A 72,089-nucleotide genomic window follows, 5' to 3' on the forward strand; every position below is an offset into this window, starting at 1 on the left:
TAAAAGGACTTAAAGGTTAAGAAAAAGAAGAAGAAAGCAAAAAAATTATATAACAAAAAACGGCGGTTCTTGTGTAAAAAAACTATAAATTTACTGGATCATATGCTTCATATTTTGTTCTGACAACAAAACATTAAAGTTTTTTCATGTACAAATTCTCCAGCATGTTATATTTTTTTAAAATGAAAAATTCCGCTAAGGATGCATTTGGCTGCAGATGATTTTTTGAGGAATATTTATATACATTTTGAACTATTTATTAAGCAAAATATCTTTTCTGAGCAAAGTAGACTTTTTTACTTTTCTCTTTTTAAATCTTGGAAAACTTAAAACGATTGAAAATTCTTGCCAATTTGCAAACATGTTGTAAATAAAGTCTATTTTGCGAAAAAAAAATACAGACTTAAAAGTTTATTAAAATACTCCAAATACCTCCAGACATAGCATCCACTATAAACTAACAAAATAATACACGTCTATAGTTCTAAATGAAAACCAAACAATGCCCCAATATTATTGTATAACACACTTAATTTGTATTTGGTCCGCTGTCGTTCAATCACAACTTAACACTAATATAAATATATGATCTCATAGGCGCCCATGCCCATGGGCATGGCCACTGCCCCCCTAGCTTTTCTGTTGCTTTAAACTATAATATATTGCCATCCAAAGTATACAAAATGTAATGTGTAACATCTTCACGTCTGGCCCCTCCTCTAAAAAATTTTTAGATGGACGCCCATGCATGATCTGCTTGTATTGTTCTACCTTTAACGGCCATTTATGATTCTCAAAAACCTACAGAGCAAGGTTCATATAAAATTTCTCAGGGTATACATATAAACTTAGATTTTTACATTTTGGCCAGGTTTTCGGCGAAATTCACCACTGCGCCGGCAAGAACAACTAGACATTTTTAAAATGTTTATAGGCAAATGGACCCGATGAGGTTCCTACTGAATTACTAAAGCTCTTGAATGATGAATCAATAGGTATAATATTGCACTTATTTAACACAGTATACAATACTGGTATTACACCTCAAGAGTGGCTGCTGTCTACATTCGTTACACTGCCAAAGAAATCCAATGCAAAAGAATGTTCAGAACATCGAACAATATCTTTAATGAGCCATCTACTAAAGATATTTCTAAAAATCATCCACAACCGAGTTTATCAAAAGTTGGAGTCAGATATTAGTAATACACAGATGGGGTTCAGAAAAGGACTAGGTACTCGAGAAGCTCTCTTCGGTTTGAATGTTCTTACACAAAGATGCCTAGACGTTAATCAAGAAGTACATGCATGTTTTATCGATTTTGAAAAAGCGTTTGACAGAGTACGCCACGATAGGCTAAGAGACATTCTTGAAAGAAAAGACATAGATAATAAAGATCTGCGAATAATTCTCAACTTATATTGGAATCAGAAAGCTAACATCAAAATAGAAAACGAGATATCAAAAGCAATGGAAATACGTAGAGGAGTAAGACAGGGATGCATTTTGTCACCACTGCTATTTAATGTATATAGTGAAAGCATCTGTCAGGAAGCCCTTTTGCAAGCAAATGAAGGAATCGTAATCAATGGAGAGGTTGTAAATAATATTCGATACGCAGACGACACTGTACTAGTTGCAAGAACAGTAGAAGAATTACAACGATTACTTACAAACATAAATATTGCTTGCAACAATTATGGCATAAACATTAATATCAAAAAAACCAAGTATATGGTCTTCAGTAAAATCATGACACAACCAGCACATATTAGTATAAACGGCATTCAAATTGAAAAAGTATCAAGTTATAAATACTTGGGAACTTTAATAAACGAAACTGGAGACCAAAACAATGAAATAAAAAGACGTATCGAAATTGCCAGGGCCACCTTCATAAATATGAGAAAATTCATCTGCAACAGAGATATAAGCATCCCTCTACGATTAAGAATGCTAAGTGGCTACGTATTTAACACGCTATTATACGGTGTAGAGGCCTGGACTCTCAAACAGAACAACGTAAAAAATATTGAAAGTTTCGAGATGTGGTGCTACCGTCGAATGCTGAAGATAAGTTGGGTTGAAAGAATCACAAATCTTGAAGTAATACGAAGGATAGGAAGAGACACAGAAATTTTATTAACGATAAAACGAAGAAAATTCGAGTATTTGGGTCACCTGATGAGAGGTCATAAATACGCATTACTTCAAAATATAATGCAAGGAAAAATAGAAGGAAAACGGAATCCAGGCCGTAGAAGAATGTCGTGGATGCGGAATTTGAGAGAGTGGTTTGGCTGCACCACTAATGAACTTTTTAGGTCAGCTGTAAACAAAGTCAGGGTAGCCTTGATGATTTCCAATCTCCGATAGGAGTGGCACAAGAAGAAGAAGATAGGCCCCAGCTCGACTCAGCCTGAATAAAATGAGTACCTTGGGTAAAACCAGGGCTAATAATAGGCGGTTGAAGCGTAGCACTGGCCCTGTTACCTTCCTTGTATACCGTAGGCCCTAGATATAGCAGACTACCCTGCTACACTCCGAAAGCCACAGTGGTATAAAACGGTAGACTATTATTATAAGACAAATTCATATTGAAGACAAAGGAGAATAGGCAACGGTATGACATACCGTATGTCATGACATACCGTATATCAGAGTCTACGTCCTGAAACATCCATGTCAGTAGTTAAGGATTAATTAAAATCATGTAACATATTTTTAATTTTTCCGCTCTACCCTGTACAATATTACATGCGCTATTACAACCAATAATCGAAGTAAAATACTTGATATCTATCGAAATGAATGGGGCATCTGTCCCTTTATTTGCAGTGCCATTACTTGGCTAAATAAAGAAGTATAGGGGTGCAATGTAACCTGCTCTTATCGACTGTCAATCAGACGTCAATCAAATGAATTTCGTGGGTTCGGTTTATTTGATTTAACCAGAAATGATTATCGGCGAATGCTAAAAAGTGGAAGCGATCACACCTAGTAGATAAAAAAATAAAGGTCTTAAAGAACTTTGGGGGTTGATATTTTCCTAGATTAAATATTTAAAGATTAAAGTCAGGGGTATAAAGTCTTCAGTCCAATTAAATATAAAATACAGTAAAACCTCGATAGAACGGACCTCTATTTAACCGACTTCGGATATAACGGACAAGAAATCAGATCAAATGTTAAAAGAATTGAATGCAAAAATATATGAAAAATCGAATTCTACAAGGAAAAACCAAAAGGAAACATCTCAGTACTGCTTTGTGCTAACGCCGATGAATCGCATGGATTGACTACTTTAATAATAATTATTGTTGGTAAATCTCGTAAACCTAGTGTTGCCAAAGATATAATTATCAAAAGACATTATCTGCCCGCTTCATATTATAACTCTAATAGGGCATGGTTCACCAGAGATATTTTCAAAAATTGGTTTTTAAAGGATTTGTACCTGGAGTGAGAAAATTTTAAGAAATTAAACTAGTAATACCGTCTAAAGAGGTGAAATGTTTATCGAGTTTAGAAAAAGCTCCTGCTAATCCCCCTGAACGTGTTCTAAATTCAGAAGATCATCATCATCTTGGTGCTAAAGCCCTTAGAGGGTCTCAAGCATTCTACGCCATTCTGTTCTGTCCCTTGCTTACATTTTCCAGTTGCCGACTCCGATCTTCTCGGCATCTTCTGTTACCCCGTCCATTAGGGTGGTTCGAAAAAAACTTTTTTTCTTATTTCAGATCGCTATAGTGCGCAAAAGTTGCCATTGGTATAGACTTGAAAAAAGCGCTAATTATTATTTTTTTATTAATTTGTCTTCCGGTCGCGCAATGCCATCGAAGTTAGCAAAAATTGTGAAAAACCTTAATTTTTCAAATTTTTTTTAAACAGGCCAGATGGTTTTAATAGCGTTCCTATACCATGAATTAACTACTAAAAGTATGTAAAATCAATATAAATGCACTTATTATACATTTGTTTCATATCTTCCGGTCGCGCAACGTAATACAAAATGAGTAAAATTAGTAGTTTTTGCAAAATTTCAAAGTTTGACTGATTAGTACAATTTAATCATACGACTTTTAGATATGCTATAGTTTAATTCAATTACAATAATATATTTAAAATCCAAGCATCTTAGATACATTTTGATATTCAAGTGGAATTAGGTCGCGCAGCTTCGTCAAAAACAGCAGACTACCGAGAGGCGAGGCGAAAGTGACGAATGTCAGCGAAGCTCGCACAGCCACAAATAGAGATACATGTGGGAAGACCTCTACACTGGAGTATTTGTCTTCTCCATTACAACGAACTGCCATTCCGCCACCTTTTCCAACACTTAGATGGAAATACAACAGGCAATATAGGTTATCCGGACCGATTGGAAAGGCCCTACCTGATTGTAAAAGACTACCAGTTTTTGTTGATTTTAATCGTTGGCATCGCTGAGCGGTGCAATAATGTGGTTCTAATATAGCCGTCTCTGGAACTGTGTCCACACACTTTACTTGAAGCTATGGTCACTAGCTTAACGCATCTTTCAACTGCCTGTGTATGGCATGGCAAAGTATCTACACTCATAACAGGCTTGAAGTCATTGCTCACATATATTGTTTTACCTCTACATTAGTCAATGTTCTTAGCAGTAGAGGGAAGTCAGTGTAGTGGTGTTCCATTTGATAATATTTCGTAATACTATTTAGCTTCAAAGTTTAAGTTTGGTGGTTTAAATATTCTGATAGAGTCACTTTCAAATATTGCTTGCCTTTCCTTCATGACACGCTTAAAGCCCAGCTCTCGGATATGGTTTCTGTCATCAGTTACCATAGCCAAAAGTAAATTTTCGGGATGGGCAAAGTTAGCATTCCGTTGTAAAACGGGATCAACAACTTGAAGAAGCTCTTCTGGTAAGTACATTGAATATTCAATGATTTTGTAATCATGTATAGGCCCATCTGTGAATTTGTGGTTTATTTTTGAAAAAACATTTGAGAATGGATGTGAGAATCTTTCTCCGATTTTCAGAAGGGTTACACACTGATGTGGAAACGCAAAAATCGGTTTGCAGTAGTAAGCCATCTTGAATGTGACGTTGGGATAGGATCACGTACCCACTACAAAGTCTTCTGAACAATGTCCTGACTTGATGACTTCTGATATCTCAAGCAAGTACAATTATTGGTGCTTGCTAAGAATACGATTGTCAACTTTTGGAATCTCACAATCAATAGGATTAAAATCAATAAGTGGTAGTCTTTCACAATGCAGGCGCAGGCCTGCGGTTTTGACGAAGCTGCGCCGCCGAATTCCACTTAAATATCAAAATTTATCTTATATGCTTGGATTTTAAATATACTATTGTAAATAAATTAAACTATACCATCTCTAAAGGTCGTATGATTAAATTGTACCAAACAGTCAAACTTTGAAATTTTGCAAAAACTACTAATTTTACTCATTTTGTATTATGTTGCGCTACCGGAAGATATGAAACAAATGTAAATTTGGACGAGGTATATATCTTTATAAAAAAATTTTTATTAAAGTAAGTTTACTCTTTCTACATAACGATTTTGTTTTAGTGAATTGCTGATATACAAAGTGCTATTAACAAAAGAAGGAAAATTTGAGGAAGTTGGATTTGCCTCTCCATCCTTTTATTGTTGTGTAGAAGCCAGTGGTTTAAGAGTGGAGAAAATATTTGTATGTAATAATAACGTTTTATATCTTGTTTTATTAATAAATAATCATTTTACCTTAACACAATGATTTATTTCGCCGTATGAAATATCACTTTATTTTCAAGAAATATTAACTTAACTCTAAATATACGTTTATCTCTGCGAAATATATTTCTTAACATTAAATAAATTAATTATTAATAGTAAAATAATAATATTCCTTACTAAGAAATATTATTGCTCAAAAAGAATAGTTTTCTAATGTGTAGAAAATATATTTTTATGACTAATAAAATTAATTAACATCAAGTGTAATTTCTTTCTGATAAATGGGTTTGAAATTTGCCAGAAAGTGATAGTTCAATCATGTTTAAGATATATTTCTTTGGCTATAGTAGAATTTATTTGAAATATTTTAGAAAATTATATCTTACATACAAAGATATATTTCTTAGGCAATATGCCAAGTCGATCTTTCTTAAATATTAATAAAGTTTCTTTATGACAAGAATTTTTTCTCTCGGTGTACCAGACTGAAAACAATGGGAACCTTCTCTGGTAACACCTCCGAGGCTTCTACAATTTGCAACCCATAACGGAGGCTGAGACTAAGGAAGATGAGGGAATTTTACAATTTATAATTTACGTCCCATTTGCTCAGCGCGGTAAAGTTCCAACGAGAATGGTTCCCTTCGTACTCCAATCGGAGTAAACATGTAAATCACAAATCAATATCCATTTTCAATTTCGTTGCAACGCGAAACTATAGCCGCATCATTATTCCAGTTCAATCAACACCTCTACCGGTTTCGAAACTTATTAGTCTCTCATCAGGAGGCACATATGCTGCTCTCTCTGATCCAACTAGGACAAACCCCGGCGTGCAGTCACGGATTGCAACGAACGAAATGGCAGGGATGCCCTAGCGGCAACTGCTATCAAAAACCTAAGGTTTCAATCTAATAGCACATAAAACAACATCCAAAAATGTTATTCTACATCCTACCAGACTAAAAACAATGGGAACCTTCTCTGGTAACACCTCCGAGGCTTCTACGATTTGCAAGCAGCATCCGTTATGGCTTGCAAATGGCATGCCCGGCATGCCAGGTTATTGAGGAGATCTTTGCAGTTTCTCACCAGTTTTGATTTGGTGAGAGGGTTCTTTACAGCCAGAATAGCCGATTGGCTATCTGTGTAAATGTTGATTCTCTTAGCTTTAGGGTCTTCATCAATGATTTCATCAATGCAGGCCACCAAAGCAAAAACTTCAGCCTGGAACACCGTTGTATGTTGACCTAGGTTGTAAGATTTATTATAGTTACATGTTTGCCCAAAGACTCCTGATACAGTACTATGGTCAGTTTTAGATCCATCAGTGAACCATATTAAGTCCCCATTAATATTTGGGACTTTTTGTTCTCTAGATGGTATAATTGTGTTAATCTTCTCAGTGGAGATTAGTTTTGGTGTCATCATATCTGAGTTCATCATAAAGATGAATTCCTCAAGTATAGTCCCAGTAATGTTTGTGTGGCTATTCTATACATAATTTGGCCTCCAAGTATTGTTTGCTTTGGGTCTCAGGATGGTCATAAAGGCTACCGCCGAAATATATAATTCCAGCGGAGGAAGACCTGTGATAGCCTCTAATGAAGCCATTCCTGTACTATTCAAGGCTTCTGTTATATTTAGAAGCGCTTACCTTTGTAGGGTGGTGAGAGTGGTCGCACAAGATTACAAAGCCGTTTTTCTCCACCAGAGTACTGACCCATAAGTGACTGTCGGTCGTATCACTGATGTGTACAACCAAAATATCACCTTTGGTTTCAATCCCCAGAATTTACCTACAACTCGTCTGCAGTTCCAGAAGAATCGCTTAGCCCTATTGGTTATATTGGTAATATGAGTATTCCAATTGAGTTTCGAATCCAGGGTTACCCCTAGATACTTAACCTCATTGGTCAATACGCTTAAGAATGCATCTAATTTTTTTATATTGGAGCCACATGTATTTTTCAAGCTCTGTCTGGCCTTTACAAACATCTGCATCCAAAGTTGAACGTATGCCTTCCCTAATTTCTTCCAGTTCTGTTGGTCTCGGGCTTCCAGCAACCAATTCCTAGCAACCCTTTTGAGATCATCTGTCCATCGTGTAGGTGGTCTACTTTTACTTCTTCGGTGTGCTTGTCGTCTCCACACCTTCCATGCATCGTGTAGGTGGTCCACCTCTAGTTCTTATGTCTGCTCGTGGTCTCCACACTGTAATTTTTGATCTCACTTTCCTTCCTTCATTCTGGCTACATGACCCGTTCAATTCCACTTTAGCCTATTCGCTCTACGACAGCTGTGACGCCTGTCCTTCTTTTGATTTCCTCGTTTCTAACCTTGTCTAGGGTTTTGTCCCAATCTCAGAAAGAATGATGCTACTACAAATAAGGACATCACACACGAAACTAAATTTGATCCAAGTATATGCGCTAACGACCGAGGCAACAGAAGATGAAGTAGAAACATTCTACCAACAAATTGAAGATGCATTGAAAATGACAAAGGGCAGTGAAATCACGGTAGTTATGGGCGATTTTAATGCAAAAGTCGGCACGGGAAGTGCTGGAACAATAATGGGAGATCAAGGACTAGGGGACGTAACGATAGAGGAGATCGTCTAATACAATTCTGCCAAGAACAAAATCTAATAATCACAAACACGTTCTTTAAATTACCTTTGAGACGGTTATATACATGGCGCTCAACAGCAGATAAACAGGAAAAAGTGGTAAGAAACCAAGTCGATTATATACTGATTAAAGAGAGATATCGTAACACCATCAAACCATCAATCATCAAAAAGTTAAAATATATCCAGAAGCAGATATCACATCAGACCATCATAACCCACTAATCGCTAATGTCACGCTGAAGCTTAAACGTATTAGAAAACCCCAAAGAACTCCAAATATAGATGTTAGAAAACTGAAAGAAATTGATATAAAAAACAAACTTCAACATAAAATATACGAAAACTTTGATAAATTAGATACTGATACCTACGAGATAAACCAACAATGGGAAACACTAAAAAGCTGCCTCCTTGTTCCATGCAAAAAGATATTAAAAGAACCGATAAAAAAGAGAGACAACTTGATGACCGACGAGATACTCGGCATGATGGACCAACGAAGACAAGCCAAGAACAAAGACAGTCACAATTACAAAATAATTAACAATGAAGTCAGAAAAAAGATAAGAGAGACAAAACAAACTTACTATGAGGAAAAATGTAAAGAGATAGAAGATCTTCAGAACAAATACGATCTATTCAACCTGCATAAAAAGGTTAAAGAAATGGCAGGGCTGCAAAAAAGAAACCACAATACAACTCTTTTAAACAAAAATGAAAATACTATTATAACGACTGACGAAAAGCTTAAACGAAGGAAAGAATATATGGAAGAGTTTTTCGACGACGAAAGACATATCTTTCGAAAACAGAGAAACAAGTGTAGAAATTACAAAGGAAGAAATATTGTATGCACTAAAGAACACCAGCAACGGAAAAAGCCCGGGGCCAGATCAACTGCCTATTCATATGCTTAAAATACTAGAAAATGAGTACATAGATGTCCTCTTGAAGCTATTTAATGATATTTATCAGTCGGGTGACATACGCAATGAATGGTTGACCTCAACATTTATTTGTCTCCCAAAAAAGAAAAATGCTAGAGAATGCACCAACCACCGCACCATAAACCTGACGTCTCACACACTTAAAATAATTTTAAAGATCGTTCATAAACGCATATACCAAACACTTGATATGGATATTGAAGAAACCCCATTTGGATTCCGTAGAGGCGTAGGTACCCGTGAAGCTCTCTTTGCATTCAACGTACTAATCCAGAGATGTTTGGATGTGAACCAGGATATGTACGTCTGTTTCATAGATTACAACAAGGCTTTCGATAAAGTCCACCACAAACAGCTAATGGACGTCCTCAAAGCAAAACAATTACAATACAATGACCTTCGAATTATACAAAATCTATATTATAAACAGCAAGCACACATACGCATTAATGAACACACATTGTTGAAACAAGTTGAAAACTACAACTATCTTGGCACAATAATTAATCACACAAACGAGTACTCCAAAGAAATCAAAGTCCGAATAGAGAAAGCAAGAACAACCTGCAATCAAATGAGAAAGGTACTTTGTGCAAGAGAACTGAAATTAGACTTGAGAGTTAGGTTGGCAAGGTGTTATATTCTCTCGACCCTGCTTTACGGGATAGAAGCATGGATACTTAACGCGTCGACTACTAAAAAGTTGGAAGCATTTGAACTGTGGTTGTATAGAAGAATTCTGAAGATATCATGGACCGAACATATAACAAACAACGAAGTCATGAGAAGAGTCAACAAAAGACTGGAAATATTGGAAACCATCAAGACACGAAAGCTGCAATACCTGGGACATATTATTTTTAATGAGAGATACAACATACTTCAATTGATTATACAGGGGAAAATCCAGGGCAAGAGAAGTGTAGGAAGGAAAAGAAGCTCATGGTTGCGTAACTTGAGGAAATGGTACGGATGCACATCAACCGAACTATTCAGAGCAGCAGTATCTAAGATTATAATAGCCATGATTATTGCCAACCTCCGTCGCGGAGATGGCACGCGAAGAAGAAGAAGCCTTGTCTCCGAGAGTCAGTCCAAATAGTGACCGTTAAAGTCTTGTTTGGGCCTCTCTTAGTTTGGTTGCTGTGGTCTGGATTAACGATAGTGTTTCAGCGCCCTAATAGTCTGGGCTGATTATCGGAGAATAGGCCATTTTTGGGAAAAGTTATTTACCAGCAATTTTATTGCTGGAATCGAATCTTGTGATTGTATATAATAATAATATAGGTATGCAAAGTCCGCAGATAGTGTGCTACTTTTTTTATAAAAAAATGGCGCACGAAAATCGTGTTTTTTCAATTTTTGCTCTATAACTGCAAAGATTTTAACTTTACACCAAAAACACAAATAAAAATGCAGCGCAATTAAATTCTGCATAGAGATGGGTTTTTTCCGATTTACTTAGACGAAAACTTTCCCCGGAAAAAGCGGGTTTTTCCAACAAAATCTTTAATTTTCAACTAAACTTTTAGATTAACTAGGTTAACTAATAATTAAATAACTTGGTAACGTAAAAGCCCTATTCATATAGATTATATTTCCAACAGCCGATGGAAATTGAATAAACAGTTTAGCAACAATTGAATTGTTAATTAAAAATTTACGGTCGCTATAATAACCACAATAATTATGATGCATAAGAATAACTATGATTTTTTCACAAAAAGAAACTATACCTATCTAGTGTACTTTACAGAATTGAAATTGGACTATTAAGGCGGCCTCAGGAATATTTTAAAATTATAAAGAATTTTTTGGCTTATAAACAAATAGAATATCTCGGGAAATATTAAACTAAATTAAATTATAAAAACGGTATTCGAAAAACAGCGGCAGGACGCTTCATTTAAAAGAAAATCCGCTTAATTATGATGAGCAGTTCCTGAGATACAACCGGTCAAAGTTGACCAGAATTTACGGCAAAGATATAAACACTAGGATCATAATTTTTAAACCATCACCTTTTTATTTTTGTCCTCTTTCTCCACACCAATTTTCATATCCTTAAAATACTTGTAACATAAATTATTATAATAAAAACTATCGATAATACGTGTGAAAATTGCCAAAAATAGCAACATTCCAATCAAAAATTAGGTTGGAGAAAATGTAACCATCAAAGTTCAAAATCGGTAGGTATACGTTAAAAAATGCATTTTCTCGGCTTCCCATGGAGCAATTTCCTTCATTCTTTTTTTGTTCCCAAGTAACTCGAGTAGAGCCATCGAACTAACGCATTATTAAATGTCAAACTTGCTTTTGTTTTGTTATAATAAATTAATTTATTTATTATAACACAAAATTTTAATTTGTTTAAATAAAAATTGTTTAAATAATTATACAGCTTTCAAATGAGAATATTTATGTTTTTACCTTTAAAAGGTACACTTGTAGTAAGTTTATCTAAAAAAAAAGCCTACAACTGGAAAAAATATGTAGTTTTCTGTTCTTATAAATAAATTAATTTATTATAACAAAACAAAAGCAAGTTTGACATTTAATAATACGTTAGTTCGATGGCTCTACTCGAGTTATTAGGGAACAAAAAAAGAATGAAGGAAATTGATCCATGGGAAGCCGAGAAAATGCATTTTTTTAACGTATACCGATTTTGAACTTTGAGGGTTACATTTTCTCCAACCTAATTTTTGATTGGAATTTTGCTATTTTTGGCAATTTTCACACGTATTATCGATAGTTTTTAGTATAATAATATATGTCATGAGTATTTTAAAGATATTAAAATTGGTGTGGAGAACGAGGACAAAAATAAAAAGGTGATGGTTTGAAAATTATGATTCTATTGTTTATATCTTTGCCGTAAATTCCGGTCAACTTTGACCGGTTGTATCTCAGCAACCACTCGTCAACTCGTCATAATTAAACGTTTTTTCTTTTGAAAGAAGCGTCATACCGCTGTTTTTCGAATGCCGTTTTCACAATTTAATTTAGTTTAATATTTTTCGAGATATTCTATTTGTTTATAAGCCAAAAAATTGTTTATAATTTTAAAATATTCCTGAGGCCGCTTAAATAGTCCAATTTTAATTCTGTAAAATACATTAGATAGGCATAGTATCTTTTTATGAAAAAATCATAGTTATTCTTATGCATCATAATTATTGTCGTTATTATAGCGACCGTAAATTTTTAATTAACAATTCAATTGTTGCTAAACTGTTCATTCAATTTCCATCGGCTTCTGGAATTATAACCTACATAAAAAGAGCTTTTACATTACCAAGATATTTAATTATTGATTAACAATTACTTATCTAAAATTTTAGTTGAAAATTAAAGATTTTGTTGGAAAAACCTGCTTTTTCCGGGGAAAGTTTTCGTCGAAGTTAATCGGAATAAACACGTCTCTATGCAGAATTTAATTGCGGTAAATTTTTATTTGGGTGTTTTTGGTGTAAAGTTAAAATCTTTGGAGTTATAGAGCAAAAATTGAAAAAAACAGGATTTTCGGGCGCCATTTTGTTTATAAAAAAGTAGCACACTATCTGCGGACTTTGCATACCTATATTATTTATACATACAATAATAAGATTCGATTTCAGCAATAAAATTGCTGGTAAATAACTTTTCCTTGTATTTTGCTAATTAACCCAGAGTATAAGTCATGACTGTAAACACACATTGGTCGAAAATAATAATATAAGAAACTAAAAATATACTTTTTATTATACATAAATATAAACAAAATATTGACCTCGTCATCTATTAACAATAATTCGTCTTACTGTTGGTTGAAAATCTTGTGCTAGATGATCCATTGCTTTCTTTGGTAAAATGGGTACAAAAACTTGTGGCTTGGTTTTGTCTTGGGTTATTTTCGTAGACATATAACTCTTTTTCGATGGAGGATAGCTAAGACTGTGTTTAGGTCTATCCATACGCTCTTCAATACGCTTACGAATGCATCTAATTTTTTTAATGTTGGAACCACATGCATTTTTCAAGCTCTGTAATGTGTTTCTCAATTTTTGTGCTTCCTCTATTGAGTTTTCCATGTCTTTTAACAGTTCTCTTTCTTTCAAAAGACCAGAATCCTCTTGCATCTTGATTAAGAGAGAGCGATATAGATCTCTTTCTTTTTTGGTGTTGTTAAGGGACCTTCGCATGTCAGTCAAAAATTCAACATTTTTTTGGTCTGTTTCTTTCAAGTATTCAATATCGCTGTCCAAAGCTGCAATTTTTTCACGAAGATGGGCCAAGATTTGAATATTTTCATTACACCGTATTCTCAGCGTAGTTAGCTCGACGTCTTTTTCTTCAATTTTGTCTGAAAACATTTTGTTTTCTTCTTTTAGTTTTTCGTAATAATTTAAATGATGGTCTGCATCCACTCTATCCAAAACTTGTATGGCCGATTCTTTTTCCTTAACCATAGATTTTATTTGCAGAGATTTTAACCGCATAGCTGAAACTTCCATTAGACCAATTTTTTGTCTGTTTAATTGTTGATTAATCAGCTTGTCAGAAATTTCTGTTCCTGTTTTTGAATATATTAATCCTGTACCTATATCACGTTCCCTATTTTGTAGATTTGTAAACCCTATCTGGAGCTGTTCTTTCATTTTTTCTTTAGTGTTCTTCAGTGCTTCAATTTGTGAGTTTATTAAATTTGTCTTATTACTTTTGTTCTCTAATACGTCAGAGTACTCATCTAAAGGTTTATTGTAATTATAGACGTTATCAACGTGTTGATCAGTTTCTTGAAGAGCATAATCCATATGTTTTTTGCGGTAGTACATTGCGACTCTTCTTTGAAGTAAAGTATTAATGATTCTGTTGTTGTTGTTGGTGATCTGTCGTAACATTTCAGCATGCTTTTCATATAAAAAAGTCGCAGTATAGAAGTATCTTCTAGTTCTAGTTCCTCTCCTATTTCTTCTTCCAGACTTTCTTCGTAAGATCATAGATCCTCATCTTCATCAAGCATTTTGGCAATTGAACCACCAAGTCTAACATTAAAATCTCTTACATCCACACTAAATCTAGAAACACATCATCAACATCCTCTACAGGTGTCTTGGTGTATTCAAGGAGTCCAAGCTTGTATATGGATATTGCAGACAAAAAAATAGCTTGAGAATGCTTGAGCTATAACATCCGTGACGCTGGTCCTGACTTCCTCGTTTCTAACCCTGTCTCTGAGAGTCAGTCCACGTAGTGACCGTTCCATTCTTCTTTGGACTTTTTTAAGTTTGGTTAATCTGGCCTGGATTAACGATAGTGTTTCTGAGCGGTAAGTCATGACTGGAAGCATCAATTGGCCGAAAATAATAATATTAGGAATTAAAAATATACTTTTTATTATACATAAATATAAACAAAATATTGACCTCGTCATCTATTAACAATAATTCGTCTTACTGTTGGTTGAAAATCTTGTGCTAGATGATCCATTGCTTTCTTTGGTAAAATGGGTACAAAAACTTGTGGGTTGGTTTTGTCTTGGGTTATTTTCGTAGACATATAACTCTTTTTCGATGGAGGATAGCTAACACTGTGTTTAGGTCTATCCATACGCTCTTCAATACGCTTACGAATGCATCTAATTTTTTTAATGTTGGAACCACATGCATTTTTCAAGCTCTGTAATGTGTTTCTCAATTTTTGTGCTTCCTCTATTGAGTTTTCCATGTCTTTTAACAGTTCTCTTTCTTTCAAAAGACCAGAATCCTCTTGCATCTTGACTAAGAGAGAGCGATATAGATCTCTTTCTTTTTTGGTGTTGTTAAGGGACCTTCGCATGTCAGTCAAAAATTCAACATTTTTTTGGTCTGTTTCTTTCAAGTATTCAATATCGCTGTCCAAAGCTGCAATTTTTTCACGAAGATGGGCCAAGATTTGAATATTTTCATTACACCGTATTCTCAGCGTAGTTAGCTCGACGTCTTTTTCTTCAATTTTGTCTGAAAACATTTTGTTTTCTTCTTTTAGTTTTTCGTAATAATTTAAATGATGGTCTGCATCCACTCTATCCAAAACTTGTATGGCCGATTCTTTTTCCTTAACCATAGATTTTATTTGCAGAGATTTTAACCGCATAGCTGAAACTTCCATTAGACCAATTTTTTGTCTGTTTAATTGTTGATTAATCAGCTTGTCAGAAATTTCGGTTCCTGTTTTTGAATATATTAATCCTGTACCTATATCACGTTCCCTATTTTGTAGATTTGTAAACCCTATCTGGAGCTGTTCTTTCATTTTTTCTTTAGTGTTCTTCAGTGCTTCAATTTGTGAGTTTATTAAATTTGTCTTATTACTTTTGTTCTCTAATACGTCAGAGTACTCATCTAAACGTTTATTGTAGCTATAGACGTTATCAACGTGTTGATCAGTTTCTTGAAGAGCATAATCCATATGTTTTTTGCGGTAGTACATGGCAACTCTTCTTTGGAGTAAAGTATTGATGATTCTGTTATTGGTGATCTGTCGTAACATTTCAGCATGCTTTTCATATAAAAACGGTCGCAGTATAGAAGTATCTTCTAGTTCCAGTTCCTCTTCTATTTCTTCATCCAGACTTTCTTCGGAAGACCACAGATCCTCATACTCATCAAGCATTGTAGCAATTGAACCACCAAGTCTAATGTTAAAATCTCGTACATCCACACTAAATCTAGAAAACGTATCATCAACATCCTGTACAGGTGTCTTGGTGTATTCAAGGAGTCCATGCTTGTATATGGATACCGCAGACAAAATACTAGTTTGGGAATTTCTTTTACGTAAATAAGTCAATCCTCTTAAATCTACTTTTGTCGATTTGCGTTTATTTTCTTTTTTTTCTTTTTCTTCTTTCTTTGCCTCTAATTTTTCTTCCATTTGAGGTTTTTTTTCACCTTCACCTTCAGCTTCTTCGACAGTAATTTTTTCTTCGACATCGATCGGACCTTCTTCAGCTTTATTTTTCTGAGGCTCCGTTAGCCCAAATATTTTTCCTAAGACAAATTCTTCCCGTTCTTCGCCTTCTGTTATGGTAATTAATGCTGGACTTTCTACAGCAAAAAAGTCGCCTTCCGGTAAAACATCGTCGTCTTCAGTAATAAACTTAGAATACTCTTCCTCTCCCACTAGCTCATCACTGGCTTTTGACAGCCGCTCTTCCGGTTCAATATCAGACGCTACTGCTTCTTTTTCTTCTTCATCGTCAGATATTGGCTGTGTTTGCGGTGGTTCATCATCAGAATCTGATCCTTCTTTTGTTTCTTCAATAACAGGAAGAGTCTGAATTTGTTCTGGTTGAGTATCAGATTCTAATATTTCATGATCTTCTGGTTCTCTTTTCTCTTCGCTCGGCATTTCTTCGCCATTTGTATTATTTTGTATATCTTTAACTTCATTTACTTCTTCAGCACTCATCTTACAGATAAAAATAATAGCACAAAAAGTGACAGTAGAAAAATTATTATCATAAAGTGTCAAAGTTTGAATGTTTATTTACAATAAGTCACTTTTGGCAGTGTCGTCGTTCTGTATTTGTAACTTAAACAAATTGCCTACTTTATTTATTAAGTAGTGGGTTAGATAGCTTAGCGGGGTAGGTGGCTAACTTGAAATTGCTTCACTGTCGAAATGCTTTAGCCAACGATGGATTGGGACCTGGCCCAGGCAAGAAAATTTAAAAGGTTAACGCAGTAGTTTAAAATTTAAATGACTGGAATATGATGATATATCGGATAATAAATGAAGAATGTACCAACAACCAAGAGATACCTAAATCCACCTTCAACCAGGTGGACCTTCGAGGACCTAGACAAAGATATGTGCAGAAAATTGATAGTATTTAAGATGTGACTATATCAGAGAATATTTCTAAAGGTGATTCATGGAAGATTATACAGAAAGCTAGAATATGATATGGATGATACCCAATTTGGGTTCCGCAAAGGACTTGGAACAAGAGAGGCATTGTTCGCGTTTAATGTCCTCTCTCAAAGATGCTTAGATATGAACCTGGATATTTATTCCTGTTTCATCGACTTCGAAAAAGCGTTCGACAGGGTCCGACATGAAAAACTAATAGAATTATTGAAAAACAGAGATATAGACAGACGAGATTTACGAATTATCATCAATCTGTATTGGAATCAAAAGGCCAATATAAAGATAGAAGAACAGGAGTCCGAGAATATTGATATAAAGAGAGGAGTAAGACAGGGTTGTGTTCTGTCGCCGCTACTGTTTAACCTGTACAGTGAAGCCATATTTCAGGAAGCGATAGCGGAGTTAAGTGATGGAATCTCTATAAACGGAACAATAGTAAATAACATAAGATTCGCTGATGACACCGTTATAATGGCAGATACCCTGGAATCACTACAAGAATTGCTAAATAGAATTAACGATTATTGCATTCGATACGGACTAAAAATAAACAAGAAAAAAACTAAATTTATGATTGTCTCAAAAACAGAACATGGAAATGAAAGGTTAATGATAGAGCAAACCCAAATAGAAAAAGTTAAGACATACAAATATCTGGGAACCTGGGTTGATGACAAAAATGACCAAAGCAAAGAAATTAAAGTCCGAATTGAAACTGCAAGGCAAGCATTTATAAAAATGAAGACACTGCTTACAAACAAAGACCTTCAGTTGCCTCTCAGATTGAGGGCTCTAAGATGCTACATATTTTCTATATTGCTATACGGAATGGAAGCTTGGACATTGAAGAGACAACACATAAGAAGAATAGAAGCGTTCGAAATGTGGTGTTACAGAAGAATATTGAAAATTCAGTGGGTTCAAAGGATTACCAATGTTGAAGTGCTACGACGTTTAAATAAGGAGTTAGAAATTATGAAAAGTATAAAAACTAGAAAACTGGAATATTTGGGTCACATTACCAGAGGAGAAAAATATGAGTTGCTGAGAATTATTATGCAAGGAAGGATCCAAGGAAGAAGAGGCATAGGAAGAAGACGCATCTCCTGGCTGAGGAACCTTAGAGAATGGTTTAACTGTAGTTCATTACAACTATTCAGAGCAGCAGCCAACAAAGTGACCATAGCCATTATGATATCCAACCTCCGATAGGAGAGGGAACTTTAAGAAGAAGAATATCAGAGAATGGACACAGAGGAAAACGAACACGGAAGTACTGCGAGAAATGGGTAAAGCGAGAGTGTCATGGTTAAAGAATTTAAGGGACTGGTTTAGATGCAGTTCTATAGAACTCTTTAGAGCAGCGGTGGATAGAGTAAAGATAGTGATGATGATATCCAACCTCCGATTAGGAGACGGCACTTGAAGAAGAAGATATCAGAGAATACTTGAAATCCTATGGACTGACGGGGTCACAATTAAGTCCTCAGAAAAATGATGAACCGAGCGGTACTGACGCGCTACTGCAGATAAGATAAAGATTGCCAGGATGATCGCCATTCTGATATATAAGATCAATCTCTGATATATAAGATTTCAATAATTCTGTGTACTGTCTTGGCAAAATTCTTCTTAACTTAAATACAAATCAAGCAGGATTTTGCCAAGACAATACACAGAATTATCGGAATCTTATATATCAGAGAGAGTTTTTAGGGTTAAGCAAGAAGAAGCCTACTCGGAACTAAAGGAAATCAATGCAGGTGTACCATAAGGTAGTGTGATAGGACCGATCCTTTACCTATTATACACTAGTGACATCCCTGAAGTAGATCATAAAACAATAGCTACCTTTGCTGATGACACTGCCGTCTTAGCCGTAGGTGAAGACCATGAAGAAGCAGCAAGAAAACTACAAATCTCTGTTAACAGACTTAACAAGTGGACTAAACGCTGGCGTATTAAATTAAACGAAATGAAGTTAGTGCATATACATTTTACAAACCAGAAAAAACAATACATTCCTCTTAATGTAAATAATACTCAGATACCATACACCTATACCGCAAAATATTTGGGTATTACACTTAGTGATGTTGATTATAGTTACTTTCGAGTATTCGTTACAAATCGTTACTTTTGTATAAAGTAATCATTTACAGTATTCGTTACTTTGATTACTATGATTACTTTTGTTACTTTTATATTTGAGTACCGGTAATCATATCGAGAATCGTATTTCTCAGTAGGTAGGTATTTTGTATAGGTATTCCGATATAACAAAGACCTTCACCGATCTCTTTAAGGGATAAAAATGATTTGATTACTATGATTACTTTTGTATTTGAGTACCGGTAATCATATCGAGAATCGTATTTCTCAGTAGGTCCTCACACTCTTAAAACGCTTCATACCGATAACGATATTCGATAACACTCGTAAAATACCGGTCCCGTCCGTTACTCGCTGAGATACGATTGGTAGAAAGTAATCAAGTGTACTGGTACTGGTGAAAGTAATCAATTAATCAGATTAATCAAAGTAATCTAAGTAGATATAATAGTCGTTACTCGCTCTGATACGATTGGTACGAAGTAATCAGAGTAATCAAAGTAATCAAAGTAGATACAATAGTCGTTACTCGCTCTGATACGATTGGTACGAAGTCATCAGAGTAATCAAAGTAACGATTTGCCTCTCTGTACAGTAATCGTTACTTTCGGTATTCGTAAGTAACGAGTACTTTGTAACGAATAGATACTTTTTCAACATCTCTAAAAAAGAAACGAGAACAGCTTAACATGAAATATAAAAAAATTCATTATTGGCTATTGGGAAGACAATCCACTCTCTCGATCTACAATAAAATACTTTTGTATAAACAGATTATAAAACCTATATGGACATATGGCATCCAGCTATGGGGCTGCGCTATAGTAATACTAATTTAAACATCATTCAACGATTCCAAAACAAAGTGCTAAGGAGCATTATCAACGCTCCATGGTACTATAGGAACAGTGACCTTCATAGGGACCTAGACATGGATACTGTTAACAAGATCATAGAAAAATTTGCCAAGAGTCACGAACAACGACTTCTTCAACACGTCAATGTTAAAGCCATCCAGCTCCTCGACAACACGGATCTAGCTTGAAGACTCAAGAGGAAGACACCCTTCGAGTTAGTTAAGTGAAAAATAGTGCACGGTGCAAGTGATGATACAAGTTAACATTTGTGCAATATATTAACAGAACCTAAGGGGTACTATTGAGTTTGTCCTTAGTCTTAAGTTTTTAGTAGTAATTTAGGTTAGAAATAAGTTGCTCATTGATCAAATTATTTGATCAGATTGTAATGTTCTTAAGCATCTTATTGGTGTTTAATAAATAAAAAAAATGATGATCGCCAACATTCGTCACAAATAGACACATCACGAAGAAGAATCTGATAGAACTATATGTGAGCAGTACCGCAAGAAATGAGGGCTTAAATCACGGTGGTACTCTTGATTGAAAACTCAGACAAGATTTTAAAATTAATGCGGGACTCACAGAGAATAGCGAAATAAGAGGACAGTACCTACCTATCTCCGGCAATGTATTGTTTGAAAGACTTAAACATTTTACAAAGGACATTGTAGGTCAATACCAATGCGGATTTACTGCTGGAAAGTCACCTATACATCAAATTCAAGCATATAGGCAGATTCTAGAAAAGTTACTAGAATATAACATAGATACTAGATACCCACCATCTCTTCGTCGACTTCAAAGAAGCCTATGACAGTGTTAAAAGAAGTGCATTATATAATGCAATGATATACTTTGGGATCCCACCTAAGTTAGTTAAGTTGACCCAACTAACAATGCAAAACGTAAGCTCGTGCGTTAGAATTCAAGGAGAAAACTCTACGTTCTTTGACGTTGATAATGGTCTAAGACAGGGAGACGCGCTGGCGTGTCTCCTCTTTAATATTGCCTTGTAAAAGGCAGTCAGACAATTAAACATTAGAATGAATGGAACTATTTTTAATAGATCGACGCAAATTCTCGCATTCGCTGACGATATAGTTATAGTGGGCGGAAGTATGAGAGACATGGTGCAGTGTTTTACAAGGCTTGCGGACGCGGCAAGTGAATTAGGACTTGTGGTAAACGAGGAAAAAACCAAATATATGTTGCTCCCGAAATATCCAACAGAGAATTCAAATTAACAATCACACCTTTGAGCAAGTCAAGGAATTCACATATCTTGGATCGCTAGTAAACTCAATAAACACGACAAGCGATGAAATAAAAAGACGCATATAGCAAAGCAATAGCAAACAGAACTGTTCACGGTCTCCATAAACATTATTTAAAAAATAAAAATATAAAACGTGCAGTAAAAGCTCAATATATACAAGACCTTAATCAGACCGGTTTTGATATATGGAGCTGAAACGTGGACCCTATCTCAAAGTGATGAAAGACTTCTTGGTATTTTTGAGAGAAAAATTCTTAGAAAGATTTTTGGGACAGTAAATGAAAATGGGCTGTGGCGTCGAAGATACAACTTTGAACTGTATCAGTTATACACCGATCCAGATATTGTGAAATTCGTTAAAGTGCAGAGACTTAGATGCGCTGAACACATTGCTAGGATGTCAGATCACGAATACACTAAGAGACTAACATTTTCAAAACCAGAGGGCACAAGAAGTAGAGGACGACCACAAAGAAGATGGATTGATGATGTGGAAGAAGACCTAAAGATTCTAGGGGTCAGAAGATGGAGGGAAGTTGCCAGAAATCGACAGGAGTGGCGACTTCTTTGTGAGCAGGCCAAGATCCACAACGGATTGTCGAGCCACTTATGATGATGATGACCTACCTACCTATCTCGATAAACGCACCAGGCAGTACAAACACAAACAAACACAAGACATAGATTATGTTTATTCTCTTTTATTAGAAGATTTTTTTGTGTTTCTCCTTCAAAAATTTCAAGACGCAATTTTCAGTAGTAATTGCACAAGAGCTCTAAAATTATTGAATTTTTCCCGAGTGTCACTTTGACAGTTTTAATTTTACGAGCCGAAGGCGAGTGAAATTATTTCAAAGTGTCACGAGGGCAAAAATTCTATATTAATTTTAGAAATCGAGTGCAATTTGTTGCGATTATTTCATGAATAAAACTGTTCAAAACCAAAATTTTGTTGTAATTTATTTATGTAAGTACAAATTAGTACAATTAAACACACAGTTGTTATAAATATTTCACAGTTGAAAGTCATCATTTTTATAATTTTCAAAACATTAATTGTCATTAATGTCACTGAATGTATTTTTTCGTAGCAACGAAGGGCATCTGACGTAATAAACTTGACGACGGGAAATTATCAAAAATTATCGATTTAATTTAGATTTCTGTATTGGTCAGAATCTCCTATGAATGAAATAATCAAAGTGATGAATAAAGATCTTACTGAAATTTATATGATATACAGAGTGAACGACAAAAATGCTACATACTAAACTCAGACTTTATTCAGTTTTTTAAATTTAATACTAATAAATATAATATGATAATTTATTGCTGTATTGCTACTAATAATATGACTGTAATCCAATACATTTCTTTTGTAGATAGTCTAACTTATTAATAACATTAAAATAGTTTTCTAATCCTTTGCCGTTCGGAGGTGTGTCACAAGAATCTGCTGCTATACAAACTGGTAAAAATGTCAAACCACAATCGTTAGACATTAAGAGAGTAACTTGGTTTGCATTTAACCATGCATGTAAATTGTCCATACAAGGACAAGACCATGGGTTATGATCTATGCCTATCTGCTCTAAGGTAAGTTCTCTGTGTTCTTGAAGATCCAGTTTAAAAAAGTTATTTGATGCTATGTTTAGAGTGTTTATTGATATTTTACTTGAAAAAATGTTCGTATTAAGGCTTGATAATAGGTTACTCTTTAAATTTAAAACTTTTAATGATTTGAGCGCCCTAAATGCTTCTTTACCTATAGATGAAATCCTGTTATATGAAAAATCAACTTCCTTCAATACAGGCATCCCATCAAACGCTCTTTGAGGAATGGATTCAATTTTATTAAATGAAAAATCGAAAATTTCTATATTTGGTGAATAAGCAAACCAGACTTTCTTCCATTCTCTAAACTCGTTGTGACTAAAATTAACTTCAGTCATTGTCATATTGGATAGGGCTTCATCTGTCATTGAACTAATTTTGTTGTTATTTAAACGTAATATTTTGATTGTGTTGAATACGTCGTAGATTCCTAAAAGAAAAATTTAGTTATAAATAATTTAACAAATAGACCAATCAAAGAAAAATCTGACCAAAAAAATAAAGTAAGGATGAAAATTTGGGAGTAGGTAGTTGAAATTGTATTTTATTATATAAGAAAAAATTTACAATTTCACATCCCCTCCATTTTACCAAAATGGAGGGGAGTATCCCTTCTCGGGGGTGAAAAAATATATATTCAAAATAAGTCCGGAATTGGAAAAAAACACTAATTCTAAGTAACCTTTGTTCTATAGAGTTTTTTCACTAAGTCGATACTTTTCGAGTTATTTGCGAGTGAATGTTCATTTTTAACAACAAAAAACATGTTTTTGGACCGTTTTTTCGCAAATAACTCAAAAAGTAAGTATTTTATCGAAAAAACTATTCTTAGTAAAAATATAGCTCATAAAAAATTCAAAAGAATGCTGTGGGCATAAAGTCTGTATACCCAGTAGAAGCGGAGTTGTGGCTAATGAAAAGTAGGTTCTTATTCGTCCAATTCCAAATCGTATATTTCAAAGTGAAATAACCAAAAACACGGAGCACTTTCCTGGGAAAAATCATTACAACTCTTTTAAAGTGTTTAAAAAAAGGTTTATTTTTATTTTTTTTTTAAATTCTAACATCAAAAGTAAGTGAGTTATGCTCAAAATATTGTTGGTCGCTTTTATTTTTTGGTAAAAAAATCGCTAAAATCGCCCCCTAATTAGCATCCCAAATAAGATTAATCATTACCGCTTCATAAGGTACTTTGTTTATATATTCTTTATATATCTATAAGTTTCATTGGCTCAAACTGTTAATTTTTGAACAAAATTGGTTTTAAAATGAAAAACTTTTTCTAATTTTGAAAAAAATTCGATTATTTTCTTCAAAATAACTTAATAATTATTAGTAATACCAAAAATCTCAAAAAATAATAACATGTACGTTTTGCTTTTCTGAATATTTTGGATTTTTTGGTTTTCCTGGTACACAAAAATTGATTATGCTATGACTGTTCAAAATTTGCATACACTCGTGATTAGTGACTCGTTCAAGCCATTTTAACTACAGCCATTTCAAAAACAAGCATTTTAAGACTATGAAACTTAGAGACCATAAATAAAGAATACATGAGCAAAGTAACTTGTCAGGAGGTAACGATTAATTTTATTTGGAATGCTAATTAGGGGGTGATTTTCGCGATTTTTTTACCGAGAAATAGAAGCGACCAACAATATTTTGAGCGTTACTCCCTTACTTTTAAGGTTAGAAGTTTTTTTAAAAACAAAAATAAACCTTTTTTTAAATGCTTTAAAAAAGTTGTATTGAGTTTTTCCCAGAAAGTGCTCCTTTTGAGGTTATTTCACGTTGAAATATTCGATTTAAAATTTGACGAAGAAGGGCGTACTTCTTCTCATTAGCTATAACTTTGCTTCTACGGGGTCAACAGACTTCGAGCATACACCATTTGTTTCACGTTTTTATAAGCTATATTTTCGCTAAGAATATTTTTTTCGATAAAATACTTATTTTTTGAGTTATTTGCGAAAAACCTTCCAAAAGCATGTTATTTTTTGTCAAAAATGAACATATTCACTCGCAAATAACTCGAAAAGTATTGACTTAGTGAAAAAACGCTATAGAACAAACGTTGCTTAGAATTAGTCATTTTATCCAATTCCGGACTTATTTTGAATGTATATTTTCACTCCCGAAAAGGGGGTATTCCCCTCCATTTTTGTAAAGTGGAGGGGATGTAGAATTGTAAACTTTTTATTATATAATAATAGACAATTTCAACTACCTATTCCCAAATTTTCATCTTTCCTTTATTTTTTTGGAGGGTTTCGTAAAGTTTTGGGTTCCTTGATCGGGCTAAAATGGTAGTCATTCATTACTTTATTTTTAACAGTGACAAAAATATAATTCACTTAGTGTGTTAATACAGAGAGGCAGGTATGTCAACTGCGCTGTGCATACATATTTTACCGATTTCGAGAAGGCGTTTGACAAAGTACCATATTTGAAACTAATCCATATCCTAAAAACATCAGCACTCGACGATAAGGATATAGGACTGATCTTAAAATTGTATATCCAAGAAAAAGGAGTAGCTTAATTCAAAAATTATTTATTCGAGATCTTCACAGTCGGAAAAGGAGTTAAACATGGTTGCATACTGTCACCAGCATTATTTAACATATACTCTGAAAACATCTTTAGAGAAGCCTTGGGCGAATCAGATGGTATTCCAGTAAATGACCAACTTATAAAAATATTATATATGCAGACGATATAGTATTGCTATATGCTAGATAGTGCACAGGGGCTCCAAAGAATAATGGATAATGTTGTAGAAACTTATAACAAATACGACCTAAAACTAAATTGTAAGAAGACAAAAATAATCATTTATTTGTAAGAACACCAACATAAACGCCCAAATAACAATATGCGGTGGACTATTAGAAAGAGTGGAGGAAATATGATATTTGGGCTACAATGTTCAAGATACCTCGCATCATAGCTACAAAATAAAACTTACATTGATAAAGCCAGAAGCTCTTTCAACAGTCTTAAGAACATTATCTGCCACCTATCTTTAATTATCAATAAACGCACAATAATTCTTAGATGGCCTTACGTCTTCTTACCTCTTTAGTGTCCTTCTCGACGAAGTAGAAAGCTGGAGTCTTCCAGAAGATACCATGAAACTTTTAGAAGCATTTGAACGTGGTGTTACCCACAGATCACTTAACTCTCTTTAGATGTTTCACGCAGGTATCTCAAGGTCATCCTAAACTAAATGTCATTTCGAGTACCGATTCCTTTTTTCAGATGTCGCTATACGTCTTCGTGCCAATCAAAAGTATTCGTATAACCGATATTCGATATTCTAATAACCGATCACTTGTGACCAGTAGAAACGTTTCGGGACCTCAAATTTCTATTCCTTAAACCGAGATATTCCTATAACCGGTATTCTAATAAGCGGGTTCGACTGTATAAACTGTTATATTAATTTTTTTTGTTGAAAGTCCTACAACAAGTAGAGATGCACACATGTTTCAATCATTTGAGATACCCTTTTGTAGAAGTATTTGGAAGACAACTATTAATAATTTCATTTGTAAAAAATATATACAAAGTGGTTTTGGGAGCGTTCAAGTATTACGTAAAGCGATTTTTGAAGATTTTTAACCCCCCCCCCCACCCCCTACGTAACGCACTCTTATGGGAGTTTAACTATTGCGTGACGCAATTTTTGAAGATTTTTGACCCCCCCCCCCCAACCTGCGTTACGTAATACTTGAATGGTCCATTTGCTGGTATTAAATTTTGTATTTTGTATATTTGAAATTAAATATAATTTACATATTTTAAATGCAAATTATTTTTTTTCCAACAATACATTATATTTAAATATTTTAACCTAACAAAATTACATTTTGAAATTCCCGCTTGGATTAGTTCCGATACAGGCGGCTTGGAGCGATGTTTTTCATATTTAACCAAAGCGTTATCGTGAAACATCTAGAAGGGGTAGGTGATATGTGGTGTTACCGACATATTTATGTTAAGGGTCTCATATAGGTATAATGAGATTCAAAATTATGGAATAAATTCATTTTTTTTGAGAATAGGCCACTTTGGAGAAAAATCCCGAGATAGGTCGATTTTTATTTTTAGATTATGATTTTTTTGGCATATATATATATATATATATATATATATATATATATATATATATATATATATATATATATATATATATATATATATATATATATATATATATATATATATATATATATATATATCACACTAGGGACGTCTTCGATCTGGGCGTGATGACGTAATCGATAATTTTTTTTATGAGGATAGGGATGGTGTGTTAGCTCGTATGGTAAACAACAAACTACAAACCAAATAAGCAAAATATGGGTTGTACGTACCTCCAGTGACCTCAGTTATCAAATTATGAGTAACTTCGACAACTCGGATTCTTAGCAAATTTCTTAGTGCACCCCGAGCAATAGTTTTAATTTTGCAGTTGTTCAGTTCTAAAATATCCAATCTTACTAAATGTCTAATATAATCCTTTCCTATATTTGGAATATTTTGGTTTCTTATATGAATTTCGGTAATCGTTTTGCCGCCAAAATTCTTTCTCTCGAGGCAACCACTGAATGTCATGTTACTTCTAAAATAAATAAATAAACAATTACAACAAGGTTAACTAGTGAATATACAATAATGAACAAAAATATGGAATATTTTGAATAAAATTGTTTGTGCTGCAATGCTCCCAGTCTCATAGGAATAGGAATTATTTTCTGAATGCGATATTTGTTTCTTTATAAACATACACATTTTGTTTATTTCGGATTTTCGAAGTATCCAATCAGCTATGAGCTCTTCTTTATCTCTATTTATTACTCACTGATATAATATGGAGGATTTCGAGCACAACACAGTACACAAACAAGACAACACAAAGTATGGTGCAGATATGTAGATGATATGTTCTCCATTTGGCTCCACGAACCAGAGACATTGACGGTCAACAATAAAGAAGAATCCATCAAATTCACCAAGGAACAGAAAACAATAATACACTTCTTTTTCTAGATGTGCTAATTACAAAACTAAGTATATATATCGACATAAGTAAGTATATTATATTTTGATGTATATGTTACAGTTCAAGTTGATTATCCAGTTGGAGTTGACTTTTCCTAGTTCGAGTCGACTTAAACGGCTGGTTTTAGTAAAAGTTGATTATAAATATAAAATGAAGATTTTTACTCAACATTTACTAGTAAAAGTAGACTCTAGACAACTAGTTAAAGTATACTCTTCCCAATGCTATCTAGTAAAAGTTGATTCACACAAACAACCGATTCTAGAAATTAAATGTTACTGTATATTATGTTCAAATCGTGATATTTGTAGTCCAGGCTGTATCATCGCCCCCGTTAGGTAAATTATTCCAGTTCGATTTTTTGCACAAACTTACTCAAAAAGAGGTCCTTATAACGAATCCACAGGGTGTCAGGTGGTACCGTAATCGAAAAATTGTTTAAACAATTTTTTTTAAACAAATTCACAAAAAAATTCACTTCGGACATTTTTTTTACATCAATAATTTGGGTAAATGAGCACCATTGGACGGTCGGAATGGAGGATCTTACTCGCACTCACATTGACGGCCGCCTCAATACGCGTTTAGCCCTCATTGTTGATAATTAAAAATAACAGCTTAGTAATAAAATAATGACAAAAATTTCTTTAGGATCTTGTAGGGGGCTTTAAACTTTGATTATGTGACTTTCTGACTTTCATAATAATAGTTTTTAATCGAGTTATTAAGCCTTAAAAATGGCCATTTCGCATTTTTCAAATTTTAAATCGCGTATAACTCTAAAACTATCAATTTTAGGGAAAAATCACAGGAGACCTTTTTTGCAAAATAATCTAAAAAATTTGTCCGGAGTGAAATACTTAGTTATTTATAAAACAGTTCGTGAAGTATGCTTTTTGCGCACGCACGCGATGTTTAGAGCACGAGCGGGTCGAATGCTATACATCGTCTAAGTACGCAAAAAGTACTTCACGCACTGTTTCGTACAATATTTTATCTACCAAAAAACAAATAAAAAAACTGCAACTCTTCGTCACTGGAATACATTCCTATTTTACAATTTTTTAGAACTTTGACATTTAAAAATTCAAACTTCTGTCAAACCACAAAACTGTCAAAATTTTTTTGTAATTTATTGCTCACATGTCATCACCATGACAAGGCGAAAGTTAAGGATATTTGATTACAGTGGAACTTGGATATTACGGCCTCGGTAGTTACGTCACCTCGGTTGTAACGTCAATTTTTAATAGGTCCGGCCAAAAACTATTCGATAACATTATTAAAAACCCGGTTCTAGCGGTAAAAATAAAGTAAATCTCGTCTATAGCGTCATAACATGTTACAGTAGGTTGTTGTTTTTTCATTTTATGAAGAATAAAGTGCAATGCGTTTCCAGCTTTGCGACATTGCTCCTTCCAAGAATGTGAGAAAGGCCCATTATCCCTTTGTGTACAGTTATGTGAGCTTGGCAGTTTATGATTTCTTATTATTTATCAGTGCCATCATAAAGAGTCAAATTTTCTGCTGTAATAAAATAGTGCAAATAATGCTGTAATAAAATTTTGCCTGGTTAAAATTTCATTTTTTTCTACCTCTTTATAACGTCACTCTGATATAGCGTCATTTTTTTACTGGACCCTTCAATGACGCTATAACCAAGTTCCACTGTATATGAAAGTGTGCTACAAAACAGTGCGAAAAAGTTATTCCCATTTAAAATACATTATTATTTCAAGCACACTTTAATTTAACACCTTCATGTACTGCTATCTATATTTACAATTTTCACACAATAAAAACTTATACATAATATGAGGTAGAGTAGATAAGAATTATTTTTGTGAATTTGGTTAACAAAAATTGGTTAAACAATTTTTCGACCGCGGTACCGCCTGACACTGTGTATTTGTTATAAGGATGTATTTAGAAAGAAGACTAAGTTTTCACTCTAATGGCATATAGAACATCCCACCAGAATGAAAACAATGGGAACCTTCTCTGGTTACACCTCCGAGGCTTCTACAAGTTGCAAGCCATACGGATGCTGAGACTAAGGAAGATGAGGGAATTCTACAATTTACAATTCACGTCCCATCTGCTCAGCGCGGTTAAGTTCCAACGAGAATGGTTCCCTTCATACTCCACACAGAGTAAATGTAAATCAAAAATGAATAACCATTTTCAATTTCGTTTCAAAACGAAAATACAGCCGAACCATATCCTAGTCCAATCAGAGAGTGCTGCAAGCACCTCTACCGGTTTCGAAACTTATTAGTCTCTCATCAGGAGGCACATAATATGCTGCTCTCCCGGATCCAACCAAAACAAACCCCAGCGTGCAGTCCCAAATTGCAACGAACGAAATGGCATAGTTGCCCTAGCGGCAACTGCTAGCAAAAAGACTAAGTTTTCACTCTAATGGCATATATAACATCCCACCAGAATGAAAACAATGGGAACCTTCTCTGGTTACACCTCCGAGGCTTCTACAATTTGCAAGCCATACGGATGTATTTGTTTGAGTAAGTTGGTGCAAAAAAATCGAATCAGAATAATTTACCTAACGGGGACGACGTTACAGCCTGGACTAATAAGTAGTTGAAACGGTCAAAACAAAGAGACGCACACTCATCAAAGATGCACGTGAGATTATACTCGTATAAATTGTATAATCTACTTTTACTAACAAGAGTTAGGAAGTAACTTCAACTAGTAAAAGTTGATTTAAATTTTTCAAATCAACTTTTACTGCTCGTTTCAGTTGGAGTTGACTCGAACTAGGAAAAATCAACTCTAACTGAGAATCAACTTGAACTGTAACATACACATGTACCTATATGTATTTGTTTTTGTTTATATTTATATTTGTGTTTATAATCCGTTATCATCGTTTGTAACGCATTTATACAGTTGAGTCCATGGTTATTTACCCGGGCGTCATCATTAGCATACGAAATAAGTCGGAAATTTACTTCACGCAACAGCAAGTGACAGAAAATGGCTACTGCTTCGAGCACGGATTATAATATAAAATTTTACGTTATCAAATAAATAAAATGTAAAATATTAGTTTTGCTTTAAAATTTTGGGTGCAGGATTACAGCTACATTTGAAGTAGCTTAATAAATTGTTTTAATATTAGTGATTAATTAATTATCATTAGTAATTCAATAAAATATTTTCTTTTTGTCATTTCTTTCACTTTTGCGAAAACTTAAACAAAACTATGCCTTAACTATCTGAATGAGATTAACTTTTTATGTAAATGAATGGCAAAATAAAATACACTTACTATAAAATTTCAAACCCTAATATAAAATTAGTTCTGAAAACAACTGTTTGTGTAATATAAATGACAAAAAAACAGCAAAAATCCAACAAACTGATAGCCACAAGTAAACAAACCAGAGACGTCACAAATTGTACTTAAAATCTGAAAACGTCCCCAAGCATCTTTTTTATGCCTATCTTTTTTCGATGTACTGAGTCTAGAGCGTTCATAAAAATAGCATGTGTCTTTATAGACCAGGACGCATCTGTAAAAATAGTACATTTGGACGTTGAGAGGTGATTCAAATTTGTTTGCAGAAATTGCTTGAAAATAACTCAAATAATATTTGAGTTATCCTCCCTCTCAAAAAGGTCCGGAACATTGTTTAAATAATCAAAATGTCAAAAAATGAAGGAAAAATTCGATTTTTTTCTTGGTTTTTTGATTATAACTTTAAAAGTATTCATTTTAGAGAAAAGTTGTACTAACATAAAAGTTGTGTAATTAAATTTCCTACAATATAAAATTGGTTAAAAATGTAAAAAAAATAGTTACCCTTGTTGCAAAATAGCAATAATTGCGAAAAAAAAACATACAAAAACAAGTATTCGCATTTTACGTTTTTCAACCATTTATGCTACACCTAGGACTTTCATATTTCACCCAGAAAAACTTTATGATACAATAAAACAATGCTGTAAATTTCATTAAATGCTGTAAATTTCATTAAGATCGGTTCAATAGATATTGCAAAATAAATTTTGCAATCCAGCTTTCGCAAAAAAATTCATTTTTTCAAAATGTTACAGGACTGAAAATAAAGCGGATAGCAAGTTTAAATTTTTTTTGCGTATAGAAGTGAACTGTACTTTTCATTTGCAATTTGCAAAAGTAAAATTTATTAACTACCACGGCGTCAGGAATTTTTTTAAAATAAACATTAATTATTGGTGCTACGCGCAGGACAGCGGATAGTTTGCTCTGATTGGGCATTCCAATGACCTTTAATAATGATTGATACATTTTAATTTTTATTACATTTCGATATAAATAAATTTGTTTATTGCAAAATAAAAACACATACTCTATCCTTTGAAATAACACTTTTTTAACAAAAACTTTCTTTGTTCATACTTAGAAGTATGAACTTAGAGAATAAAAGTTTATTATTTTTAAACATATGCAATTGTTTAAACAATATTTCACAAACAATAATAAAATTAGTTTGATTTTTGTGTAATTAAAATATTAAAATACAACAAAATATAGAGTAAAAAAATAATATATTAGATAAAGATTGGAAGAAATTTTGGTGGAAATCAACTTGTGTGAATCGAACACCGCTGTCCTGCGCGTAGCACCAAAAATTAATGTTTATTTAAAAAATTTCCCGACGCCGTGGTAATTATTCAATTTTACTTTTGCAAATTGCAAATGAAAGGTACAGTACACTTCTATAAGCAAAAAAAAAATCAACTTGCTATCTGCTTTATTTTTAGTCCTGCAATATTTAAAAAAAATGAATTTTTTTTGCGAAAGCTGGATTGCAAAATTTATTTTGCAAAATCTATTAAACCGATCTTAATGAAATCTACAGTATTGTTTTACTATATCATAAAGTTTTTCTGGGTAAAATATGAAGGTACTAAGTGTACCATAAATGGTTGAAAAACGTAAAATGCGAATACTTGTTTCTGTATGGTTTTTTTTTGCAATTATTGCTATTTTGCAAGAGGGGTGACTATTTTTTAAATTTTTAACTAATTCTATATTATAGGAAATTTAATTACACAACTTTTATTTCAGTACAACTTTTCTCAAAAATGAATAGTTTTAAAGTTATAATCAAAAAACCAATAAAAAAATCGAATTTTTCCTTCACATTTTGACATTTTGATTATTTAAACAATGTTCCGGACCATTCTGAGTGGGAGGATAACTCAAATATTATTATTTGAGTTATTTTCAAGCAATTTCTGCAAAAAAATTTGAGTCACCTCTCAACGTCCATCTCAAAACAGATGTGCCCTGGACTATTACTTAAACACAGACAAAAGCTGGTTTGTCTTTAGTCTCATGCGTGGAAGAGAATGATGCCAGATAAAAAGTATGTGTTTTATCTCGCCAGGTATTAATGACGCACGGGTAAAGAACCATGGACTCAACTGTAATTATTATCCATGTACGTCATCCGCTAAATAAATAAAATAAATTGCGTTTTGAATATAAAATCCAGTTTCCTGCCACAAATTCACCATTATCAATATTATCACTGTATAAACATAAAACAAATCTTAAAATATAAGTAAACAAAAAGAAAATACCTTTCTCCAGTCTCCCGTTCTTTCACTTCTATTAAAACATTTTTGATGCCTTCGCAGGCTAAAATAGCCTTGAAAGGTAGTGCTAATAGAACAATAATAGTAAACACTGCGAAAACAGCTATATGAGACATGTTTGTCATCAAACTTAACACTAAATCGGTCGCAAAGTTTAATAAACCGACAGACCTTGGTTTATCATATGAGGTCAGATCTAGTGGAATTTTATTTAGTTGTAATTTCAATGATTTCTGCTTGGCAATTCTCTTTACTTCAACTTGTTGATAATTTCGATTTGAGGAAATTGTTATGCCAGAGAGAAATCAACTTGATGTTGAGTAATGTATATAGAATTCTTAAACGTTATAGGCCAATAAGTGACTGTTTTGGAGTGTAAGGCGCGTTTTCACGATACACTTTGGATGATCATCCCGGATGAATCATCCAAAGTGATTGCGGTGATGAAAGTTATTATCGTTTACATGGATCACCAAGACTGAATTAGTCTGTTCACTTACAAATGGCGCCGACTGAAGTTGTACGTGCTGGAATTGGCATAATATGTGAATGTCTTTTAAATGAACTTAGACATGCACTTGAAAAACAGAAGATTAGAAAAAACGACGTTGGTGGGTAAGCCCGTGGATAAATCGACGCTACAAAATGGGGGCGTCAACGTGTTTGTTAAAGGAATGGTCTACAGAACATCAAGACATGTTAAAAAAACCATCTAAAAACGTACAAACACAACAACTACGCACTTTAAACACGTCAATAAACATCCACGTGGACCTGTTTCCGCCTTTCACTAGTCACTGCCGATGACTCACAGCAATAAAAGCATGTTTACATGGTTCACTTTGGATGATTCATCCGCGATGCATCCTCTAAAGTGAACAAAAGTAGAACTCGGTTCAACTTCGTTCAATATTCATTTTGAATGATAATTTTCGATGATTATTAGTTTACACGATTCATTTATTTTTCACTTTGGATGATTCATCCGGAATGATCATCCAAAGTGTACCGTGAAAACGCGTCTGTAGTTTTCTTTTTTATTTACAACTAGTGATTCTGTCCGTCGCTATGCGACTTAGGATACACTCAATTATTGCCCTCTACAGTCACTGCACTCAATTTTTTTTCCTGCAAGCCGTCTGTTGTGAACCGGTCGTACTGCAGCCACTTAGCTTATTGTACATCTTTCATTCCTTTATAAAACCCATTCCAGAATTCTGGAATCCTGTACCAGCATATACAGGTCTAGTGTGTGGGTGCCATATATATTTTGAGTCACTTAGATGTTTTCGAAAAGTGTTTGTCGCCTTCGATCCAATGCCTCGCAGTCATGCAAGTATGGTTGACTGTTTCAGGTTCTCTGTTACAGGTTCTGCAGCTCAAGCCTCCATGAAGCAGCCCATTGTATGCAGACGACCCTTAACTGGCGTATGCCCAGGGAGGAAACCTGTTGTGACTCTGAGCTGATTCCTGGTTGTTTTCAGCAGTAATTCAGCCCTAATAGCACATGTCTGTGCAATATACATCTTGCCAGGTGTTTGACCGGGTATACTCTCCCAGTGTGAGTTGTGTTAGCTTCGGATCCAGGCTAATTTACGTTAGTGGATGGTGCTTTTTGGCACTCCCACTATATGCTCTGGACCCAGGTATTTTGTAGCTGATGCTCTCCTGGCAAGTGCATCAGCTCCTTCGTTTACGTAAATGCCCCGATGACCTGGAACCCATACCAGTATAACACTGTTATGTTGGCCAGTCTGTCAAGTTCTTGTCGACATTCCCACACTAGACCACAGTTCACCTTAGGGCTTATAAGATCCCCAATGGCTACTTGGCTATCCATGCATATGTCAACCCCTGCAGTTCGAAGGCCCTCAAGTTGTTTTCACTTGCACACTGCAAGATTGCAAAAATCTCTGCCTGAAATATAGAGGTATATTCTCCCAGTGGAACACAAATGTCGAAATTTCCACCACTACAAAATATTCCTGCGCCCGAACCTTCTGCCCTTTTAGACCCATCCATATACCAGGTATAACTGCAGTCTGGGTCGAGAGTTTCCTCTGTCCCATTCCTCTCGTGTGCAAATGTCCACTTGAAAAGGTACTTCAGGCTTGTATCTGGATGTATTATCTGGTCAGTAAAATCTGGTCAGAAATCATCATCCATTCGGCATCATTAGTTTCATTTATTATTCTACTTCGAATTCGGAGAATTCTGAAAATCCCATGGACTGATCGGGTCACAAATGAGGAGGTCGTTAGAAGAATGGGGAAGAACCGAGAGGTACTAACCACCATCAAATCTCGAAAGTTGGAATACTTTGGACACGTGCGAAATGAATCCAGATACGCCCTCGCACAAGCCATCCTGCAAGTAAAAATATTTGGAAAGCGAGGTCCAGGTCAGAACTTGGTTCAACACAACATCTGTGCAGATTTTCCGCGTTGCTGCAGATAAAATGAAGATTGTCATGATGATCGCCAACACTCGTCACGGATAGGCACATCAAGAAAAAGAACATTATTCTACTTACCAAACTTAAAAGTTGTCACCAAACTTAACACTAAATCGGTCTCAAAGTTTAATCAACCGACAGACCTTGGTTTATCATATGAGGTCAGATATAGCGGAATTTTATGTAGTTGTAGTTTCAATGTCCTTCTGCTTAGAAATTCTCTCTACTTCAATTTGTTGATAATTTCAATTTCAGGAAATTGTTATGCCAGTGAGAGATCAACTAGATGTTGAGTAATGTACAGAATTCTTAAGCGATATATGCCAGTACATGACTGCTTTGGACTGTGGTTTTCCGTTTTATTTACAATAAGTCACTCTTGGCAGTGTCGTCACGCTGCATAGATAAACTAAACAAATTGCCTACTTTAAGTATAGAGTATAGAGTATGGGGTCAGATAGAAAGAAATTGACGGAAAAAGAGTTTGTAAGGACGGATGGAAGCTACCCACGCCTATAATTTGGGCAGGGTATACAAAGAAGAAGAAGATTCAGACTATAGCCAAGCGGGAAAGGCGGTAAATTCCCATTCGCTTCATTGTAGACATGCTTTAGCAGACGATAGTTCAGAACCTGGACACCGATTTTTGACCCTCCGCTTCGTTATCGGTCATTCGCTATCTGTATCTGTAGACTGTACAGATAGCGAATGATCGATAGCGAAGCGAAGGGTCAAAAATCAGAGCCCTGGCCCAGGACAGAAAAACAAAGACTAAGGCAGCAGTTAAAATTCAAAATGAACCTGCTAGACTGGAAATGCTGGTGCACCTATCGAATGGAACTATGGGTGAGAAGTACTGCAAGAGATGAGGGCGTACGGCACGGTGAATGTAAATAAATAAAAACATTAGAAATAGAAAACAAGAATTAAGATATAATCTCACGTTAAAGTAAATAATAAAAACAATAAATGTAATAAAACAAATACTTACATAATATAGTAAATAATAAAAACAAATCACCAAATCAAACAAAGTGTCAACACCGCATGTGTCAAATAAATGTTACCTATTTATGCCAAATAGATAATGCGATAACGGTGGGTTCATTGGGAAAAAATATTCCCATGAGATTTTTTTTACATAATTACAATCGTGAGACATCCCAGAATAAGGTTCAAGAAGCCGCCCACGTAAAAAGTGGGCCAAATATTTTTAACAATTTTTTTTAATCAAATTGCAAAAATCAATATTTTTTGCCCGGACAATTTTTTTGTAGGTTTTTTGGACCATTCTGGATAAAATAGGTCTCATATAATTTTTCACGTTTTCGAGTTATAAGCAATTTAAAATTGAAAAAAACGAAAAATGGCGATTTTCAAGGCTTAATAACTCGGTTAAAAGTTATTATTATGAAAGTCAGAAAGTGACTAAATCAAAGTTTAATGCCCGCCCTACAAGATCCTGAATAAATTTTTGTCATTATTTTATTACTAAGCTATTATTTTTAAGTAATAATATTGAGCGCCATGCACGTGGTAGCCTGCCGTAAATGCTGAGTGCGAGAGAGATGCCATTCCGGCAGTCCAATTGTGCATCTTACTTGCACTCACATTTACGGCTGCCTACCACGTGCATGGCGCTCATTATTATTACTTAAAAATAACAGCTTAGTAATAAAATAATGACAAAAATTTCTTCAGGATCTTGTAGGGGGGGCATTAAACTTTGATTTAGTCGCTTTTTGACTTTCATAATAATAACTTTTAAACGAGTTATTAAGCCTTGAAAATCGTCATTTTTCGTTTGTTTCAAATTTAAATTTCTTATAATTCGAAAACGATCAACTTTAGAGAAAAATTATAAGAGACTTTTTTATCCAGAATGGTCCAAAAAACCTAGAAAAAAAATTGTCCGGGCCAAAAATATTGATTTTTGCAATTTGATTAAAAAAAATTGTTAAAAAAAATTTGGCAAATTTTTCACGCGGGCGACTTCTTGAAATTTATTCTGGGATGTCTCACGAATGTGATTATGCAAAAAAAATTCATGGGAATATTTTTCCCAACGGACCCGCCGTTTTCGCCTTGTCTAAAAATGTCACCTTGCCAAAATGTTCGATCGCAGTTAGAGTGTACCTAATCCGAACAAGTGTGCTTTATAAAAACGCTTTATATTCCACTTATACAAATTAAATGAAACAAGTTAGGTTATGTTTATTTAAACTTACATTAATAGAAATTTTCCAGTATTGTTTCTACGCGTTTATAATAAAATATGTCTTGTGGCTGTAATTCCAGTGTACTCGGCTAAACGATTCTAAATAGAAACAGACCCACCACTTAAATATTTCATCTTGGTATCATATGACGTCACGTGATATGACGCGGATGACGTTCAATCTATATTGTACGGACTGTAATTAGAGATTTTGTACATCCCACTGGTTGCCTTGTGAGTTATGCTTTAGATTAGGTACGTTCACTTCATACTTAGATTTATTCTTATCTTTGATCTTACCAAGAAGTGATCCAAGTTACTTTTCTGCTTCTCTCATGGCTATGTGTGCTGATGATATTACTAGAGTGCATGGCTTTCCTTTGTAACTGTGTAGTTTTTACTACGATACAGCAAATTCTGCTAATCGTGATCATTATAGTTAGTGGTATAGTGTAAACTGCCAGAGAGAGATCAATCTCTCTGATTGAGCAGAGGGTGCCAAACACTGATTTTTATGCTTTTCCTCACCCAGTTTGACATTGAAATCGCCCAATATGATTTTGTCATCGTGTCTGGGTGCTGCTGCGTACTGTTGTTCTAGAAGTTCATAGAATATAACTTTGTCCTCTGCATATGTTTCTTCAGTTGGTGTATGCACTGTTAAAAAAGTTAGATTTGCTCACTTTCTTTTCAGTCTTAAAGAACACATGCGTTTATTTATTGGTTGTAATTCTATTATGACAGACTTCAGTTTTTACTGTTTATTACGAAACTACACACATACTCATGCCTTTGCTCTTATTATTATTCCTCTTATCTAAGGTAAGTAAACTTTACCCTTAGCGAAATAATTAATATAAAATATATAATAAAATATTTATTAATAAATAAATAATACAATAAAAGTATTAAACAAAACTGAAAATCTGCTAAACTCAGACTTTATTCAATTCTTAAATTTAATACTATTATGTGGTAATTTAGGGATCTGTTGCTACTAATAAGCCAATACATTCCTTTTGTAGATCATCTAAACTATTAATCACACTAAGATAATTTTCTAATCCTTTGCCGTTCGGAGGTGTGTCACAAGAATCTGCTGTTATACAAATGGGTAAAAATGACAAGCCACAATTGTCTGAATTTAAGAGAGTAACTTTGTTTGCGTTTAACCATGCATGTAAATTGCCCATACAAGGACAAGACCATGGGTTATGATCTATCCCTATCTCCCTTAAGCTCAGTTCCTTGTGTTCTTTAAGATCCAGCTTCCAGAACAAATTTGATGCTATATTTAAAGTGCCTATCGTTATTTTACGAGGAAAAATGTTCGTATTAAGGCTTGATAATCTGTTACTCTTTAAATTTAAAACTTTTAATGATTTGAGCGCTCTAAATGCTTCTTTACCTATAGATGAAATCTTGTTATATGAAAAATCAACTTCCTTTAATACAGGCATCCCGTCAAATGCTCTTTTAGGAATAGATTCAATTTTATTAAATGAAAAATCCAAAATTTCTATATCTGGTGAATAAGCAAACCAGACTTTCTTCCATTCTCTAAATTCGTTGTGGCTAAAATTAACTTCAGTCATTGTCATATTGGATAGGGCTTCATCTGTTATTGAGCTAATTTTGTTGTTGTTTAAACGTAAGATTTTGATTGTCTCAAATATGTCGTAGATCCCTAAAACAAATATTTAGTTAGAAATAATTTAAAAAATGATGCAGCCTTCATTAGTTTATTTTTAATACATAGTAATAAAAATATAATCCACTTATAGTAGGTACGTATTGAACATACAGAGAGGTTCTAAATTATGGAATAAATTCATTTTTTTTTTTTCGAGAATAGGCCACTTTGGAGGAAAATCCCGAGGCAGGTCGATTTTTGTTTTTAAATTATGGTTTTTTGACCTATATGCCATAAGAGTGATGTCATCCATTTGGGCGTGATGACGTAATCGATGATTTTTTTAAATGATAATAGGGGTCGTCTGGTAGCTCATTTGAAAAGTTATTCAATTCTCTTTTCAGTACTGTAAACATTAACATCATCATTTATATACACGGTGGCCATAAAATAATTTTTGAATTAAATTAATTGACGCAAAAAGAAGAATGTATGTAATTTATTTAACTCAAAATACATTTTACTGCTGTCGGAAAAGTAAAGAGCAAAACTGTTTTTTCACAAATATAAACATTGCTTTTCACTTAAATTAAATGTTCATACTGCCAAGAGGCAAGTGGGTGGCTGTTTGACATTTAATTTAAGCGAAAAGCAATGCTTTATCGCCGCTTTAAAAGGGGCATATCGAATTTCTTAAACATTTCTACCAAACATTGATATTGCCACTTTTTGCCGATTCTGACAAAGTTCCATTTCTACTATAAATGACAAACAAAATATGATGTGTAAAGCAACAGATAAGTAAGTGAGTAATTATTGTACATCGTGTACAAAACTGTGATGTATTAATTTGTAAGTAAATCGTTGAAGGAATAGTCACTAACTAATTACTAATGTACACTAATAGTCACTAATATGTCAAGCAACAAACTACAAACAAAATAAGCAAAAAATGAGTTATACGTACCTCCAGTGACCTCAGTTATCAAATTATGGGTAACTTCGACAACTCTGATTCTTGGTAAATTTTTTAGTGCTCCTCTAGCGATATTTTTAATTTTGCAGTTGTTGAGTTCTAAAACATCTAATCTAACTAAATGTTTAATATATTCCCATCCTATATTTGGAATATTTTGGTTTCTTATATGAATTTCGGTAATGGTTTTCCCTCCAAAATTTTTTCTCTCCAAGCAACCACTGAATGTGATGTTACTTCTAAAATAAATAAATTAATTAATAAATAATTATACTACTGCGTTGGTTGACTAGCGAATAAATTTTACACAATTAGGGGAGTGCATATAGATTTTCACTTAGGAAAAAATCAAACAAGATAGAACTTTTTGTAATTTCATTAAGAAATGTTTAATAAACAACATATCAAAAAGTTCTACTCGAGAAGTGGGTGCTTCATTTTTTATTAAACAAATGAACTACGAAATTAGATGTTTTTTTTAAATAACTCCGAAAACATAAATTTTAGAAAAAAACTGACTTGACCATTGAAAAATTCATAAAATTTTACAAAAAAAAACTTTATATAAAGAATTTTCTAAAATTACCCTTCTCACAAACATTAGCGCACTGTAAACTAGCGTACGGCGAAGTGTATGGTTGAGTTATTTTAATGTAATTCTTTAATTAATGGATCAAATGAAATTTTACAAATTGAACATGGAAGAAGAATAATAAAGCTATCTTATGGTTATAATAGAAAGAAATAAAATGTATGGTCATAAGTACGGTGTGGGCGGAAAGTGAGCCTTACATGAATTTTCTTTAAAAATGATTTAAAAATGTGTAACTAATACAATTTTTCTTATAAAACTCTCAGTTTTGCACAACTTACCTTTCAAGCATCGTACTAAATGATGTTTCTTTCAAAAAAATCTAAAGAATTGAATTCAAATGATATGACGTCTCAAAAAATGTAATATTTGAAATCATCGTAGTTTCATAGAATTACCACCAATTTAAGACGGTATTACTCAAGTTTGAACAGATCTATTACAGTTTTATAACTATATTATTAAAGCTTAGGATGCAATCTTTAAAATTCACTGAATTATTTTACTTTAGAAATGAACTAAACTATTTCTTTTTGAGAAAATTAAAAAAGATAACAAAAATTTAATAGAAAAACCGAAAATTACCAGCTAAAAAAATGTTTATACAAAGTGATCAAAACTTTTTTCTGTAAAACTTACCTAAAATACAGTTAATAATAAGCTTTAACAATAATAAATGTTCAGTAAAAAAAATTTTTTAGCTCTTATACAGTATGTCTGCGTAACTTGGAACCTATTGATACCTTTTTTATTATCAGTTTTACGAAAAAAAGTTATTCTTTATAAAATACTCTTCATCGAATATAATTTAAGATGCAATCATCAAATATCAAATTTAATTAATTTTATACGAGGTATGTCAAAAAATATGAATTTCACTCAAGAGTAAAGTAGCTTTACATTTCACAATATCGAAAAGTGTTATTAAGAAAAGTTGTTTGGAATTAAAAAATTTGTTTTAGTGTTCAATTACATCCCTCTAATTAAAATATTGTGAATAATAAAGGCACGTAACTCTTAAGAAAAATTCATATTTTTTACATGCCTCGTATAAAATTAAAATAGTTTGATATCTGATGGTTGTATCTTAGATTTTAGACCAGGGAGAGCATTTTATGAGGTATAACTTTTTTTCGTAAAATTGATAATAAAAAAATGTGGTTCCATGTGGTTCCTAGCTACGCATACATATTGTTTAAGAGCTTCTGTATAAGAATTTTCAAATTGCAATGCCATATTCGGATTGAGCATAATCAAAAACAAAATAGAAACATATTTAATCAAAGTAAAATGATGAATTTAACGATATTTTTAAAATTATTTATACAAAACAATTGTTATTGTTTAAACAATTAATAAACAATTCTCGGTCAAATCTGCGAGTAGAACTTTTTACTTTAATAAGTATATAAACTAACAAAAAAAGTTTTAGAAAAATATAAGCTTGTTTGAATTTTTCCGAAACAATGCATGTTTTCGTTCTAACTGCACTCCCCTAAATCGTTTTTTTTGTATATTACCAATCCAAACTATTTATTGAATTATTCCCCAATTTTCTATCAATTAAACTAAAAAAGGATAGTTCCCTGGGTTGGCTGATACGATATAGTCAAATAAACTCTAACATCGAAGTAAAACCACTTCTGTGTAGTAGGTATAATTTAATAAAATCCTAAAAAATCCCAATGTACTGTATAAAATATGTTCAGAGCGAACGTTTTCGGACCTATCAGTCCATCATCAGAGAACCTAAAATATGATAAGTAATCCCACTATTAAAATTGAAAAGATGGTTGAAAGTTTGAATGCTAAAAATTGTGGTTATGATTACTTACTCATATACTTGCTAACTAGCCCCAGAACCAAAGAATGGTTATGATTATAAATGAAGCTACATTCTAAGGTAGTGAAATCGAAAAGCCTTAGCGCTGATGTTAGTAGATTATTTCATTCATAGGAGATTCTGACCAATAGAAAGCTACAGAAATCTAAATTAAATTGATAATTTTTGATAATTTCCCGTCGTCAAGTATATTACGTCAGATGCCCTTCGTTGCTACGAAAAAATACATTCAGTGACATTAATCACAATTAATGTTTTAAAAATTATAAAAGTGATGACTTTCAACCGTGAAATATTTATAACAACTGTGTGTTTAATTGTACTAATTTTGTACTTACATAAATAAATTACAATAAAATTCTGGTTTTGAACAGTTTTGTTCATGAAATAATCGCAACAAATTGCACTCGATCTCTAAAATTAATATAGAATTTTAGAGCTCTTGTGCAATTACTACTGATAACCTCTGGGAACATGGTGAAACCCTAATCGAAAACTTTAACCGACCATCTTGGCCAAGAATGTCTGCCAAGTGTCAAAAGTTCATAAGGAAATACTTGAAGTGACAGTGACAGTACAGGAAGAAGGCAGTCGATTTTCAAAAGTTATAAGACAATGTTTACGATCAAAATAAAGATGTAATAAAATTGTAATTGTCTACTGTAATTAAAAAGAAAGAGTCAAATTTTGTTTTACAAGAATTTTAAAATTTAAAATTTAATTGATTGTTGACTACAAATTGACTATAAGATTACACTGAACAAATTAGTTAAAAAAGAAAAAATGTGAACTAATTATAAGACAATAAGAAACGAAACACATTCAGTCGTAAGAAGAATAAAAAATGATCACTGGGAATGTTTTTTTGAAAGAAATGGATCATGCTTTTTTTGGTCTCTAAAAGAAAATATAGCACTTAATAAGAGGTCAAAGAACGGAAGTAAAGGAACTAATAAAACCAAAACACATAGAAAAGGATGCATGGATTGACTATCTAAAAAAGCTCTATGCAGAGGAAGAACAAATGATGCTAGAACCGGAAACACTAGAAGTTACCACAAATGAAGATGTTAATATAAGTAGGTACACAGTACACAGGAAGTTCGGAAAACACCTGAAAAGCTGAAGAACAGAAAAGCTGCAGGTAAAGATGGAATACCAAACGAATTACTGAAATATTGTGGAGCAGCAATGACAGAACAATTAACAACATTAATCAACAAAATCATAAAACACATTAAAATACCGGAAGAATGGAGAAGGAGCGAACTAATTCTACTATTTAGTCAGAAAACTACAGAGGTATCAACTTATTAAATACTACCCTAACACTTACAACTACAATTTTACAAGACCTAATGAATCAGAGGATAAGTTTAGCAGACGAACAACAGGGTTTTCTTACTGGAGGATCGTGTATAGATGCAATATTCGTTATAAAGAAAATTACTGAGAAATCACTAGAGTACAATAGACCAGCGGGGTTCAAATGGGGTAGTGAAGCGCAATACATGATGCTGTTTCCAGTTAGCATCTCTAGCCTCTCCTTCTCAATTCCTATCCTTACCTTCACGAAGTGCGGCTTGAGCTGCACGGGTGAACCCCGGAGAACCTGAGCAACCTTACCCGAGATTGGGTAACCAACCCCAGTGGAAAGTAGGGTCAGGGCTGACGAGGAAGGGAAAATGGTCCTCCGAAAAGGGGGTTGGGCGATAGGCCAGTAAACTATTCTTGTAAAAAAGTACTACTACCAAACCTTCAGATAGGCCTCGGAATGGACGGATATCAAGACGACGACTTTTGCAACGGAATATGGAATTTATGCCGGGAACATGGAATGTCAGAACGCTAACGCGTTCATGGAAAAAAACAGCGGTAAATCGAAATTATTGGAGAAGCTTGTTGAAGGAGGCTAAGGATGGATGGACAATAGACCAGCATTTCTATGTCTGATTGACTTGAAGAAAGCATTTGACAGAGTAAGACTCAAAGATGTAATCTATCTTTTGTATAATGGAGAAGTCCCCCTAGATATAATAAAAACTATTGAAAACATGTACCAAAATAACAAAATGGAAGTTAGAATAGATGGACAACTTACAGAAGCTATAGACATAGGCAGCGAAATAAGACAGGGAGACTTATTGAGTCCTATGCTCTTCAATTTAATCATGGATGAAATCATCAAAAACGTCAACAAAGGAAGAGGATGTAGAATGGGAAATAAACAAGTAAAAATACTCTGCTATGCAGACGACGCAATATTGATAGCCCAAGATGAAGATAGTCTGCAAAGATTAGTCCACAGATTTAACATAAGAGCACAAGAATTCAATATGACAAATTCATCTCAGAAAACTAAAACAATAGTAATCAGTAAAGACCCAATCAGATGCAAAATAGAAATATATGACATCAGTATTAAACAAGTAATGGAAGTAAAATACCTTGGAATTACAATATCAAGTTAAGGAGACCTAGACAAATAGACTGGCAGGATTTCTTAGTAATACTGTATGGCGAAACCAATATATTAACACTGAGATGAAGTCAAGAATTTATAAAGCCAGTGTAAGACCAATAATGATATGCATTAGAAACAAGACCTATTACAGCCACAACACAAAGACTACTGGAAACAGCGGAGATGAAAGTACTGAGAAGATTTACAGGAAATACACTGAGAGATCGAAAGAGGAGTGAAGACATTAGAAGACAATGTAACGTACAGTGTACAAACGAATGGACACTAAATAGAAAAAAGGAATGGAATACCCACATAACCAGAATGGGGGAGACACTTGTGGTCAAAATAGCAAGAGATAAATCAGCAATCGGTAGAAGAAGTATCAGCCGACCGAGCAAAAGATGGATGACCATAGAGGTATCAATCCGCCAATGAACAAGCAGAATTGCTGATAAAGAGGAAGAAGAAGAAGAACAACTATAAAATACTTCGTCATTGCTTTTAGAATATAAAACAAAATTTCTCACCTTAGATTGTGCATTACCACTGCACATGCAAATTAATATAAGCGAATCTTATACAATATAATTAAATAAACAAACAATCAATTACCTTTCACTCTCACTATCTTTCACTTCGATTAAAACATTTTTGATACCCCCACAGGCCGAAATAGCTTTGAAAGGTAATGTTAATAGAACAATTGTAAACACCGCGAAAATAATTTTATGAGACATGTTTTTGTCACCAAACTTATTAACACTATAAACACTAAAGTTTAATCAACTGACAGACCTTGGCTTATCATTATGAGGTCAGATATAGCGGGATTTTACTTAATTTTTAATTTCATTTTTTTGGTTGGAAATTCTCTCTACTTCAACTTGTTGATAATTTCGATTTCAGGAAATTGTTATGCCAGTGAGAGATCAACTTGATGTTGAGTAATGTACAGAATTCGTCAGAAATTCGGAAATTTCAATAATAGGTCAGTAAATAAGTGTGAACTACGGCGATACCGTGTAATTTTCAGGGTCATCATTGAATTGCATGAAAATTTGGATTGATTTTTTACTTGGGGGTAAAGACACCCCTTCTCGGTAAAAAGTTGCTTTATTAGTCCGGGATCCCAGGCGCATTTCACCATTTATTACTAAAGCTAATTTTTTGTGAGCAGCTTTATTTTGACGAGACGCCTAACTTTTTTCCGTACATCAATTTCCGTTTCTGGTAGCTAACACGGGTAGCAAGAATGAAATATTTTGATTTCGCGAGTATCTAAAATTTATTATTAACTGGTATTCTTTTTTTTTGTTAATTTTCAAGATCAGCATCATTCTCTTTGTCTTATCCCTATGCGGGGTCGGCTTCCCTAATTGCATTGCTCCACACAGTTCTATCTTGGGTCATATCAATATTAATCCTCTTTACCAACATGTCCTGCCTAATCGTCTCCCCCCCCCAGGTCTTTTTTGGTCTTCCTCTCCTACTACTTCCAGGAATTCTTCGTACTTCAGCAATTCTTCGTATTGGGTGATTAGGCTCTCGACGTTGAACATGACAAAACCATCTCAACCTATGCTCTCTCATTTTGGCATCAATTGGTGCCACACCTAGACTTACCCTAATATACTCATTTTTAATTTTATCCTTTTTTGTCACGCCACTCATCCATCTAATCCAGCGATACTCAAAGTGTGTTCCGCGGAACCCTAGGGTTCCGCGATACCCCTGTAGGGGTTCCGCGAGAATTAAAAAAAAAATTCAAAACACCTCTTTCTGTTCGACTTTTCTGACGCGGTATAGCACGATTCACGAGGCGTGGTCGAACCACAGGTCGAACTTAGTTGCCTCCTGTTGACTCATACAATTTTACTAGCCTGTCACCGCTGATACACGACTTGGTGTGACTAAAGAATACCCCAACCAACTTGGTTGGTTGGGGTATTCTTTGGTGACTTAGTCCTTAGTACTGTCAGTAGTCAGTCGACAATTAGGGTTCGGAGCGAAAAAAGTGTTTATTTTTCTACTGCTGTATTCTGATTGTATTAGTTTTGTACTTTTGTTGTTTGTGATTGTACGTTATTTTGTGGTTTTTAATAAAGAAGAATATGACGTTGGCTTGAAGGCGTTAAACGTGATGCAATAACATCTTCTACCGAAGCCGAATGTTCGAAAGCAGTACACGCGGAATATGCAGCAATTAGCGGTCAAGACGATTATGCAACGACGTCAGTTCCACGGTTTCAAAGGCGAAAAATAGGAAGTTTGATGACACAGTTTCGGATTTGTTGATTCCAACGGCTCACCTAACTGCATTTTATGTAGTAAACTGTTTCATAATAGTTCCAATGGCACCTGCTAAGTTGCGCCGACATTTAGAAACTGTACACCCCGAGTCTAAAAACAAGAATAAAGAATTTTTTATAGGTAAAAAAGAACAGTTATTGGAAAGTCAAAAAACTATAATGCATGTAACCAAAACTTTCAATGAAAAGGCCACAGAGCCATTATATTATTTAGTTAGCTATCACATTGCACAAGCAGGTGAAGCGCACAATATCGCTGAGAATTTAATAAAACCATGTGTGTTAGACATAACAAAATGTATAATCGATAAAAAATCTGCAAAGCATCTTTCTACTGTACCACTATCGAACGTTACTGTTTCACGGCGTATTCATGATCTGGCCAGCTACGTCAAACAAGAACTACCTAGGGACACGTCTACAAAAAACACGATTCGCCTTGCAAATAGATGAGTCTACTGATGTTGTTGGTCTGGCTATCTTGCTGGTTATCGTGAGATATCCATATGAAAGTTCTTTTGATGAAGACATGCTTATGTGTTTACCACTGCCCACAAACACAACCGGAGAGGAAATTTTTAATAAAATAATTATGTTTTTTGAGGAAAATAATCTCAGTTGGAACGATTGCATTGACATTTGTACAGATGGGGCCAAGTCGATGACAGGTAAAACAGCAGGATTGGTGTCACGAATAAAAAATAAAGCTCCTAATTATAGCTCCAGCCATTATATCCTGCATAGACAAGCACTTGCGATGAAGAAAATGCCGTCAAATCTAAAATTAGTTATGGATCAAGCAGTAAAAAGAATAAATTTTATCAAATCATGACCATATTCCCGATTGTTCTCATTATTGTGTGAAGATTATGGCAGCAAATATAAAACACTGCTGCTCCATACAGAAGTGCGATGGCTGTGTCGGGGTAAAACTTTAGCAAGGCTATTTGAACTTAGAGCCGAGTTACAAAAATGTTTCTTTCAAATACTTATTTCAATTTGAAAGACCGTTTGTGTGATAAAACTTATATGTTCCGACTGTCTTTTATGGCGAATATCTTTCAAAAACTGAACGATTTAAATTTATCATTGCAAGGTAAACAGACAATAGTGTTCCAGGCCTATAACAAAATAACTGCGTTCAAAAGAAAATTAGATTTTTTAATTATTTGCGTCAGAAAGAGAAAAATAGAAAGCTTTACATCATTCAGTTTGTCAGCGATACGGACTCAGAAATGTTCCAAGATGATGTATTTGAAGAAATAGTCAAATATCTCACTTCCATGCGTGCATCTTTTGATGTGTTTTCCCGAAGAACAGAATACAAAAATGAAACTGAATTCATGGATTCATAAACCCAACTTACAAAAGCCCGAAAATATGTCAAACGAGATATACGATTTTTTTTTTAATGTCATCAGACACATTTATGGAGTGATTGTTTAAAACGACGCCTCCCAGAGATTTTTGGTGCAGAATCCGTGATGAATATCCAATGATTGCCAAAATGGCTGTGAATATTCTTCTTCCGTTCTCAACAACATATTTATGCGAAACAGGATTCTCCACATATGCAGCCACGAAAACAAAATACCGCAATAGACTGGACGCCGAACCTGATATGAGACTTCAAATTAATGTCATCTATCTTGATATCAACCAATTGATGAAAAATAAGAAAACAGTTTCATACCTTCCATTAGTTAAAAAGTATGTAAGTAATAACTAACTGTTACATTGGAATTTGATTAAGCTTATTAATAAAAAATACACTTTTAAAAACTATTGTAGGGTTCCGTTACGTATTTTACTTTCCAAAAGAGTTCCGTCACCAAAAAAGATTGAGAACCGCTGATCTAATCATTCTCATTTCCGCCACATGCATTCGTTGTTCTTCCTTCTTTTTCATTGCCCAACATTCAGTTCCGTACATCATAGCTGGTCTTATGGCTGTTTTGTAGAATTTTCCCTTTAGCTTCATTGGAATTTTTCTGTCACACAACACACCACTCTCTTCCATCCACTTAATCCATCGATCCATCCAGCCCTAAAACTACTGCAAGCATCTCCATCTATTTTTTTCATTATTCTGTAATACCGATCCTAGGTACTTAAAACTATTTCTTTGCACAATCATTTCACCATCCAAAGATACCATTTTATCTGTAGTAACTCCATCTTTAAATGAATATTCCAAATACTCTGTTTTGTCCTACTAAGTTTTAAACCTTTTTCCTACAGAGCTTGTCTTCACTGTTCCAGTTTTGGTTCTAAGTCTCTTTTACTATTTCCTATTAACACTACATCATCAGCATACATTAAGCACCATTGAATGTTACCCTGTAGTTTCGCTGTTATCTGGTCCAAAACTAATGAGAATAAATAAGTACTAAGCACCGAGCCTTGATGCAATCCTACTTTCACATGAAATTTGTCAGTCTCTCCCACACCTGTCCTAACACTAGTCGTTACTCCCTCATACATATCTCTCACAACCTTTACATATTCTCCTTTCTTATTGAGTGCCCACCACCAGTGTTAATTTTCAAGATAAAATTATCATTATTTAAATTAGCCGAAAAAGTGTTTGGCCTACAAAATGCAAGGTTTTTTGATAGAGTCCCCCATTTTCAACATGTATTATTAAGGGGCTATACCCTATTCCACGAACATACGCCTGTTTTGGATTACTTCGACAACGAATATTTTACTGTGCAAAATAAGAAGAACGAAAGTAAATTGCAAATTACATTGTTGTTTATTGGAATAATTATTACCGCCATTTACTTTCGTACTTCTTATCTTGCACAGTAAAATATTCGTTGTCGAAGTAATCCAAAACATGCGTATGTTGGTGGAATGGCCTATACATAGGTCTTGCGGGTGAAAAAGTGACTTTTTAAAAAAATTATATCTCGAAAACTAAAAATTATTTTTATTTATAATTGGTACATGTAAATTTATAGTACTTAAAGTACTCTCAAAAAAAATTTCAGCCAAAAATATTCCTTTTTGTAGAGTTGACTGCAATTTTTCGACAACAGCCCTTTTTTTGCGGTGGGCAGCATAAATAAGTCCACACTCATCTGAAATCAAAAAATCAAAAAGTTTCTTGTAATTTATACCTCTGGCTAGTGAAGTTGTTTTTGTTTTATAAAAAAAACTACTTTAAAAATGGTAATTTTTTGGAAAAATGAGACAAATTGGGGTCGGAAATGTTTTTAAACTTATATAAAATCTTCAAATTTCATTTTTTTTATTCCTTCGTTTATTCACTAGCCAGAGGTATAAACTACAAGAAACTTTTTGATTTTTTGATTTCAGATGAGACTGGACTTAGTTATGCTGCCCACCGCAATAAAAAGGGCTGTTGTCGAAAAATTGCAGTCAACTCTACAAAAATGAATATTTTTGGCTGAAAATTTTTCTGGGAGTACCGTAAGTACTATACTTTTACATGTTCCAATTATAAATAAAAATAATTTTTAGTTTTCGAGATATAGTTTTTTTAAAAAGTCACCTTTTTTACCCGCAAGACCTATGTAACCCCTTAACGAGTTCATGAAAAATAACTACTAACCAACTGATTTTTTTCTGTTGATTAGTTAATAATTATATAATTTAACACCCACATTGTGTGGTACGTTATCCCGGTCCTACATTCAAAAGTTGCTAATACCATAAGACCATTTTTTTTATTAGTAACTGTAGGTCAAAGGTATCACGTGATAGGTAAGTGTATATTTTATCCAAATAAAACAATTTCCTACAAGAAAAGAAGTATGTATCACTAGTCCGACAAGAATTGTCATGCGCACATAAAATGTGATGAAAAGGTCTATGCGTTTATATTCGTTGATAACACACTGTAAACAACGCTGTGCGCATGCGTACTTGCACCAGTGTAACTCAACTCTAATAGCAGAAAATAAATTGATTTTTAATTTCATGAATTTCAAATATGTATTTAATTGCAGGACCAGAATTACGGACCATGCAATTTCTAAGACAACGTAGGTGTGAAATTATATAAATCGACAGTTAAACTGCAAAACCTCGTAAGTCGATTTTTGGTCCATTATTAGTTTTATACTTTGTTGGGTTATACTTTTACATATCTTTTAAACTACGAAAGCTGGTAAGTCTAAATTTAATGGTATTAGCGACATCTACAAAAACCTCATAAGTAAGATTTTAAGTTACAAAACCTCGTAAGTATAATGATAGTTTAAGATTTTAAGTAACTAAACCTCGTAAGTCCCTCTGTGACAAAAAAAAACAATATAACTAAATATCACTTATACTCTGGGCTAATTAGCAAAATACAAGGAAAATATATTTACCAGTAATTTTATTGCTAGAATCGAATCTTATGATTGTATATGTTACAGTTCAAGTTGATTCTCAGTTAGAGTTGACTCCAACTAGTTGGAGTCAACTCCAACTGAAACGAGCAGTAAAAGTTGATTTTAAAAATTTAAATCAACTTTTACTAGTTGGAGTTGACTCTTCCTGGATCGATTCAGTAAAAATGTTGATTATACGAGAATCTCAAGTACGCATTTTTGATGAGTGTACGTTTCTTTGTTTTGGCCGTTTCAACTACTTATTAGTATAGTCTGTAACGTCGCCCCCGTTAGGTAAATTATTCTGATTCGATTTTTTGCACAAACTTACTCAAAGAAATACATCCGTATAACAATCCTTATAACAAATACACAGGGTGTCACGCGGTACCGCGGTCAAAAAATTGTTTAACCAATTTCAGTAAAGTCAGTCAGTAAAGTGACCCTTTATCGAATTAGTCTGATATTGCGAGCAGAGGAACAGACGCGTTCGATAAAGAGTATTGAGGTGGTGCGTACAAAATTGTATCGTCAATCATAAAAAACATTAAGGTGATACAGTAGCGATCAACAGGTAGCAAAAATGCGTTCCAAGATTGCGGCTGTAATTTTGAATCTTTTTTCGAGATATTTGACACACGTATTCGTAATATGATAAAGAATGGCGGTACAGAGCCCAATTTGAAAAATATATTAATATGTGGAAATTACTCTGTAATTAAATACAATATTAAAAAAACGAGCCTGTACCGCCATTAAGAAGAACAAAAAAATACACTTTCTTCAAATAAACTTTTTTATCCGATGCCTTGATTTCGTGTCATTTTGGAACTACTAAAATTTTTTATTTCATTAGTAGTTCCAAAATCACACAAAATCTAGGCATCGGATAAAAAAGTTTATTTAAAGAAAGTGTATTTTTTTGTTCTTCTTAATGGCGGTACAGGTTGGTTTTTTTAATATTGTATTTAATTACAGAGTAATTTCCACATATTAATATATTTTTCAAATTGGGCTCTGTATGGTTTGTTCAACAGTAATTGGTTTGAGTTCAATTAGTGCGGTCGTAAATATTATTAAATTTATCTGACCTGGCCCATTGTTAAGACCCACCCGGAGCGATAAGCCACCGAGGTAGACAGAGTTGGTCTTTTGCAATTAACACTGACTAGACGGTACTCCCATAATAAAGCCTAAAATAAATTTTACCTGAAACCGGGCCTTTTATACTATTATCAGTTAATCCGGGCTGTTTATAGTGGTAACTAATTGAACTTAACCATTTACTGTTTAACATACCATACCGCCATTCTTTATTATATTACGAATACGTGTGCCAAATATCTCGAAAAAATATTCAAAATTACAGCCGCAATCTTGGAACGCGTTTTCGCTACCTGTTGATCGCTACTGTTTCATCTTAACACTTACAACTTTGAGGAATTTTTTTTAATTTTAACCGAAATAAAAAATTCGTATGACAGTAATGACAGATGACTTTTTCATGATGGCCGGTATTGATGTTTAATCGATAGTTATCAATATTGTATACCTACCTAATTACTAAATCTGTAAAGTTTTGATTTATTTTGTATGAATATAATTGCGAAACACTACAGAATTTTACTTTTTGACATAAATTTGATTAATAATAAGATAAATTTTGTACAATATTTTTAATAATTAAAGTAAATAAATTTTAATTTCACTCAAATAAATAATCGATTGCTGCCATTGACCACTTACATTCAATCTCGGTTAATTTGATTAATTATCGCGGCAGGTAAAGTAACATTCTTCTTTCAATACAACAAAGTGTTACTTTACTGCCGAAAATGAGGGCAAATGAGTACAATAATGAATGATTTTAGTGACGTTTGGCGATAAACAATGATTTTAAACAAATTCGCAAAAATACACACACCGGCAAAATTAGCCGAACACCTTAAAAATGGGACATGTTTGATGTCTCGAGTTTCCTAAACCACTGATCCGATTTGAGTGATTCTTTTAGTATGTTATAGCCTTATTATTTAAGAATATCGTTGTAATAATATTGTTGCTAGACAGGTACATATCATTTTATACCGGGTGTACAAATCATGCTGTGTTTTTTTCTTAAAGTTTGGAACACCCTGTGGAATATTCTAGCACATGTAAAATATTAAAATTAAAGCTCGATTGTAGATTTAGGATTTCTTAACATTTTTCTTGTTGATTCATTTACTTATGTGAGATAATAAAAAAGTTATGTGCGTTAACAACTATCCATGTTTTTCATCAATAAATCCTCATAGTAGGGGAGGAAAGTATACTAAATTTGCAGTTACTCGAGCTTTATGGGAACCTATTGGATTGTGAAGCGTATGTGCTAAAATCAGAAAAAGGTTAAGTTAAATTTTCCATAAAGTGAGGGACATTTCATTTTTTTAATTTAATTTTCCATTTCAAACAATCATGTTTCTCCGATTATAGCGCTATCTATCCATAATTAGAAAAAATGTGTCGAATAAAAGTTGCTTATTTTTACGTAAAGAATCCAAATCTGCAATAAAAATTGGGGGCTCCTATTTAGGATTTTAAATTAAATCCCCCACCCCACCTCCGTGGAGGTTCGTGACACCCCACGGAGAGGGGAGGGGGGTAAATTAAAAATTTTAAATACGAACCCTGCGAAATTTCGCGAAATGAACATCAGATCGTAAAACTGCAAAATACACCTATTCAATATTTTTCAAAAATCTATCGAATGGCACCAAACACGACCCCGACGGAGGTGGGCTGGGGGGTTACTTTAAAATCTTAAAAAGGAGACATCTTTACAAACTGCAAATTTACTTTCCTACCCTACTATGAGGATTTATTGATAAAAAACATGGCTAGTTGTTAAAGCACATAACTTTTTTATTTTCCAACATAAGCAAATAAATCAAAAAAGAGAATGTCAAGAAAGCCTAAGTCTACAATCGAGTTTTAATTTTAAAATATTATATATACTAGAATATTCCACAGGGTGTTCCGAACTTTAAGTAAAAACACAGTATGATTGTAACACCCGGTATAAAATGACATGTACCTGTCAGTGTCTAGCAACAATATTATTACACCGATATTCTTAACTAATAAGGCTATAACTTAGTAAAAGAATAACTCAAATCGGACAACAGGTTTAGTAAATTTGAGACAATTTGTTCACTTCGTACAATTTTTTTTTTTTTAGATCCTTTGGGCCTTTTTTCTCTAAAATTGACTGTTGTCGAGTTATTAGCGACTTAAAATTTGAAAAACGCCAAAATAACCATTTTCAAGGTTTAATAACTCGGTTAAAGGTAATTATTGTGAAAGTCGAGCGAGCGGCCGTGGAGTAACGGCATAATTGCTGACCTCATACGCCAGTGCACGTAGGTTCGAGCCCTGCTAAAGACAAACCATTTTCATTTCCAATAATGACACGAGTCGTCTCACCGTGCCTCGGAGAGCACGTTAAGCCGTCGGTCCCCCTGGGCTAGTGTACATCGACACTAGTTACTTGAAACAGGGTTAAAGATGTAATTGGTGCCGGAACTGTCCGAAAGGCAAAAATGCCATACGATATTATATATTATGAAAGTCAGAAACTAAAAAAAATCAAAGATTAATCTACCTCTATAAGATCCTGAAGAAATTTTTGTCATTATTTCATTAATAAGATATTATTTTTAATTATCAACAATGAGCGCTAACCGTGTATTGAGGCGGCCGTCAATGTGAGTGCGAGTGAGATTCACCATTGGACGGCTGGAATGGTGCATCTCTTTAGCACTCACTATTGACGGCCGCCTAATACGCACTTAGTGCTCATTGTTAATAATTAAAGATAAAGCTTAGTAATAAAATAGTGACAAAAATTTCTGCTGGATCTTGTAGAGGGGGCTGTAAACTTTGATTTGGTCACTTTCTGACTTTCATAATAATGGATTTTAACCGAGTTATTAAGCCTTGAAAATGGCTATTTTCGCATTTTTCAAATTTTAAATCGCGTAAAACTCGACAACAATCAATTTTAGAGAAAAATCACAAAATACCTTTTTTCTACGAGCGTGCAAAAATGTCTACTTTCGCGAACGCGTTTTAGTTTAGAAAGTTTTACTTTTCCGCACGCGTGTTACTTTTCCGCGTTTTACTTTTCCGCACGCGTGTTAATTTAGATATGTTAATATGGCCTTAAAGTAATTATAATATATACAATAAACTAATATTTAGATATTATTTACTAATTTATTTCAAATATATCATATTGTGTTCATTTTTTAATGAAATTAACGCGAGAATTCGATGAAATAAAATAATTTTGACATAATATTTGAAAGTCAAATCAGTAGACAATAACAGTGGTTTTGAATCGTAGTCATGGAAACCAAGATCGTCGTCATGCTAACCAATTATGCTGAAAGTTTGGTTTTGACAACCTTGTCAAAGAATTAATGTGTGTATGTAATTTCATATTAATTAAATTAATTGATTAAGATTTGGTCATTTTTTAAAGACTCGTAGAAAAAATATTGTTCCTAACGCTTGCATAAAGTCTCTTTTCCGCACTCGACTGCTTGCCGAACTCCCGCTTCGCGTCGTTCGGCAAATTACAGACGCGTGCGGAAAAGTATGACTTTCTGCCCTTGTTAGGAAAATAACTATTTTTGCTCAGAATAACCCAAATGATCTAAAAAAAATTGTTCGAAGTAAAAAAATTATTTTTGTGAATGTGTCTAAAAAAAATTGTTTAAACAATTTATCGATCTACTGCCTGGAACCCAGTAGATTTGTTATAAGGACCTCTTTTTGAGTAAGTTTGTGCAAAAAATTCGAATCGGAGTAATTTACCTAACAGGGGCGACGATAGAGCCTAGACTAATTTGAGCATATTCAGTAACATTTAATTTCTAGAATCGGCTGTTTGTGTGAATCAGAATCAACTTTTACTAAATGGCATTGGGAAGAGTATACTTTTCCTAGTTGGAGTCTGCTTTTACTAGTAAATGTTGAATATAAATCTTCATTTTATATTTATAATCAACTTTTACGGAAACCAGCCGTTAGAGTTGACTCCAACTAGTTGGAGTCAACTCCAACTGGATAAATAACTTGAACTGTAACATATATATGTATTAATAATATCGGTATGCAAAGTCCGCAGATAGTGTGCTACTTTTTTTATAAACAAAATGGAGCCCGAAAATCGTGTTTTTTTCAATTTTTGCTCTATAACTCCAAAGACTTTAACTTTACACCAAAAACACGCAAATAAAAATTCACCGTAATTAAATTCTTCATAGAGACGTGTTTTTCCCGATTTACTTCGACAAAAATTTTCCCCGGAAAATGCGGGTTTTTCCAACAAAATCTTTAATTTTCAACTAAAATTTTAGATAAGTTTATCAATAATTAAATAACTTGGTAATGTAAAAGCTCTTTTCGTATAGATTAGAATTCCAGAAGCCGATGTAAATTGAATGAACAGTTTAGCAGCAATTGGATTGTTAATTAAAGATTTACGGTCGCTATAATGACCACAATAATTACGATACATAAGAATAACTCTTATTTTTGTATAAAAAGACACTGTACCTATCTAATGTACTTTACAGAATTGAAATTGGACTATTTAAGCGGCCGGCCTTAGGAATATTTTAAAATTATAAACAATTTTTTGGCTTATAGACAAATAGAATATCTCGGAAAATATTAAATTAAATTAAATAATGAAAACGGTATTGGAAAAAAAGCGGCAGGATGCTACTTTTAAAAGAGAAAACGTTTAATTGTGATCAGTGGTTCCTGAGATACAACCGATCAAAATTGACCCGCATTTACGGTAAAGGTATAAATAATAGGACATAATTTTCGAACCATCGCCTTTTTATTTTTGTCCTCTTTCTCCGCACCAATTTTCATATCTTTAAAATACTCATAACATATATTATTATAATAAAAACTATCGATATTACGAGTGAAAATTGCCAAAAATAACAAAATTCTTATCAAAAATTAGGTTGGAGAAAATGTAATCTCAAAGTTCAAAATCGGTATATGTACGTTAAAAAAATGCATTTTCTCGGCTTCCCATTGAGCAATTTTCTTCATTATTTTTTGTTCCCAAGTAACTCGAGTAGAGCCATCTAACTAGCGCATTACTAAATGACAAGGTTGCTTTTGTTTTGATATAATAGATTAATTAATTTATAAGAAAAGAAAACTACATATTTTTTCCAGTTGTAGACTTATTTTAGATAAACTTACGACAAGTGTACCTTTTAACGCTAAAAACACAAATATTCTCATTTGAAAGCTGTATAATTATTTAAAAAATCTTTATTTAAACAAATTAAAATTTTTGTTATAATAAATACATTAATTTATTATAACAAAACAAAAGCAACTTTGACATTTGGTAATGCGTTAGTTAGATGGCTCTACTCGAGTTACTTGGGAACAAAAAAAAATGAAGGAAATTGCTTAATGTGAAGCCAAGAAAATGCATTTTTTTAATGTATACCGATTTTGAACTTTGAGATTACATTTTCTCCAACCTAATTTTTGATTGAAATTTTGCTATTTTTGGCAATTTTCACTCGTAATATCGATAGTTTTTATTGTAATAATAATAATATATGTTATGAGTATTTTAAAGATATAAAAATTGATACGGAGAAAGAGGACAAAAATATATAAAGGTGATGGTTAAAAAATTATGATCCAATTGTTTATATCTTTGCCATAAATGCGGGTCAACTTTGACCGGTTGTATCTCAGGAACCACTCATCACAATTAAACGTTTTTTCTTTTAGAAGAAGCATCCTGCCGCTTTTCTTCCAATACTGTTTTCATGATTTATTTTAATTTAATATTTCCCGAGGTATTCTATTTGTTTATAAGCCAAAAAATTGTTTATAATTTTTAAATCTTACTGAGGCCGCCTAAATTGTCCAATTTCAATTCTGTAAATTACATTAGATAGGTACAGTGTCTTTTTATAGAAAAATCATAGTTATTCTTATGTGTCATAATTATTGTGGTTATTATAGCGACCGTAAAATTTTTAATTAACAACTCAATTGTTGCTAAACTGTGTATTCAATTTCCATCGACTTCTGGCATTATAATCTATACGAAAAAGCTTTTCTATTACCAAGTTATTTAATTATTGATAAACAATTACTTATCTAAAATTTTAGTTGAAAATTAAAGATTTTGTTGGAAAAACCCGCATTTTCCGGGGAAAATTTTCGTCGAAGTAAATAGGGAAAAACACGTCTCTATGCAGAATTTAATTACGCTGAATTTTTGTTTGCGTGTTTTTGGTGTAAAGTTAAAATCTTTGGAGTTATAAAGCAAAAATTGAAGAAAAAAAACGATTTTCGGGCGCCATTTTGTTTATATAAAAAGTAGCACACTATCTGTGGACTTTGCATACCTATATTATTAATATATACAATCGGGTCTCGGTGAATTCGTAACTATTTTAATCCCCCATCCTAATTACAGGCCAACTCGTAACTCTGGCGCGCAGGTAATTCTTCGGTAACCCATTAACTACCGGTGAATTAGTAACTTTCATTTTTAAGTAATGTTGATAATTGAATACCGGTATTCCAGGTATGTACCTGTAAAAATTACTCTCTTTGAAGGTGGTGTAAAAGGTATTCATCATTTATGTATTGTCTCTTGGAACAGTTACTAGAGAAAATCCAAATAAATTTTGTGAAAATGACATTTGTGATTCTTGTAACAGGTAACAGATTTCGTAATGAGTGCACGTGGGTGTAAGTTATTGGTGGTAAATAATTTTAAATTTCAATTAGAGAAAGTGCTAAAAAGTGGAAAACATTTATGGTACTGTTCTGCATCTGGTTGAAAGGCAACCTGTTATACCAACGGAATCATACGGCCTGCTATCATACGGCCCCTATTTTCATTTTAAAAAATCATCGATTGAGTCATCACGCCCAGAAGGATGACGTCACTGGTATGATATGTATACCAAAAAATTAGAATTTAAAAATAAAAATCGACTTATTTCGGCATGTATCTCCAGAGACGCCCATTCTCGAGAAAATGAATTTATTCCAACTCAAACGTCCTCACTGTATTTGTTTATAAGCCAAAAAATTGTTTATAACTTTAAAACAGTCCTGAGGCCTCTTAGATAATCCGATTTTAATTATGTAAAGTGTATTAGATAGGCAGAGAGCCTCTTTATATATGAAAAAATTAGCAAACCTCTAAATGGTCTACTTTCTGTTCAGAAAGTTTTTAAAAAATTTGAACTTTTTAAAAAAATTTAGATTGCAAAATTATTATGCAAAATTTATCAGGTCGATTTTAATGAAATTTGGTGGACGATTTAAGTATGTTATAAGGATTTTCTATGCGAATTACGAAGGTTCTAAGTGCAACCAAAGTTGATGAAAAACATTGAATAAAAATGGGCTTATGTTGCCCCCTTATTTTGTATTTATTGCTATTTTGCAGAAAGGGTAATAATTTAAGACATTTTTAACTAGTCGTATATCATAAAAAATGCATATATCTTTATTTTAATTTGCTACGACTTTGCTCCAAAATGAAACGTTTTAAAGTTATAAGAAAAGAATGTAGAAAAAAAAATAATGTTTTTCGAAATTTTTAAATATTTTAATTTTTTTATTAATGTTCCGGGCATATTTGAGAAGGAGCATAAGTCAGTTATTATTATTTTTTTATAGGTAGGTACATATAATACACAACATGTGTTTAAGCAAACCAAGAGCCATTCGCTTACATAATAATATGCTATATGCCCCGTGTTGGCTTAATCCGTTACTGTTCAAATTTATTTCTTACCTTTTAACCTAACAACTATTAAACAATGGTTTCGAATTCACCTGTATAAAGTTGCGACTTGGTCAGGTAGAAAAGTTACGAATTGGCCGGTGTACATTTTGATTTAAAAAAGTTTGTCATTAAGAGTTACGAGTTGGCGCGTGTCCATACAATCATAACATTCAATTCCAGCAATAAAATTGCTGGTAAATAACTTTTCCCAAAAATGGCCTATTCTCCGATAATCTGCCCAGACTATTAATGGTAATGGAATCGTTACCTAAGAAGAACCCTACACACACAAAACGAATAAATTGAATCTTACATAAAGAAGCCAAAATGTTTTTCGTCTCTCCTCTAAAGTTACATAAAACTGACTTACGAGGTTTTGCAGTTTAACCGTCGAAATATTAACTAACCAACAGAAAAAAAAATAAAGTGGTTAGTAATTATATTTCATGACCTCGTCCATGGTACATGTTGAAAAAGGGACTTTTTGACAAAACCTTGCTTTTTGTAGGACAAATATTTTTTCGCCTATAATTTCGCCTACTAATTTAGATAATTATTTTGAGATTTAACAAAAAAAAACAGTTAGGTAGTAATAAATTTTTGAGAATAGCCAAATTAACATACATACTTCATCCCTGCTACCCCTGTTAGCTACCACAAACGAAAATTTTGGTCTTATCGAAACGAAGCTATTCACGAAGATTCAGATTGATAGAAATTACATATTTTTACATCAGGTATTTTTGCTACAACTTTTAAACATTGGACCAGGATAACGTACCACGCAATTTAACGCAAATATTAACTAAATATTAACCACGCAAACATTAACTAATCAACAGAAAAAACAATTAGATGGTTAGTAATTATTTTTTATGACCTCGTGAATGATACATGTTGGAAAGGGGGGACTCTTTGATAAGACCTTGCATTTTGTAGGACAAATACTTTTTCGGCTAATTGAGATAATTATCTTGAGAATCAACAAATAAAGCCCAGTTAGTAATACATTTTTGAGAATCATCAAATCAATATATTTCACCCCAAGCAAGCAAGCAATAGTGATTTAACCCAGACTGAGAGACTTGCTCACCCCTTGAGGATGACATTCGAGTGATACAATTCATTGGAGCTAGGAGGATTAAATCATGTAAGTAGGAATCACTCCACCCCGATCCAATGCTCCAGACCATCCACTACCCCCCCCCCCCCATAGCACTCTGATGCGCTATAGGGGCTCTCAATCAGCAATCCTAGGTTCACGGACTCCCACATGAAATCCTACGGCCAGCGCGAGGCGCTCTATTCCCTCTATCTCTAGTGACTTCGATCTGTATTACTTGCTCGGGTGCCGAGTCCCTGCTCTAGGCTACGTCCAGTTCGGTGACTCAGCGCTCGAGGATGTGGGGATGTGGGCCCCTCTTTCACGTTTTTTGGCTTTTGTTAGTATTTTTTTGTGGCTTGCGCCTATTGTTAATGTTTTATTGATTTTTCTTAGTGGCCGAAGCCGTTTTTTGGGCTTTTAGTATATTTTTTTGAGGGATGTTATATTTCGCCCCTGCTTCCCTTGATAGCATCCACAAGCAAAACTTGTTGTAAAGACAAAAGTTGGACGTCTCGTCAAAATAAAGCTACTCACGAAAAATTAGCTTGTTTAGTCCTGTCGCCAGGTGGGGTACAACGGCCTCCTTAATTCAGATGGACTTACCCAAGTTTTTTTTATGTATTTTCACCCGTAAAACACGAATTTTTTGGGTAACAGTTGATCCGGATGTCGATAAGATTGTTATAAACAAAGAACTTGAGGAATTACATAGCAGCGATTTTTTCCAAAACAAAACATTTTTTTGTATTTTTTGGGTGATTCTCAGCAAAAAATGGTCCTACAAGTTTTTTCGTAGGATGCATAGTTTTCGAGATAAACGCGGTTGAACTTTCAAAAAAACGAAAAAGTGCAATTTTTGAACCGGAATAACTTTTGATTAAAAAATAAAATAGCAATTCTGCTTACTGCATTTGAAAGTTCAAGTCAAATTACATCGGTTTTGATTATTTGCATTGCTAAAAATTAAGCTTTTATTTGTCAAACAAAGCTATAAACACATAGTGTTTCCCGTGCCAAATGCATGCGTTTTAATGTACGTAATATACGTAGAAATTCTGTATGCGCGCCTACTCGTTCGATTTCAAATTAGAAATGCATTGAAAACACCATTCATTCACTATGTGTTTATAGCTTTGTTTAACAATAAAAAAATTATTTTTTAGCAATGAAAATATTCAAAGCCGATAGAATTTTACTTGAACTTTCAAATGCGGTAAGCAGAATTGCTATTTTATTTTTCAATCAAAAGTTATTCGGGTTCAAAAATTGCAATTTTTCGATTTTTTTAAAGTTCAACCTCGTTTATGTCGAAAACTATGCATCCTACGAAAAAACTTGTAAAAACATTTTTTGCTTAGAATGACTCAAAATATACAAAAAAATGCTTTGTTTTGCGAAAAATCGCTGTTATGTGATTCCTCAAGTTCTTTGTTTATAACAATCTTATCAACATCCGGATCGACTGTTACCCAAAAAACTCGTGTTCTACGGGTCAAAATACATAAAGAAAACTTGGGTAAGTCCATCTGAATTAAGGAGGCCGTTGTACCCCTACTGGCGACAGGACTATGTTAGTAATAAATGGGGAAAATGGGCCTGGAATCACTATTACACGTATATACGACTGTTTTGGATTATCTCGACAACGAATATTTTACTGTGCAAAATATGAGTAACGAAAAATTTGCAGATTACATTGTTGTTTATTGAAATAATTATTAGAGCCATCTACTTTCGTACTTCATATGTTGCAGACTAGAATATTCATTGTCGCGACAATCCAAAACAGTCGTATATTCGTGGAATGGCCTATATATGTTTTTAAACCCCCGAGAAGGGGTGACTTTCACCGCCCAAATAAAATCAACCCTGGCTAAAGTCAAAAAGTGAAGAAGAGGGTAAGAGAAACCTAAATCCAAATTTTCAAGCAGATCCGTCGTCACGATGAAAATTACATTTCAATATGGTAATTGACTGGCCTAATAGGGAAATTCCAATAACAACAGTCTCTTAATGAATAATGTTACCTAATTTTTGTAACTATAAATAGAAAGTTAATGTTGTCATTAACATCAGTCATTTATATGTAGATAGGAATTACTAATTAATATTGTTCTTCAGAAACTATTTTTTATCTCTGGTATTTTTTATTTTGAATAATACAGAAATATTATCAAGAATTTTACCAAATATCTTCCGGTGAAGGACATTTAATACTAATAGACGTATCAATTAAATAATATTAGTTATTAAAATAAAAGACCATAACTTGATATATAGAGAGCATTAAAAAGAATGATTGTATCATTGACATAATGACTCATATATCGGATAAAACCATGTTCTTTCTTCTTCTTGCAGTACCGTCTCTTATCGGAGGTTGGCTACCATCACAGCAATCTTAACTTTGTTGGCTGCAGCTCTGAACAACTGTATTGAACTGCACCCATACCACTCTCTTAAATTTCACAACCAGGAAATCCTCCTACGTCCCACATTTCTCTTTCCCGAGATTTTTCCTTGGATGATGAGTCTTAGCAGAGAGTACTTTTCTCCTCTTATTATGTGGCCTAGATATTCCAGTTTTTTCGTTTGTATGGTTTTTATGACTTCGCATTCCTTCCCCATCTTCTTTAAACGAACATAATCGAGGTGAATATCATAAAAGTATTTAAGTTTATACAGCCATAGAAGATCCAGTTATTCTTCAGAAATATATACATACTCAGTCCTGAAATCAACAAAAAGAAGGAACATTAAAACTATCTTGCATAACCTAACACTAAAGTTTAAAAAAGGGAAATCTCTTCTTGTTCTTATACTTGTTGTAGATCTGTCGATCTGTTAATTCCGACGTTGAAGTAATTTCTTAAGAGGTAGACTGCCAGCTATCTCTCCATCTTTTTGGTGGTCTCCCCGGTGGACGCCTGCCTGCTGGTTTTCCTTCTAGCGCAATTCTTGGTAGTCTGTGCTCCTCCATTCTTTTTACATGACTGAATCACTCTTCGTCTTTGCCGAAAAAAAGGGAAATACAATAGATAAATATCTTCTTGACGTGACTTTATCCGTGACGGATGTTGGCGATCATCACGGCAATCTTTATCTTATCTACAGCAGCGCGGAAAATCCAGTGGCGGCTCGTGGCTTTAGGGACAGGGTCGGCAGGGTTTTGTCTCCTCAGATAGGTATGCCATCTAATTAAAAGGCTTCAATTTTATAGGAGATTTTTAGTTTTTGTTTATTTTTGTCTTTTTTTATTTTTCTTTGGTTTTTTTTTTGTTTTTTCCTATAAATTTAGAACTTAATCCTGTTTATAAATTAACTCTAGTCTATGTTGTTTCGAAGTAGCAAAATGGGTTATAACGTCATTGTAAAATTTATTATTGTTTTGGAGAGATTTTAAAAGTTTTTTTCTATTGACATTTGAAATTTGAGACAAGTTTGACATTCTCTCTTGTTTCATGGTGTTTCGACAATACGTTTTGACTCTTTTGAGATAAGAGAAATCCCGTTCATTTGAGGCAGAATTTGCCCACATTTGAGAACAATAATAATGTATTAAAATTTGGGGAACAGTTTGTTGTGTGGCTGTACCTAATGAATTGCAGTATATAAAATTATACATATTTTGAAACTTATCCCACTTTCCGAAAATATTTGGATCAGCATATAAAATTTCATTTTCTTATTTTATTTGATTAAAGAATGATGGATAATTTTTAATGAACTTGTCTAATTGATATTTTGAAAATTCTTTGGCGTAACTTTTAAATTTTGAATCGTCAAAGATATAAATGACTTATGACAGTGATTAAATAAAGCGGGGGTGCAATAGTTTTAACTTTTGCCTGGAGACCATACAATTCACCGGACATCAAGGCAGCGCTGTCATAAGTTTGCCTTACCAATTTATTTTTGATATCAAAAAATTTTAATCTGTCCTTTTAAACACCAAAAATATATTCTGTTTTATGGCTTCTACTCACGTCTGAAAACCTAAAAACCTCTCATAAATATTAGACGTAACGCGTATCGAAGAACAATTGATAATTGTGAATGACATGTTACCTCTATCAGTAGTTTCGTCTACTTCTACCCAAAGGGATCAAAGTGTAACTACTAATTGATTCTTTCATTCTGTGCTGTTTTGGGTACGCCGCTAAATCTTTTCGAGACAGAAAGTAAATTAGAAAATTCCAGATCGTATTAAAAACAATGAATAAAATTTAGTCTGTATTACCTCAGATATTTTTTTATTTCACAGAAACGAATATCATCAACTCTGATTAAATTAAATATTTAAAAAAATCAATAATGTGTCCGTAAATGTGTGGGTCGGCACTGCCGACCCTGCCGACCCTGACCAGCAGCCACTAGGAAATTCTACTTTATTCTGGGCATCGCTTTTCAAATATTTTTCCTTGCAGGATAGCGTGTAGGAGTTCATATTTTATCTGGATTCTTTTCACATAATGTTTCACATAATGATTCTTTGATGTGGGCGATTAGCAACTCGATGTTGAACATGACCGAAATATCTTAACCTATGCTCTCCCATTTTAACATCAACTGGTTAACTCCTAGATGTCACATACTATAGTCATTCTTAATTTTATCCTTTTTGGTCACTATACGCTCATTCATCCAAGCATTCTTATTTCCTCGACATACCGCTGTTCCTCTTTCGCTTTAACCAATATACAATTCCGTTGGTCATAGCTACTCTTATGGCAGTTTTATAGAATTTTCCATTTAGTTTCATTGGAATCTTTCTGTCATACAACGCACCACTCACTTCGTTCGAATCCATCCACCCAAGCCTAACTCTACTGCATGCATGTCCATCTCTTTTCCCGTTAGTCATACCGGTTCTAGATACTTAATCTTCGCACTTATTTCACCATCTAGTTATCGTTTTATGTGTAGTAGTAATTCACCTTCAAATGAACATTCCAAATAATCTCTTTTATCCCATTATAACGTGCCAAAAATCGGGTTGTTATCTATATACCGTGTACTCTGTTTGAATCTAGATTGTCCCTTAGAAGGCACAACCAAAAAATATACCGTTAGTTAGGTAAATTTTTTTGTTTGAAAAATATCTCGTTGAGGACAACCCTAATAGTTCCGTCTATTTTTCGCTACACACAAAAAACCAAAGTAACCTTATGTCCATATTTAAATACATATTTATTTCATATTTCTTATAAAAAGATTTATTTCTCAATTCTATATTCTCAATTTTATTTCATTTTCCGTTGTGCAAGTTGAAGTGAAGCTAGACTAGTGTGTTTTCAAGACCCCTATTAAAGGGTAAGATATTTTTAATACCTTTTGGTATTTCTTTATATTTTATCTTGTGTTACTTCCCCTATTTGACTTTGCATTTTCTATGGCGGAAGTGAAGTTCGACTAGGGTGCTATTATTTTCCCTATTTGACTTTGTATTTAATTTAACCTTAGTCCAATGTAAATTTAGAGTTAATTCCAAGGTTAATCCAATTTAAGTACAACATAAATCCGACGTTAGTCCAAGATTAGTTCCAAATGTAATCCCATCAGTTTGTTCCAAAGGTAGTCCCAGTTAATTTCAAAGTTAGCACTGAGGTAATTCTAGTTTATCTCTGGTTGTTCTACTAGAAAAAAACTTTCCCTTAATTCAGCGGCCATCTTTTTCCCTGGTCGGACGGAGCTCCTCTTACACTCAAGTTGGCTACACAGAAGGTCAACGTCCAGTTAATCTGCTTTACAGCTCAATCTGAGTCATTGTGAGTACCTCATCTTACGTAGTTTATTAGGTGTCGATGGTCGACCTGAACAATGAGCGCCATCGTAAATTGTAAATTTGCCACAATATTCAATATCGGTGAATAAACAGGAAGAAGTTTATTACAGGCGGCGAGTTTATTACAGCACTGGCCTCGATAACAACACAGATGTTGGGCATTCCTATATACAGGCAGTTGGGGTATTTATTTATAGCCATAACTGCGCTAAAAACAGGTAAAGAAATATATTCTTCGATTTCATTTTTCTTCGTTATAACCAAATATGCCTCGTTATAGAGGGTTATAGTTCAATAGGAATTTCATGGGACACCTATGTACCTTGTTATAAGCGAAACCTCGTAAAATCCGTGTTCGTTATAGAGAGAGTCCACTGTACTTAAAATATGTCACACACAGACAAGTCAGTCTTAACTTTGACCAATAGATAATACAAAGTAAGCAAAAGGACTTAAAAGTGTTTTAATATTATTAGATACTTTATTTTCTCTAAGTTTGAATTCTTAAAAGAAATCAGATATTGTAATAATTGTACACAAGTTACATTATAATCCATAAGGAAACATTTCCTGTAGCTGGCTGTATACCATTAATTACAAAAATTGAAGAAAAAAATCTTCTGTGAGAAAAAACAGAACGTTTTCGCTCTAAAGAGAGCATCACCAGTGTTCTAAGCAAGCTCTACATGCTAAGCCACCAAAAATACATGGGTTAAAACCCTTAAAGTCGACATTTTAAGGGTTTTAACCCATGTATTTTTGGTGGCTTAGCATGTAGAGCTTGCAAAGAACACTGATGATGCTCTCTTTAGAGCGAAAACGTTCTGTTTTGTAATTGTAGCCGTTTATTGGGGTTTTCAAATAAATATACCTTTTACACAGAAGATTTTTTTCTTCAATTTTAAGTTACATTATGTTTTAAAAAAGCAAAATACTTAGATGTTGTCGTTCATCATAATATAAACAGCTTTAAGCGTCTTATTAACGTGCAGTAAAAGGGAAACATAAAGGGAACATAATATCAAAAGATCTAGACCAGTATGTCCAATCTCGAGCACGATGTTCAATAAAAGTAGGAATCAAACATCCCCATCAGAGTTTGTGAGTATTTTACTTATTTATACTTCGAAATAAGAATATCTCTATTCGCCGTTGCATTTTCCATCTTCGTGACAATTTCATAAGCACTTAAATAATGCAAAAGCGCATAATGCACGTCCTGACAAGGCACGAGCGTCGGCACCGCACCAGTGTTGTTACTGGCAGTCCCGTATACTGACGCGACCGGCCCAAAACCGACACGGCATGCAAATGGCCTAATCCGAGACATACACGTAGGAACAGGAACTAGGAAGTGCAAAGGTACATTCCAAATAAATAAAATGTCCTTCGAATTCCCATCATGACTTTAGCATGTTTCGCAAATTTTATATAGAGAGGCAGGACCGGTTTTGGAACTACATAGGTACTTTAAACTAATATTGTTTTAGTGATCAAAAGAATCGTGTATTACTCTATACAGGGTGGTTGGAAAGTCCCTTTACAGTTTACAGTAATGAATTGTTTTTGTTATACTACAGCCGGAAACATAACACAATTTTGTTTGTGAGTTATTTATTGATCGTTTATTTATCTAGAACATCGGCATGCTTATTTCCATTGCTGAAACACAACTTGATACGACTCCATGTTAGTATCTTCATCTTCAATACCGTGCCCAAATTTTAGGTGTGGGTAGCTTTCATGACAATTTGCCGATATCGTTCTCGATCTTGTGCGGCATGTAATAGTTGATCTGCTTCTGCTGATGATAAGTTAGTCCATTGACGAAGGTTTCGGAGCCATGAATATTTCTTCTTACCAATTCCTCTTTTTCCGTAGATTTTTCCGTTGAGTATTAACTGCAGCATCCTGTATCTGCTACCTCTCATTATATGCCCGAGATATTCAAGTTTTCTCTTTTTTATCACCTTGCTTAAGTCACCTTCGCCTTGACCTACTCTGTTTAAGACTTCTCTGTTTGAAATGCCTTGAACCCAAGATATTCTGAGCATTCTACGATATGACCACATCTCGAAGGCTTCTAATTTGTTCATCATGTTAACCCTCATGGTCCAGGTTTCACATCCATACAGTAATACAGGATACACATAACATTTTAGGAACTTGATTCTTAGTTGTAAATTCAGCTGAGAGTTGCTCAGAACAGATCTAAATTTCATAAATGCTCCTCTTGCAATTTCTATACGAGTTTTAATTTCTTCATCCGGATTTAGTGTTTCGTTTATCCAACATCCCAGGTATTTAGAATGGTTTACTTTTGTTAAAGGTTCATTATTGACAATTAATTGCACAGGGCCGACGTTTTGTTTGCTAACCACAAGTAACTTTGTCTTTGTTGTATTTATGCCAAGTCCGTTATTGGAGCATTCTCTAGTGACTCGATCTATAAGGAATTGAAGATCTTCGATACTTTCAGCCGGTGGCAGCCAAAATTCCGACAGCCAAAATCCCGATGGGTAAAATCCCGACACGCCAGAATCGCGACAGGCCAGAATCCCGACAGGCCAGAATCCCGACACTCCAAAATCCCGACATTCCAAAATCTCGACATGCCAGAATCCTGACATGCCAGAATCCTGACATGCCAGAATCCTGACATTCCAGAATCCCGACATGCCAGAATCCCGACATCCCGCAATCCTCGCATAAGTAAAAATCCCGACCACCACATTTTGAATATTTATTGTTTCCTTTTCAAATGCAGCACCAAATCATATATATTATGTAGAGTATTGAAATTGAAAAATTAATTACCTACTTACTAACAAGTACGGGTACTAATTATTATGTACTTTAAAAGAAAAAACTTAATTTTATAATGTAAAAGCTATACTTACTGAAATGGACGTTTATAGTGACTTAATAATATGTATTATTACACATGATATGAAAGTAAACTCGAATTGAAGATTTTTATATTGAACTATACAGTGCGGTGAATAAGTGTTACCCCCGCCCCCTGTTAACTTGTTTATTTTAAGAATATAACCAAAACGCTCGGACAGGTCGATTTTTAAACTAACCATAGTCTATTATATCATTAACGTTTCGAACTTTACGCGATCCCTCTTCAGGTGACAGCCATAACTTTGATTTTTTTGTACATCATGTGACACCTCATTTAAAAGCTCTTAAAATACTGATTTTAAAAATGTATAATACTTTAATCCTGTTTGAGAGCGTAGGCGCAAAATTTCGGTCGAATTCTTTCTAAATGCAATCATTTTTTTCGAATCCTGAAAAAACTAATAAATATTTTTAAAAAATTTAAACGCAGAATGAAATATTACAGTATTATCGATCGTCCAAAGTCCCTGAGAACTCCTATAATGTTTATCTTAATAAGTCACAGTGGTGAAAAAAAGAGAAAATTTAGTGTGATTTTTAATTTCAAATATATCATTCAAAAGAAACATTTTGTTCATTCTAAGGGACTGTCAGCCCTTGGTAATAATCTAATCTTTCATTCTGCGTTTAAATTTTTCAAAAATACTTATTAGTTTTCTCAGGATTCGAACAAAATAAATGCGTTTAAAAAGAGTTCGACCGAAATTTTGCGCCCACGCTCTCAAAAAGGATTAAAGTATTATACATTTTTATAATCAGTATTTCAAAAGCTGTTAAATGAGGTGTCACACGATGTACTTTACCATTTAAAAAAATCAAAGTTATACCTGTCACCTGAA

The 72,089-nt window shown here is 33.7% G+C and overlaps 4 protein-coding genes across 4 annotated transcripts; all 4 read right to left on the reverse strand.

Moving 5' to 3' along the window:
• Positions 1-13,078: 13,078 nt before the first annotated feature.
• On the reverse strand, positions 13,079-14,297 carry LOC126886046 (coiled-coil domain-containing protein 96-like). Its single transcript, XM_050652886.1, has one exon. It carries the CDS (start codon positions 14,295-14,297, stop codon positions 13,092-13,094), a length of 1,206 nt encoding a protein of 401 aa, XP_050508843.1. The 3' UTR covers positions 13,079-13,091.
• Positions 14,298-14,676: 379 nt separating this feature from the next.
• On the reverse strand, positions 14,677-16,800 carry LOC114335325 (coiled-coil domain-containing protein 96-like). Its single transcript, XM_028285549.2, has one exon. The coding sequence runs from the start codon at positions 16,747-16,749 to the stop codon at positions 14,728-14,730; it is 2,022 nt and encodes a 673-aa protein (XP_028141350.2). The 5' UTR covers positions 16,750-16,800; the 3' UTR covers positions 14,677-14,727.
• Positions 16,801-22,727: 5,927 nt separating this feature from the next.
• On the reverse strand, positions 22,728-34,139 carry LOC114335324 (chaoptin-like). The gene is made up of 3 exons (XM_028285548.2): positions 33,746-34,139; positions 27,459-27,706; positions 22,728-23,506 (listed from the first exon to the last, which is right to left on the reverse strand). The coding sequence occupies exons 1-3, from the start codon at positions 33,883-33,885 to the stop codon at positions 22,806-22,808; spliced, it is 1,089 nt and encodes a 362-aa protein (XP_028141349.1). The 5' UTR covers positions 33,886-34,139; the 3' UTR covers positions 22,728-22,805.
• A 5,158-nt stretch (positions 34,140-39,297) lies between these two features.
• On the reverse strand, positions 39,298-46,804 carry LOC114335323 (chaoptin-like). The gene is made up of 3 exons (XM_028285547.2): positions 46,557-46,804; positions 41,034-41,281; positions 39,298-40,120 (listed from the first exon to the last, which is right to left on the reverse strand). Exons 1-3 carry the CDS (start codon positions 46,679-46,681, stop codon positions 39,414-39,416), a joined length of 1,080 nt encoding a protein of 359 aa, XP_028141348.1. The 5' UTR covers positions 46,682-46,804; the 3' UTR covers positions 39,298-39,413.
• Positions 46,805-72,089: the final 25,285 nt, after the last annotated feature.

This window comes from Diabrotica virgifera, chromosome 6, assembly GCF_917563875.1.
Source record: "Diabrotica virgifera virgifera chromosome 6, PGI_DIABVI_V3a".
NCBI lineage: Eukaryota > Metazoa > Arthropoda > Insecta > Coleoptera > Chrysomelidae > Diabrotica > Diabrotica virgifera.

What these genes read in the sequence shown, in the direction of transcription:
- LOC126886046 (XM_050652886.1), bottom strand. Translation starts at nt 14,297, where the DNA reads ATGATCTTACGAAGAAAGTCTGGAAGAAGAAATAGGAGAGGAACTAGA.
- LOC114335325 (XM_028285549.2), bottom strand. Translation starts at nt 16,749, where the DNA reads ATGAGTGCTGAAGAAGTAAATGAAGTTAAAGATATACAAAATAATACA.
- LOC114335324 (XM_028285548.2), bottom strand. Translation starts at nt 33,885, where the DNA reads ATGACAAACATGTCTCATATAGCTGTTTTCGCAGTGTTTACTATTATT. An exon ending in GAACGGGAGACTGGAGAAAG is followed by an intron (nt 27,707 to 33,745) that starts GTATTTTCTTTT and finishes TATTTATTTTAG; the next exon opens with AAGTAACATGACATTCAGTG. An exon ending in GATAACTGAGGTCACTGGAG is followed by an intron (nt 23,507 to 27,458) that starts GTACGTACAACC and finishes TTTTTCTTTTAG; the next exon opens with GAATCTACGACGTATTCAAC.
- LOC114335323 (XM_028285547.2), bottom strand. Translation starts at nt 46,681, where the DNA reads ATGTCTCATAAAATTATTTTCGCGGTGTTTACAATTGTTCTATTAACA. An exon ending in AAAGATAGTGAGAGTGAAAG is followed by an intron (nt 41,282 to 46,556) that starts GTAATTGATTGT and finishes TATTTATTTTAG; the next exon opens with AAGTAACATCACATTCAGTG. An exon ending in GATAACTGAGGTCACTGGAG is followed by an intron (nt 40,121 to 41,033) that starts GTACGTATAACT and finishes TATTTGTTTTAG; the next exon opens with GGATCTACGACATATTTGAG.